The sequence below is a fragment of the Triticum aestivum genome, chromosome 5B, assembly GCF_018294505.1.
Source record: "Triticum aestivum cultivar Chinese Spring chromosome 5B, IWGSC CS RefSeq v2.1, whole genome shotgun sequence".
Taxonomy (NCBI): Eukaryota; Viridiplantae; Streptophyta; class Magnoliopsida; order Poales; family Poaceae; genus Triticum; species Triticum aestivum.
The window spans coordinates 474,843,130-474,915,218 of record NC_057807.1 but is presented as its reverse complement, the minus strand read 5'-3'; the positions used below and the strand labels follow the sequence as shown (position 1 = coordinate 474,915,218).

The 72,089-nt window shown below is 45.3% G+C and overlaps 1 protein-coding gene and 1 long non-coding RNA gene across 4 annotated transcripts; both read left to right on the top strand.

Annotated features, from left to right (window-relative positions):
• The first annotated feature begins 27,721 nt into the window (after positions 1–27,721).
• Positions 27,722–32,344, top strand: LOC123112574 (uncharacterized). Of its 3 annotated transcripts, XR_006455587.1 has the most exons (6): positions 27,728–28,215; positions 28,623–28,778; positions 28,898–28,942; positions 30,431–30,529; positions 31,082–31,787; positions 31,899–32,344. It is a non-coding gene; the product is annotated as an uncharacterized lncRNA (long non-coding RNA). The 3 variants fall into 3 exon arrangements; XR_006455585.1 differs by having other exon boundaries at positions 27,722–28,215; positions 31,082–32,344; XR_006455586.1 differs by having other exon boundaries at positions 27,723–28,215; positions 31,091–32,344.
• Positions 32,345–32,675: 331 nt separating this feature from the next.
• On the top strand, positions 32,676–34,914 carry LOC123116497 (L-ascorbate oxidase-like). The gene is made up of 2 exons (XM_044537450.1): positions 32,676–33,262; positions 33,376–34,914. The coding sequence occupies exons 1-2, from the start codon at positions 32,897–32,899 to the stop codon at positions 34,720–34,722; spliced, it is 1,713 nt and encodes a 570-aa protein (XP_044393385.1). The 5' UTR covers positions 32,676–32,896; the 3' UTR covers positions 34,723–34,914.
• Positions 34,915–72,089: the final 37,175 nt, after the last annotated feature.

The following is a 72,089-nucleotide window of genomic DNA, read 5'->3' as shown; positions in this document are numbered from 1 at the left end:
ATTCATACACCGAGGCCGCGAAAACTCACGACAAAGCCCCACACCCTCCTCCGTCCGCCACCCAGCCGGAGCCTCTTCCCCGACGACGTCGTCCACAACAATACCTCGACGTCCCTCATCCACCATACCGGATGAGGATCCGTCATTGATCTCATCGTCCCGCCGGTTCAGCCACCCCGTACTCCACCTCCAAGGAGCTCCCTCGATGTTCCCCTCGTCTTTCGTGCGACCTCCATTCCCACACCGCCGTCTTCACCTGCACCACTGGAAGAGCATCATCATCACTGTTTCCTCGGATGAAGTTGCGGCCTAATCAGCGCCACCAAAGAGGTTGTACACTAATCGCCGCATTTTCTTCTTGATTCGATCTCATGGTGCTACCGGCGCTCGGGCCCGAGCCGACACGGCACGGCTCCATCCACGGCGATGTCGCCGACCACTTCCTCCACGGCGTCGCTCCCTCGGTGGCGACGTCCACATTAGTAGGAGCTGATGCTGCTTTAGCTCTCGCTTGCGCTGCTGCTCTGCTCTTGCTCTCGGTCCCCTGTCTGGTCTGCTCTTGCTATTGCCCTTGCTCCCGCTACTGCTCTCGCTCTTGCTCTTGCTTGCGATGCTGCTCCGATTTAGCTACACTTCACTCGACTGAATCGACTTTTGGGTCAGTCATTTTCAAAGGGTGGGGGGCTTGCCGGGGTGAAGGAAGAACCAGCCGCAATGGGGAGGGGGCTCGCCGGAGAGGTACCCCAGTATCTATCTTAGGGTTCAGGGTGGGGGCGATGGTCGCCGGTGGTGGTGGGGCGGTGGCGTGGGGATCACCAAAGAAAAAGCTCGGCATGGGGGGGATAGAGGGATGGCCGGGGCGGTAGCGGACCGGCGGTGGGGAGTGTTTTCAGGGCGTGCGGGGTGGCGCACCACCGGCCGTGGGCAGCGGGGGCTGCTATTTGGCCGGTGGTGGCTGGCTGCTTAGGGGGGTGGAGGTTGAATATGAACTGCAGGCCCTTGATTTCGTATCCAACGGCTGCAAAATCGACTGACCAGAGATGAAAAAGTCAGTCGACTGACATGTAGCCTCACCTTGCTAGTGCGTTCAGTTTCGACAGTAAGATTCAGTTTTGACAGCAAAATTCAGTTTCGACGGTTAAGTTCAGTTTCGATAGTTAAATTCAGTTTCGACAGTTAAGTTCAGAGATGAGTGGCTGATGTATTTTACATCTAGCACTTTGTGGTTATGTATTTTATGTCATGTATTGGAGATGCTATTAGAATTCCACTCTTTGTATCTCTTGTCCTGCTTCAGCCTCGGCGTCGTACAACTCAACGGAGCTGCTCCAATGACGAAACCCTCCATCATAGCGGAGCACCTTGGGCTCCATCTCCAGATGCCTAAGATCTTCTTCCCCTCCTCCGACAGCCAAGTCAGCCGGAGCATCCTCACCGGCCAACCCAATCACGCTGAGATCGACATGGCTTCGCCAAAGAGGTTGTACACTAGTTGCATCTCTTTTTTACTCTACATGTTATATATATTGTCCACTAAGCACACGTAGTAACGGGAAATACGATTATTTTATCCTATTATATGACAAGCAGTGAGGTACCAGGCAACTTAGCTATCCGTGCTGGACTCTCTTGAATGCCATCATTATTTATCTCTGCGCATTTGAGCTGTGCATTTGTCGATGGCCGTGGGAGTTGAGCTAGTAAGGCAGTGGCCTAGGTCCAAAGTAATAGAAGTAGCACAAAAACATTTTTTTAGTGTAGGATTTTCCTTGCTCAAGCCTGCCTACTAGAATTGCCAATGCTTGAAAGGAAAAGTGAATAAAAAAGATAGGAATTGGAAAGTTTCTGATGATACTACTATTCATGAATTTGGTTCAAAGGAATGGAGCAAAGGAAAACTGTAGGATTTGTTCCTTTAGTGTCTCCTTGAAAGAAAACGCGTAGGAATTTTAATTTTCACTTGTCCTCCTTTTCAAATTCCTATTCATCAAGCGCAAGACTAAGAGATAGTAGCATGATAGCATTATAACCGTACATTTTCTTGTGGTTTGACTTAATCTCACATGCTTTTTCTCATCTTGTGATCTTCCAATTGTTCTGAATCAAACACCCAGATTGGCAGAAATCCTGTGTTTTTAAATTCTCTATTTTGCACGTGCATTCCTATCCTATTCCTGTCTATTTCCTATCCCTGCATTGTTAGAATCCTCAAATTCAAACAAGCCCTTACTCAATTACTTCTGTTACCAATATGTGTCAAAGAAAACTTTGTGTGGTTTGTCCTGCTCCTGCGGCGCTGTGTTCCACCCCAGCTCAGCTGCTCCAATGACAGAAGGGTTCACCACAGCAGGGATCCACTCTCCAGACTGTCTTTCGCCGCCTCAGATCTTCTTCCCCGCCGCCATCAGCCATGACAACTGCATTACCATCATTAACTGAGCAGATGACCTTGAGGATTACACGGGTCCGCAAGAGAGGTCGCACTCTTCCGTGTCTGCTTACATTATGCATCGCTTAATATGATGACATGCTACATTATCGTCGTATTCACCTATTAGACTCCGATTCAGGTCCAAACTAATGCTGAAACTATAGTTTTTAAATGGTTGTGGGGTACATATTGGGGAAGCAATCAGTACTATCTGTCTACTATCTAGTTAATCTCGGGTATCTACTATGAGTTTCATGTTGGGTGCAAACAAACATTAAAGGAGCCATTATCTGTATTTTTTAACTAAAGCTATTATCTGCCTACTATCATTGGTTTTGGGTCTATCCACAGTTTGCTACCATCACTCTGGATTTGTGCATGCACTCCTTACATAATCTCACTATGTTTTATTCCTATGCATGCCAGTTATTGTACACAATGGAACTGATCATGTAGAGCAAAAGAGACGAGCCTTGCGTGGCAATAAAATTTCATGCAGACGTCGCTCCATGGTGGGCGCAAAGGCAGCCCCCCCTCCACCCATTTCGGATCGTAATCAAGAGGAAGATAACTATTCTAAGGGGGGTTCAGAAGGAGAAGACCACTCCTATTTACCCATGAGTTCTTCTCTCTAACTTGGCATGTTGATGTTGGTAATATCATGCATATGGTGCCTTGCATTGGTTACTGTATACATTAAAGATGTCATCTGCTTAGTTTAGACATGCTTTGTGTCAATGCCATCTGTTTAGTTTCTTTATCGTATATGTGAATCATGCAATGCCATTTTGTTTAGCCAGGCGCCATATATGTGAATTTTGCAATGCCACCCTGGTTAGCCAGTCATCTTATATGTGAATTATATCATGCCATCATTTTTTTATTATACATCTTAAATTTGTCAACAATTTTAGTACCTTCAATTACTCTTCCTATGCATCAGTCATTCGGCACGGTCATGGAAAAATCTGGAGTGGAAACAAGGTCTTCAGGGCAGACAATGCTATCTGACGAAGCGCATGTCTTGCTGGTTACCGATAGCTCCTCAGAGGAGGATTCAGAGATAGATGACCAGTCATATCCCCCCCCCCCGAGGTGCATGCTCTAACTTGGCAGGGTTATGTTGCTCATATCGTGTGTATGGTATCTTGCATTGCTATGTCATTTGCTTAGTTTAGACATGCTTTGTGTGAATGCCACCTGTTTAGTGTCTAATTACCATATATGTGAATTATGCAATGCCATCTTGTTGCAAGACATTATATATGTGAATTATGCAATGTTATCTTGTTGCAAGGCATTATGTATGTGAATTATGCAATGCCATGTTGTTTAGGCAAGCGTCATATATGTGAATTATATCATGGCATCCTTTTTGTGTATTTCTCATTGCTTTTGTAGACAATGTTTGTATATTCAACTGCTCTTCCTGTGCATCAACCATTTGAATTGGTGATGGAGAAATCTAGAGTGAAAACAAGGTCTTCAGAGAAGACAATGCTACCTGCTGAAGCAGATATCTTGCCGGTTACAGATAGCTCTTCAGAGGAGGATTCAGAGGCAGATGACCAGTCCTATTATCCCCCTGAGGTGTATGCTCAAACTTGGCAGGGTTATATTACTCATATCATGCATATGTTGTATTGCAATGCTTAGTTTTTACATCATATACACAATATTGAATGCCATCTCCTTAGTTGACACATCATATATGTGATTGCCCTCTGCTCACTTCCTTAGTATATAAATCATATATTTGAATTATGTCATGCCATGATGTTTACATAGACATCATGTATCTGAATTATGGCATGCCAACCCATTTTCTAAAGACATAATATAGTTATATCATCTCATCCTGTTTACATAGTCATCATATTTTAAATTATGTCATTCTATCCGTGAATTATATCATGCCATCATGTTTCCATCGATGACATGTTTGTGATTTATGGCATGCCAACCACTTTAATAGACACATCGTATAGTTATATCATGTCATCCTGTTTACATAGTCATCATATTTTGAAGTATGTCATTATATCCTGTTTAGTTAGCCATCATACATGTGAAATTGTGTCATGCTATCCTGTTTAATTAGCCATCATATATGAGAAATTATGTCCTGCTATTCTGTTTGGTTAGACAACATAAATGTGAATTATTTCATGCCTTGTTTTCTTCCCTACTATCCATTGCACCTGTCTATCTTATAATGTTTGTACATTCAATTACTTTTCTTGTTTATCAGCCATTTCAATTGGAGGGAGCGATGGCAGTATCTGTGGGAGTAAAAACACGGCCTTCAGAAAAGATCATGCTACCTTCCGATGCAGATAGAACCACGGTTGTACTTGCCCAAGAACCAGCCCCACCACACATAACCCAGACTCATGCAGATTGTACCCCTACCTAGTTGGACAGAGAACCAGCTACGCCCTTCCTAACCCCAACCCCAGCAGATAGTAACCTAGTTCCCATTGACACAGCACCGTCTCCACCACAGAGCACCCAAACACGAGCAGGTAGTAAGGCAACTGCAGTGCCCAAAGCGCGAGGACCACCACTGCGAACCCCAAGTCAACACTTAAAGCATAAGAAGAATTATTCTCAGGTCAGGTTCCGTAGCTATGGTTCATACTACTTTGCTCTTGCATCACTGTATTTACTCATACCAACTAATTTCAAATTTGAAGGATGCAACTGAAACTCCAATGGTGCAACAGGTATGTTTTAAACCTGTTTCTTTGACGTGTTTGGCTGTTTGCTGTTGTAACTTGCTCTATGTTGATTTCAGTTTCAACTGAATAAACAGTTATGTTCTCATGCCATGCACATTACAAGTGTTGTTATTGTTGTGTAGTTTCCCACACTTATATTCTGTCTATGCTGCTTTGTCTTAAATAAATATGATTTGAACTGTATCTATCTTGATTTGGCAACATAAACTAGAATGATATAGACCATACAGTGACCATACTACATAGATATATGTTTGTTTCATGTTTTTATCCTGTCCACCTTACTACTGAACTAGTTTACCAAAATGAGTTTCATATACTACATTGTAAACCTGTGATGTGTTTGTTTGTTTATCTTTTAGAACACGGATAAAATATTGGAGAAGAGTACCCCATTTTGCAATGGTAAAGGAAGTAATGCAGATAAGGTTCAAGATAGTGAGACATCCATGTTGGTCTCCTAGAAAGCTGATAAAAACTATATTGAAGACACTAAGACAACCCCAAAGTCATGTTTTGATGTAGTGTTTGAGTTACTGGCTACTACTGGCACCAGCTCTTCGAACTCGTTGCCTGAATCAGTTCGGCTTCTTGAGTCTCAACTTCAAGTTGAAAGACATCGATCAGATATTATGCGACAGGAAGCTGAAGGACTGAGGAAGTCCCTGCAGAATTAAGATGCATACTTTCTGGTGCAACAGCAAGTGCTAGAGGACTTAAGCGCCAAACAAGAGAAAGTTAATAAGCTTGCTAAGCATCTTGCCAGCATTATGGGTACCCAGGATATTGTTTCTTGAGCTCTTCTGAAGTGGTTTCAATTCTGGACTTGTTTTGTTACGGCGTTTATATGCTGTTGTGTTCCCTATATTTGCACTGGTGGCGAACTTTGATGCCCAGTGGATGTAATATGTGTAATAGCCGTGATAGCTTAGTGTAAGTTGCTTGCTTATTTATTTCCTTATTGTCTTGTTTATTTGTTTGCTTGTAGTCAGTGCAGTTCTTTTTCCACGGTTTGCTAGTGGCCGCAATAACCTAATTTTTAAAACTAGGCCACAATAACCATAGGCTACATATTTACTGTAGTTACCATTTCCCTCCAATGAGCCGTAGAAACAATGGGCCTTCTACGTGTCATAGAAACAATTGGCCTTATACGGGTCATAGACACAATGGGCCTTCTACAGGTTGTATCATCAATGGGCCTTGTATGGGTCGTATGATCGGTTGGCCAAACATGCGCCAATAACAGACCGCACTATGGCCGTAAACAGGCTAGAGTTGGAATCGTCTGTTCATGGGCCGACCATAACGGGTCGTCGTTAATTGGCCGTATTTGATGACGCTATGAAAATGGCCCAACATATTAATGGGCCACAAACGGGCCAACTGTAACCTCGGGTTGAATTTAGCCCACAAGCAGAAAATGACAGTAACGGGTCGTAATTAATTAAAAGTTGGAAATGAGCCCAAGAATAAATGGGCTCTAAGAAGGCCGGAAGATAACATGGGCTGGAAACGGCCCAACAGAATACGGGCCATTAATGGGTATAAAGTGATACACTATTCATTACGGGCCAGTTTCACCACGGGCCGTTAATGGGTATAAAGTGATACACTATTCATTACGAGCCAGTTTCACCACGGGTCGTTAATGGGCCAAGAGTTACAACGGGCCTCATATGGGCCGAAAGACGTCATGGGCCATACATGGGCCAGAAGTGAAAACAGGCTGGAATCTTATTGGATAGCCGAGATGATGCTACTGGGCCTAATTTGGATAGGGCGTAACGGGACTTGGGTTAGCAGTCTATATGCGAATAGGCTGTTAACAGGCTTTCCATGGGCCAGCCCTCCACCTTTTGACCAAGTCAAACAGGCCGGCCTTTTCACAGGAATGGGCCTCTGTTGGGTCGTGCCATGTGTCGACGTATCATAGGCGCCTTCTGTCCAATGAGTGGATGACATCTATCCCAACGATGAGCTGACACGTGTTTCCTCCAGCAAATGATGATTTTACACGTGGAAAATCCCCATTGGTCCGGGCTATTAACGGGTTATCGGATTCAAAACCCGACCCGATAGCTTAACAGCGTTCCGTTACGATGGATGCCACGTGTCGGTCACCCTTGATGAAAGCACTTCTGTGATGCGCGATTTATCGTCATGGAAGTGGACACTTCCATGATGATAATTTTGGTAATGTCATGGAACACTTCTACGACAGCACAGGTATGACTATCTTGATTCTGTCATAAAATCGTCATGGATGTACATGCATGACAGAAAACGCGACCTACTGTGACAAACACGTATCACCACGGAAGTGTATTTTTTTGTAGTGTAACCTTTTTCACCTTCCTAGCAAACCGTTGTCTGGCTAAGTTACTAATATTGCTCAACCCCTCTTATAGCGTTGTTAGTTGCAGGTGAAGTTGAAGATTGCTCCATGTTGGAACCTGGTTATGATGGGATATCACAATATCTCTTATTTTAATTAATGCATCTATATACTTGGTAAAGGGTGGAAGGCACGGCCTTATGCCTGGTGTTTTGTTCCACTCTTGCCGCCTTAGTTTCCGTCATACCGGTGTTATGTTCCTTGATTTTGCGTTCCTCACGCGGTTGGGTTTACGGGAACCCCTTGACAGTTTGCTTTGAATAAAACTCCTCCAGCAAGGCCCAACCTTGGTTTTACATTTTCCTAACAACCTATAACTTTCCCTTGGGTTTTCGCGAGCCCGAGCGTCATCTTTATTTTAACACCCCCCCCCCAGGCCAGTGCTCCTTTGAGTGTTGGTCCGAACTAGAGCCACTTGCAGCACCACCTCAGGGAAATTTGAGGGCTGGTTTTAGCTGTACGTAGTGTTCATCCAGTGTGCCCTGAGAACGAGATATGTGCAGCTCCTATTGAGATTTGTCGGCACATTCGGCCGGTCTTGCTGGTCTTGTTTTACCATTGCCAAAATGTCTTGTAACCGGGATTCCGCGTCTGGTCGGGTCTTTCTGAGAGAAGGAATATCCTTCGTTGATCGTGAGAGCTTGTGATGGGCTAAGTTGGGACACCCCTGCAAGGTATAAACTTTCGAGAGCCGTGCCCGTGGTTATCTGGCAGATGGGAATTTGTTATTATCTGGTTGTAGAGAACTTGACACTTGACTTTATTAAAATGCATCAACCGTGTGTGTAGTCATGATGGTCTCTTTTAGGCGGAGTCCTGGAAATGAACACGGCTTGGGTTATGTTTGGACGTAAGTAGATTCAGGATCACTTCTTGATCACTTCTAGCTTCACGACCATTGTGTAGTTTCTCATCTTACTCTTGTATTCGTAAGTTAGCCACCATAACATGCTTAGCTGCTGCAACCTCACCACTTATCCTTTCCATCCCCTTTAAGTTTTGCTAGTCTTCATACCCATGGTAATGGGATTGCTGAGTCCTCGTGGCTCACAGTTTATTACAACAACAGTTGCAGGTACAGGTAATGCGATGATCATGACGCGAGAGCGATGCTTGCTTGTTTTGAGTTCTTCTTCTGCTTCGTTGTTTAGGGGATAGGTTCCTGGCCGACAGCCTGGGCTAACAGGGTGGATGTCATTTGAGTTTCTGTTTGTGTTTCATCCGTAGTCAGATGTTGCTCTTATGAATGATGATGTTGTATTCATGTGGCATTGTATGCTTCTTGTATGTATCCCCAACTATTATGTAATGATACAATATAATGATATCCACCTTGCAAAAGTGTCTCCAATATGCGCTTCTATCCTTGGTGGGACCTTTGAGTTCCTTTAGGATAGGGTCGCATATTGTGCGTGACAGTAGTACTCTGCCTCCTTCTCCGCCTGCTCCAGCGCGTCCGAGCAGCCTGCCTTCTCCTTCGCCGCCTCATAAGTGATGGCAGAACACAAACGCCACTGCTCCGGCTGCTCCGGCACGTCGTAGCAGTCCGCCCCTGGCTACTCCGCCTCTTAAGCAACAAAAGAAGACAGCCGCAGCTGCTCCGACTGCTCCGGTATCTAGCAGTACAGCTAGAGGTGGGAGGCAATACGGATTCGGTCCATCGTCTCTCAAGCCTCTAGAGAAGTTACCATATGAGAGGAGCGAGGAGGAAAACCAGAAGATCTGTGAAGGCCAAGTGAGGGACTTCTTTGAATTGGTAAAAGCTAAGAAACATCCACCTCCGGAGGAGAAGATAGATCCGGTCAAAGCGAAGCACACTTTGGATGCCCTGCAGCGACCATCACCGCCTCCGCCGCAATCCAACTATGACCGCATCATTGAAAGGACATATAAGGAAGCAGAGCGGCCGGGAAGTACTTGCACTGATCAAAGGCTAGCAGAACGAAGAAGAAGGAAAAAATCCCCAGCTCGGCGAACAAGCGAAGCAATCGTGCCCCCCGCTCAATGTGTCTAGAGATATCGTCGCTAATCTTCTGGGGATGCTGCCCGGTAACAATCTTGGAGATTACATGCCCGATGATGCACTTTTTGATACAATGGAGGTGGACACATTAAAATTCCGGCACAGGAAGCCTCTCGTCAAACCTGGTACTCCTCTAATAACGATGATGCGAAGATTCCATGATTGGTACATGGACATCTGCAGGAAGTTTGGCACGGATACTTTGACGCTGAGAGTTAAAGAGGAGCACGACCTTGTTGGAATTGATCTGTTGTCTGTTCCATATGAGGAGTTCTTCCAGTTTTTCAATCAAAAGGCCCTCGATAAAACAATCATCACTTGCTACTATCTGTAAGTACTACTTCTCTGTAATTAATTAAGTCTCTATATATAGCACAGCTCTTTCATTGCATGTATATATAATTATCCTCACTATATTATGTAGATTGAAGATTGCCGAATTGAAGAAAAGACAAATAGGTGATATTGGGTTCATTAACACAAATCTCATGTATGAATGGAATGTTACACATGATGCCAAACTAATCGAGGCAAACTTGCTTGCATCGTTACTTTGAAATCAAAACAAAGACACAATACTATTTCCTTACGAATACATGTGAGTGTTACTGTCTTGTGCATATTCGGCTTCCCTTATTACTCGAGGTTATAGTAATGTAATTGATGATTTATGCATGCATGCACAGCTTCCACTTTATTCTGCTAGAGATTAAGCTTGAGCAGGGACTAGTAACCGTCATAGACTCGAAACGAAAAAATCCGGAGGAGTATGTGACCATGACTAAAATGCTCGAGAAGTAAGTTCAATCAATCATTATCGCACCATATCGGCAACTTTTTTCATTTCCTGATATCAAATAATTGTTTTCCTTGTCTGGCAGGGTTTGGAAAAAGTTCACCGCACAAGCTCCGAGACTGCCGGCGGAGCTGCGATTTAACCACCCAAAAGTAAGTACTACTAGCTAGTTCCGCGCATCTCCCATTGATTCTAGCTAGTTTCATCAATACCATTTAGCATGCTTTCTTATCAGTTTGATTAACCTCTATTTCTTGTGAAGTGGTTGTGGCAGGAACCCGGGAATGATTTCGGTGGATACTACATTTGCGAGTTCATCCGCCACACGACCTGTGAGTAGGGCTACTCTAAACAACAATATGAAGTGTGTAAGCAATACTATTCACAATTTTATTTTATTACCATCATTTGTGTTGAATTTCATTCATATATATATGTATTGACCCCCTTCTTCAAATTAGATGTTTCAGATGCGGGATCAACTCCGACCACAAGATTGCATACGAGCAATTCAAGAGGAATTGGCGGGATTCTTTCTTGACCACGGCATCGACAAACACGGAGAATACCATGTGGAAGTTGAGTTCAGATGTTAGGGGATTTTGTAAGAGATCTTATATTGTGTGTGTGTGTGTCTATATATATATATATATATAGGGTGGGTCTATTATGATAACACCCCTTAAGACCTTTTTATGCACACCGCTTTCTTATTCTGCTAACACCCCGCCTAACCGAAACCGACCTGACGTCGCATCTGAACCGCACAGAAAAAAAAACCCACCGCACCGGTCCACCTCCCCCACTCCTCCCCCGATCCCCTCCACCTTCCTCCTCCCACGCCCCAGCCCCGATCCACCAACCCACCACCGCGCCCCCCGCCCCGATCCAACTCACGGCCAGCGCCGCCCTGCCTACTCCTCCTCTAGGCCGGCGCCGCCCCGCCCCCTCCTCCTCATGGCCCGCGCCGCGCCGCCCCATCCTCCTCCAGGACGGCGCCACCCCGCCTCCTCCTCCTCCAGGCCGGCGCCGCCCCGCCTCCTCCTCCAGCCCGCCGCGGCCCCGCCTCCTCCTCCTCCTCCCGCTCGGATCCCACAGCGATCCGGCCACCACAAGCCCCGAACACGGCCATCCCCACCAGATCCGGTGGCCACCGGCCTGGGCACGGCCAATAGCACCGGATCCGGTGGCCACCGGCCTGGGCACGGCCAATAGCACCGGATCCGGCACCGCCACCGAAGCCACATTGGCCATCTACGCGCGAGCATCTCCAGCGTTGGGGCGTGCTGGGAACCGCCACGCCTTGCTCCTCCAACATGCTAGAGACGCGAAGGAGAGGATCCCCTGACCCCCCTGCCAACCGTCGCAGCATGCGACCTCCTCTCCCTTCGAGCTCGCTGGCCCCCTCATCTCCTACAACCATGAAGTCCGACGACCACCGTCGTGCAGCTCGGACAAGTGGGCAAACGCAATGAAGTTCCTTGCTCGTGCGTGTGTTGTTCGATGGATACAAGTGCACTGCAGCTCCTCCGAGGTGGGGAGGCGGCGATGACTCTCATTTTTTAGCCCCCGACGAGCTGCCCCTCCTCCATTTGCAGCCCAACCGCCCCGGCCTTGCAGTGCACCGGCGCGTGCAATGCTGTTTCACGCGTTGCAGAGCAGTTGCCCCTCATCCGTGCGTTTTCTCTGTTCTTCTGAAGATAAATAAATGTGCAAATGCAGTCCACTATTCTTTTGCGCTTGAGGTTCATTTTACTCTCTTTTTGCAGAAAAAGATAGGCGGTGCAGTCCACCGGCCTCCTCCCACATGCCCGCGAGTGCACTGCTGTTGGGCGCCCGTGAATCAGCGGCGGATGTCGTGCAGTACGCATCAATGATAGGCGTAGCAACCATTCCAGAATTTTGGTTGTTGTTGATGTAGTGCAATGCACCTCTTCGTGTTGTTTGGCTCTATTTTTTGCAGCCCACTTTTGCTAGTCTATTTTGCAGCCCACTTTTGCTCGTCCCGACCAGTCGACGGGGCTCCTGTCCGACCACTTAAGATACTTTTGAAGTTCTATAATCGTGGTCGTGCAGTCTATCACTTTGATTCAGTATGTAAAAATGGGGAAAGAGAAACCAGGTAGTTCCTTACTCTCGACAACGGAACCTAGATTCGAGTTGTGTGCAATTTTGGAACATGAGAAAAATGTAGTCCCCTTGTTGCCAAAAAAACAGCAAAAACGTTGAATTTTTTTCATACAATTCACTCTGTTGTTGTACTGCTGTAAAAAACATGAAGGAAATGGCACTTGGGTAAAAAAAGAAGTCCACTACGAAGGACTCTTCAGTACAGTTCATTTCAAACAAAAATGCATTTAAAAAACTTTGTGGTTCCCTTACTGCAGTGCACACGAAAGTAAAATTGCATTGGGAGTTGCAGTGCACTTAGTTGTTGCGTACACACGATGATTTTCAGACTGTTTGATGCAGTGCGGTTTCTGTCTGAAGCAGTGCACTGATCTATCTGATGCAGCGCACTTCGTTTGTCGCGTACACACGATGATTTTCACTCCGTTTTGATGCAGTGCGGTTTCGGCCTAAAGCAGTGCACTCATCTGTTTGAAGTAGTGCACTTTGTTCATCGCGTACGCATGACAATTTTCAGTCTATCAGATGCATTGTGGTTTTCAGTCTGAAGCAGTGCACTATCTGTCTCATGCAGTGCACACGATGATTTGGGTGTCGCAAAAAACAAAGTATCCGCATTTTTGTAAAATCGAAACTGCTCTTAAACCATAAAGAATTAGCGGAAGTGTTCTACATAAAAAAGTTGCGCCTCGTCGATATCTTTCCAACGGAGTATAATTTGAATCATTTCGACCAGCAGTTTGTGAAAATTTCGCCAAAAACGGCCGCTGCCACTCATCGTCCGCTGCACGATTTTCAAAATTAACTTAAAACCGTAAGGAATTTCAAAAATATTTCAACATATGAAAGTTGCGCCTCGTTCGTAGCTTTCCAACCGCATATCACACGCCTCGTTCCGACAAACGGTTCAAAAACTGGAGCAAAAACAGTACCAAAATTTTTTAAAAACTTGAAAAACAGAATTCCGCGATTTAGTAAATTTGAAACTGCTCTTAAACCGTAACGAATTAGAGAAAGATTTATATATGAAAAAGATGTGCCTCGACGATATCTATCCAACGGCGTATCATTTGCTTCATTCCGACAAGCGGTTTAGAAAAAAATGCGAAAAAACGCTCGCTGCCACTCGTCATCCGGCGCACTATTTTCAAAACTGCTCTTAAACCGTGTGGAATCTCAAAAAGTGTTCAACATGTCGAAGTTGCGCCTAATCCATAGCTTTTCAATGGTATATTACACGCCTCATTCCAATAAACGATTAAAAAATTAGAGCGAAAACAGTACCGAAAAAACACCGCGTGCAATTTTTTTCGACACGAAGTTCACTAGTCTCTATTGCAGTGCTCGTCGTTAAAATGATACAGTGCGCTTCTGTTGTGCGTGCAGTGCCGAAGTGGTGTGCAGAATAGTTATTCTGCTAATATTAGCAGAATAGACTGTATATATATATATATATATATATATATATATATATATATATATATATATACGGCTGCGCTAAAGTGGGCCTGAGCGCAAAGTTGCTAATCGTGCGCTCCGGTCAGACTACGCGCACCACTCCCTCGCCTCTGTAATCAAGGAACCATCGAACCTCGCGTATTTTTCTTCCACCTAGTAGTAAATTTAGTGGGAAACCTAGTAACGATATTAATTTCATTACTATTGCCTCCCACTCGTTCACGATCCCGCGCACATATGACATAGTAATGAACAATAGGAAACATAGTAAAAGAATTTATTATGTTACTGCTGCCTGATCTTGTTTTATTAGTGTCCGCTTCCATTTCCATGGCTCGTAAAAAACTATGGAATATAGTAATCAACCATCATAACCGTTACTGTGTGGACAATTGTCCTAGTAAATGTATTGAGAATTAGTAGTAATAAGAGTTCTCCAATGGTAAAGCGAGAGTATTTGCTAAAGTAATTGAGCGATTTTTCACATGGCTGATCACTGTAAAGTTGAAAAGTTTCAGGCTGTAGTAACACATAAAATGCAAATTACTACATGTGGCTTGCCACTTACGATCAAAAGAAAGTGTGGAACCACGTGGGGTGGGGTGGATCTGCGGAGGGGTGCACATGCAGTTACTTTTTTCCTAATCTAGTTACGGCTCAATGGGCAGCACGCATAATCATAATTCTACGCTCTGGCTCACTTTAGCAAGTCTATATATATATATATATATATATATATATATATATATATATATATATATATATATATATATATATATATATACAGCCAGTAGTGTCGGATAGATATACGAAAACTTGTTGTTCGACCAATCTATCAGAGAAGGAGAGGTCGATCACTTCTCTCTGTATATGTTCATAAGGATCTTCTGTACTTAATGGTTTCCTTCATTTGCTTACTAGCTAGCTAGCGTGTCGAGTCCTCTCTATACGTATAGTATGTAGCGTCGACCAAGCACGGAGATAAGAGAGGACACTTCTCTCTATTAGCTAGCTAGCACGATATATGAAACCCCTAAATTAACCCTACAAAACCCCCAAAACCCCCACCCCCCCCCCACTAAAAAAACAAAAAAACCCAGCCCCTGAACTACTGACGCGTGGAAGCCTTTTGCCCCCGGTTGGTGGCACCAACCGGGACAAAAGGCCCTCCTGCCTGGGAAAGCCGCAGCGACCACATGCAGCCCCATCTATCCCGGTTCGTGGGCGAACAGGGACTAAAGGTATTGGGCTTTAATACCGACCCTTTATCCCCGGTTCGGCAACCGGGACAAATGGGGCTTTTTCTACTAGTGTACCTGCTTCTAGAAGTTTCAACATTTCCGCTCTTACCACTTCTTTCATCTTCGAATTTAACCGACGTTGGTGATCAACAACGGGTTTAGCATCAGGTTCCATATTAATCTTGTGCTTACATAGAGTGGGACTAATGCCCTTAAGAACATCAAGAGTATATCCAATAGCAGCCCTGTGCTTCCTTAGAACTTTCAATAATCTTTCTTATTCATGTTCTAAAAGGTTAGCACTAACAATAATAATAGGATATATATTTTTCTCATCAAGATAAGCATATTTCAAAGTGCCTGGCAATTGTTTTAATTCAAACACAGGATCACCTTTAGGTGGAGGAGGACCTCCTAGAGTTTTAATGGGAAAACTATGTTTAAGAGGAGGTTGTTGTTTGAAAAAGATTCTATCTATTTCATTTCTTTCATGCATATGCAAATCATTTTCATGGTCTAGCAAATATTGTTCCAAAGGATCAGTAGGAGGCACAGCAATAGAAGCAAGACAAATAATTGCATCCTTACTAGGAAAATCTTTATTATGAGGTTGTCTACTAAACTTGGAAAAAATTAAATTCATGATATTCATCACCAAAGCTAACACCGACAATTTGTTTCTCACAATCTATTTTGGCATTGACGGTGTTTAAGAAAGGTCTACCAAAAATAATGGGACAAAAGTCATCTTGTGGGGAGCTAAGAACAAGAAAATCAGTATGGTATTTTATTTTCCCACACAAGACTTCAACATCTCTAAGGATCCCAATTGGTGATGTAGTATCTCTATTGGCAAGTTTAATAGTGACATCTATGCCTTCTACTTCAGCAGGTGTTGTCTCATTCTTATTTTTTTATATAAGGGAAAAGGAATAGCACTCACACTAGCACCTAGGTCACACAACCCATGATAACAGTGATCTCCTATCTTACCTGAGACAACAGGCATGCCAACACCTGGTCTATGTTTACCCTTTTTTATCAGGTTTGGCAATTCTAGAAGCTTCATCATAGAAGTAAATAACATGTCCATCAATATTATCGACTAAGAGATCTTTAACCATAGAAACACTAGGTTCAACTCTGTTTTGTTCAGATGGTTTGGGTGTTCTAACATAACTTTTGTTAACCATAGTTGAAGCTTTAGCATGTTTCTTCATCCTCACAGGGAAAGGTGGTTTTTCAATATAAGAAGTGGGAACAACTGGATCAACATTGTAAATGATAGTTTCTTCTTTAGCTTTTACCGGTTCTTTAACTTCTTCTTCAATAGGTGGATGATATTTAAACCACTTCTCTTTAGGAAGATCAATACGAGTAGCAAAAGATTCACAAAAGGAAGCTACTATCTTAGAGTCAAGTCCATATTTAGTGCTAAGCTTTTGAAAAGCATCGGTATTCATAAAAGATTTAACACAATCAAACTTAGGTTCAATACCTGACTCTTTACCTTATCGAGTTCCAAATCTTTAGAGTTCTGTTTAGTTCTTTCTAAAAGATCCCACCAGAATTCAATAATCTTCTTCATAAAAGAACCAGTACGAGAAGTATTGAGCATGGATTGATCATTATGAGAAAGCCGAGCATAAAAATTCTGAATAATAATTTCTCTTGAAAGCTCATGATTGGGGCATGAATATAACATTGACTTAAGCCTCCCCCAAGCTAGAGTGGTACTTTCTCCTTCACGAGGCCAAAAATTATATATATAATTCCGATCATGATGAACTAGATGCATAGGATAATTTTTTTTGATGAAATTCCAATTTCAACCAATTCCAGTTCCAAGGTCCAATATCATCGCATAGCCTATACCATATCAATGCTTTTCCCGTCAAAGATAAAGGGAAAACCTTCTTCTTAGCTTCATCTATGGGTAAACCTGCAAGCTTAAACAATCCACAAATTTCATCCACATATACAAGTGCATATCAGGATGTTCGGTTCCATCTCCTGCATAAGGATTAGCTAGCAGTTGTTCTACCATACCCGAAGGAATTTCATACTCAATATTTTCAGTAGGTGCAGTAGGTTGAGGGGCAACTAATTGTGGTTTCGGTCGAGGTGAAGGTACCCCGAACAAACCCCTCAAAGGATTGTTTCCCATAGTAGCAAGTGACAATAAATTTCAGCACGTAGTAATAATGTTTCCTTACCAATTTCCACTTACCAAGAACGCTTCACTCCCTGGCAACGGCGCCAGAAAATAGCCTTGATGACCCAGAAGTATATGGGGTCAATTGCAGCCTTTTCGATAAGTAAGAGTGTTGAAACCAACAAGGAGCAGAAGGAAATGACAAGTGGTTTTCAGCAAGGTAATGTCTGCAAGTGCTAAAATTGTAAGTAGCGGAGTAGTTTGATAGCAAGATAATTTGTGACGAACAAGTCACGATAGTAGTAACAAAAGTGCAGCAAGGTAGCCCAATCCTTTTGAGGCAAAGGACGTCCCAAAACGGTCTCTTATGATAAGCAAAGTGTTCTTGAGGGTACACGGGAATTTCATCTAGTCACTTTCATCATGTTGGCTTAATTCGTGTTCACTACTTTGATAATTTGATATATGGGTGGACCAGTGCTTAGGTGTTGTTCTTACTTGAACAAACCTCTTACTTATGGTTAACCCTCTTGCAAGCATCCGCAACTACGAGAAAAGTATTAAGAATAAATTCTAACCATAGCATTAAACTTTTGGATCCAATCGGTCCCTTACGAAATAGCGCATAAACTTGGGTTTAAGCTTCTGTCACTCTCGCAACCCACCATCTAATAACTACTCCACAATGCATTCCTTTAGGCCCAAATATGGTGAAGTGTCATGTAGTCGACGTTCACCTGACACCACTAAGAGAATGACAACATACATATCATCAAAATATTGAACACATATCAAGTTCACATGATTACTTGCAACATGATTTCTCCCGTTACCTCAAGAACGAAAGTAACTACTCACAAATGATAATCATGCTCAAGATCAGAGGGGTATTAAATAGCATAATGGATCTAAACATATAATATTCCGCCAAATAAACCATATAGTAATCAACTACAAGATGTAATCAACACTACTACTCACCCACAAGCACCAATCTATAGTTCCGGTACAAAGATTGAACACAAGAGATGAACTAGCGTTTGAGAGGAGTCGGTGTTGTTGAAGATGTTGATGAAGATAGTCCTCCCCAAGATGGGAGAGTTGTTGGTGATGATGATGACGATGATTTCCCCTCCGGGAGGGAAGTTCCCCCGGCGGAATCGCTCCGCCGGAGGGCAAAAGTGCTCTTGCCCAAGTCTCACCTCGAGGCGGCGGCGCTTCGTCCCAAAAGTCCTTTCCTTATTTTTTTTCTAGGTAAAAATGACTTATATACCAGAAGAGGGGCACCGGAGGTGGGCCGAGGAGGGCAGCACCCACCAGGGCGTGCCTGGGCCTCCTAGCGCGCCCAGGTGGGTTGTGCCCACCTGGTGGCCCCCCTCCAGTACTTATTGGCTCCAATAATTCTTAAATATTCCATAAAAAATCCTCTGGAAGTTTCAGCTCATTTGGAGTTGTGCGGAATAGGTAGCTTGGCGTAGCCTTTCAGGTCCAGATTTCCAGCTGCCAGAATTCTCCCCCTGTGTGTATATCTTGCATATTATGAGAGAAAAGGCATTAGAATTACTCCAAAAAGCATTATTATACAATAAAACAACATAAATAACAATAGAAAAACATGATGCAAAACGGACGTATCTGGCAGACGGACGGACAGGTGGCGCCGGAGTGGGTTCCTCAGCAACCGTGTGTCATTAATGTAGGCAGCAGACGAACGACCGACCGTGGTGTTATTTGAACGCAGAGCAACCGCATGCATTGGGAAGCGGCGTGGACTGTGCTCTCTCGGCCAGTGCACTGCTTCAATGCCGGTGCCAATGAGAGGTCACGTCCCCTCTGGCTGGTCATGAATGCAACACTGACGCTCTGGAGCGGCGCTAACCGTTTCAAGCGGGAAGTGCGCATGGGAGAGGGAGGGGGTTTTATGACCCAGGGTGGTCAGGAGCAGACGTGGAAGCGGTCCGGACGCCAGCAAAGCCCCCCTAGTTTGTCTTTGGTTTGCGAGAAAAAGCACATCTGGATCGCTCGGCAGACCGATAGAGGCCCGCATTGGATGGCACACCACATCCGGACCACGCGGTTCGGACATGTGCGGGCGGTTTGAGGGTCAGCGTTTGAGATGCCACTACCATATTTTTCCATAATATTTTTCAAACTTAAACAAGTTTGACTTAATCTAAAACCTCAATTAATTTGAAATAGATGGCGTAGTAACCAGGTGAATCAAGACAGTTTGAGCTTCCAGCGACGACGCGAAACTCGAGCATTAGAAATCTGAGAGCATCTATAGCCGGACTTGGCAAATCCTACCCCTCAAATGCCCATGAATGCGTCTGGGCACGTCTGCGGACAGTGAGCGGTCACACCCAAATAATTGTTAACATAACCGGATAACTTAAATTAGAAACCTCAAAATCCATATTATTACATGCAATGTAAACCTCTCCGCCATGCCCATGTCCAGCGGCTGGCTGCGCCCCTCAGAGTGTTAGTCATGTCGCCGGTGAGGTAAAATAGGACATGAGACACGCTTTGGCTCACGGGACTCAAGGCATTGTCGTCTTCCATGCTTCACTTTTTCTCGCTGGAGCCCGGAACCCTGACAGTGACGTTGGACGTGAGATCGATGATGGATCCTTCCTGAGAGGAGCCGGCGACATCCACGACAATGCGGTTGTGGCGCCCGGGGTTGCAGGCCATCCGTCGAGGCACCGGAGAATGCAACTCTGCCTCTCCAACGTCAACCGCAGCGAGGGTTGTCCCATCTCCCGCGCTCGCTGCCTCGCACGGCGGGCACGCCACGCCATGTTCTTGCTAGATGACGCCCATGTGTTCATCCCCTGCTCGGCGCGTCAACGGAGGGATTGCGCGTCCGCCATAGTGTTCGAACGCCAGACGGACCGCACCGCCTCCGGTGAGGAAGCGGCAACACACCTTCCGGCGGATCCACGCGTCATTTGGACGGACACAATTGGATTCCCGGCACAAGGAGTCCAAGTGCTGCCGTCGAGCGGCCTCCTCCCGGGAGCGGTAGCGCGCAGGCCGGAGTGTCATCTCCTCCTCGGGGGCGCGTGGGATGAACTCGGGGTTGTCGGATCTAGAGGTGTAGGATCTGGATCCGCTGCCTGCCATGCCGGAGAAGACCGGAGATCGCTAGACGGAGCTTAGGTGACTGAGAGGAGTGGAGGGGAGTGAAGTGAAATAATTAGGGTTTGGTTCGGAGAGCGGATGGGGAGGAAAATATGTGGGGTAGGGTGGGCCAATATGTGCCGGGTCAGAGATGGCAGACGCGCCCCAATGCTCCATATGTGTTCTACATTTAATCTGGATATGAGAGGTGTCAACGAGAGTCGACGTATGAGACCAGTTTGAGGCACTGGTCTGGATCTGATATTTATAGCGGTCACTGACCGGTTCATACAGGTGTTTCAGGCGCCGGCTGATGCTCTGACGCCCCATCGGCACCGGAAAAGCTGCATGCATGCATGCATGGTCGGAATGTTAGAATTAATGGGCTAGGCCCATAGCAATTTCTGAAATCTCAAAGCCCATGTGTAAAATGGCAAGTGGTGGTGCTAAGTTTAGTCCCACCTTGGAAGTTGAAGAAGAGTTGGACCTCTTTAAGTGGGTTCTCTCCACGACTCTAAGTGGTGTGTGAGAAGAGAAAGGGAAAACCACACGCGCGCGCTCGCTCGCCTCGCCTCGCCTCGCCTGGCCTGGCCAGGCCGGGCCAGGGCGTGGCGAGGCGAGGCGAGGCGGCGCGTACATGCGACATGCGCGTGAATGGTCCACCGAAATCCGGTCCGTCTCCTTGCAGGAGCGCAGCTTCCTTTTGCCGTTTTATTTTTATGTCTTGGCAGACAAGTTTTTGATTTCTTGTCCGGTAAGTATACGAATTAGAAACCGAGTCGGTTTGGGATTGTGGTCGCGACACAATACCGCCTCTGGTCCTAATATATATACAGCTACCGGCTGCGGCCAGAGACACACCGAAAAACACCTAGGGTTTTGCCTCATCTCACAACTTGCGCCGCCATCGTAGTCTACTCCATCCCAAACGCCGGCGTGCATCGGCGCGTGGGAGAGCAGGTCTCCGGAACCGTTCGTCTTTGCGATCCTGCACCGGGAGAGGACGAATTAGGTTTTTGGGAAGCGCTGTGCGCGACTGCTCAAATTCGTCATCACGGGTCGTCTTCCGTCCAAGTCGGGCGGTGCTACTCATCGTCGTATTCATCGCCGTCAGCAGCAGATCGTCGCCAACATCGTCATCAACACTGTCGCACCCATAATAGCTAACGATCAGTACGTCCAACATCCTCTGTTCATGTCTGTTTCTACAGCTATTGTTACGTGTTTGCTGCTGTTATGCATGTCTTGCTGTTCTTCTAGTTTGCTAGATTATTGCATGCTAGTATCTCTTCTAGTCATGAATTATTTACTGGAATTAATCATGAACTTGCCTAATATTCCAACAATCCAAAAACCTAATTATAGGCAATTTCCTGAGTTAACTATGGCTGGATTCGCTGATGCACTGAGGCCGGATAAGTTTACCGGTGTGCACTTTAAGAGGTGGCAGGTGAAGACCACGCTCTGGCTTACTGCTCTGAAAGTTTTCCACGCTAGTGTTGGTGCTCCAGAGGGAATGACCGACGAAGATCGGAGAAAATTCCAGGAAGCCAATACTATGTTTGTGGGATGCATTCTGAGTGTTCTTGCTGACCGTCTGTGTGATGTGTACATGCACATAAACGACGGAAAAATTCTGTGGGATGCACTGAATGCAAAATTCGGTGCAACAGATGCAGGCAGTGAACTGTACATCATGGAGAGTTTTCATGACTACAAGATGGTGAATAACCGTTCTGTGGTTGAACAAGCTCATGAGATACAGTGCATTGTGAAGGAACTTGAACTCCTTAAATGTGTTCTACCCGACAAATTCGTGGCTGGGTGCATGATTGCAAAGTTGCCTCCTTCATGGAGGAATTTCGCCACAACTCTGAAGCATAAGAGACAGGAGATATCAGTTGAAAATCTGATTGCATCTCTTGATGTTGAAGAAAAAGCTCGGGCTAAAGATACCACTGAAAAAGGAGGTGAGGTTCAGCCTACTGCTAACATGGTGCAGAGGTACCCACAGAACAAGAACAAAGGGAAGAACAAACCTGTTTTCAACAAGCCTACCAAGACTACTACCTTCAAGAAGAAGAAGTTCAACAAGGCTGAGCTAGAGTGCTACGCCTGTGGGAAGCCTGGACACTTTTCCAAGGAATGCCCTGAACGTGCAGACCGCAGAGGGAAAACAAGCTCCAAGACTGTCAACATGGTGACCGCTAGCAATACTGATGGGTATGGTAATTTACCTATTGTGCTTTCAGTATTTCAATCATCTTCGTGGTGGATTGATTCGGGTGCTAACGTTCATGTGTGTGCTGACATCTCCCTGTTTACTTCTTATCAGGTCGCAAGGGATTCTTCCGTCCTAATGGGGAATGGGTCACATGCTTCTGTTCGTGGCATTGGCACGGTGGATCTGAAGTTTACTTCGGGAAAGATCGTGCAACTAAGGAACGTGCAGCATGTCCCTACTATGAACAAGAATCTAGTTAGCGGCTCCCTTCTATGTCGAGATGGATTTAAGGTAGTTTTAGAGTCCAATAAAGTAATCGTGTCAAGATTTGGACAATTTATAGGAAAAGGCTATGAGTGCGGAGGCTTGTTCCGCTTTTCTCTTTCAGATTTTTGCAATAAGTCAATAAACCAAATTTGTGCTAGTGTTAATGATGATGCAAGTATTTGGCACTCTCGTTTATGTCATATTAATTTTGGTTTAATGTCTCGGCTATCCAGCATGAGTTTAATTCCGAACTTCACAGTTGCCAAAGGTTCTAAGTGCCATAGTTGTGTGCAATCTAAGCAACCTCGAAAGCCTCATAAGGCTGCCGAGGAGAGAAACTTGGCACCTCTAGAACTCATACATTCTGATCTTTGTGAGATGAATGGTGTGTTGACAAAAGGTGGAAAGAGATATTTCATGACTTTGATTGATGATGCGACTAGATTTTGCTATGTTTATTTGTTGCAAACTAAAGATGAAGCATTAGACTACTTTAAAATCTATAAAGCTGAAGTTGAAAATCAACTAGAGAGAAAGATCAAGCGTCTTAGGTCCGATCGTGGTGGAGAGTATTTTCCAAAAGTTTTTGATGAATTTTGTGAGGAACATGGTATTATTCATGAGAGGACGCCTCCCTATTCACCTCAATCAAATGGAGTGGCCGAGAGGAAAAACCGCACATTGACTGACTTGGTGAATGCCATGTTAGACACTGCTGGTTTATCTAAGGCATGGTGGGGGGAGGCTCTATTGACTTCATGTCATGTCCTGAATAGAGTTCCCAACAATAATAAAGAGAAAACCCCTTATGAGGAGTGGGTTGGGAGAAAACCATCACTTTCTTATTTGCGCACTTGGGGATGTTTGGCAAAGGTCAATATTCCTATTCCTAAGAAACGCAAACTTGGACCAAAGACAGTGGATTGTGTCTTTCTAGGGTATGCTCAACGGAGCATTGCTTATAGGTTTTTAGTGGTAAAATCTGAAGTACCTGATATGCATGTTGATACTATAATGGAATCTCGTGATGCAACATTTTTTGAGAACATATTTCCTATGAAAGATATGCATAGCATTGCTAGATTTTCTTCTGAGATAATTCCTGAATCTAGTACAACTGATGAATATTTCGAACAATCACATGAGGAAGTCCTTGAGAAGGATAACAATGAAGTTCCTAGAAGGAACAAGAGACAAAGGATTGCAAAATCCTTTGGTGATGATTTCATTGTATACCTTGTGGACGACACACCCAAGACGATTGCAGAAGCATATGCATCTCCGGATGTAGATGATTGGAAAGAAGCTGTTCATAATGAGATGGACTCAATTCTTTCTAATGGAACTTGGGAACTAACTGATAGACCATATGGTTGTAAACCTGTGGGCTGTAAGTGGGTGTTCAAAAAGAAGCTAAAGCCTGATGGTACTATTGATAAGTACAAGGCGCGGCTAGTGGCCAAGGGCTACACTCAGAAAGAAGGCGAAGATTACTTTGACACCTATTCACCCGTTGCTAGAATGACCACCATTCGAGTGTTACTTTCCTTGGCTGCCTCTTATGGTCTTATCATTCATCAAATGGATGTAAAGACAGCTTTTCTCAATGGAGAGTTGGAAGAGGAGATCTATATGGATCAGCCTGACGGGTTTGTGGTAAAGGGTGAAGAGAGAAAGGTGTGCAAGTTGTTAAAATCTTTGTATGGTCTGAAACAGGCACCTAAGCAATGGCATGAGAAGTTTGAAAGAACTCTGACTTCTGCAGGATTTGTCATTAACGAGGCTGATAGGTGTGTTTACTATCGCCATGGTGGGGGCAATAGTGTCATATTATGTTTGTATGTGGACGACATACTGATCTTTGGTACAAACATTAATGCAATTAATGAGGTCAAGTCTTTTCTATCAAAAAGTTTTGACATGAAAGATCTGGGAGAAGCCGATGTAATTCTAAACATCAAACTTATTAAGGATGAGAGTGGGATTACATTAACGCAATCTCACTATGTTGAGAAGGTCTTGAACCGATTCGGTTTTATGGATAGCAAGCCTTCTCCAACACCTTATGATCCCAGCGTGACACTCAGAAAGAACAAGAAAGAAACGAGAGATCAATTAAGATACTCTCAAATTGTCGGTTCACTCATGTACTTAGCTAGCGCTACAAGACCAGATATCTCTTTTGCTGTGAGCAAACTGAGTAGGTTCATGTCCAACCCGGGTGATGATCATTGGCATGCACTAGAAAGGGTCTTGCGCTATCTGAGAGGTACTATGAGTTACGGAATTACTTATTCAGGGCATCCTGCTGTGCTAGAAGGATATAGTGATTCAAATTGGATCTCCGATGTTGATGTACTTTACGCAACAAGTGGGTATGTATTTACTCATGGTGGTGGCGCAGTGTCATGGAGGTCTTGCAAGCAAACCATATTGACGAGGTCAACTATGGAAGCAGAATTAACTGCTTTGGACACAGCTACTGTTGAGGCAGAATGGCTGCGTGAGCTCTTGATGGACTTGCCGGTTGTTGAAAAACCTGTACCGGCTATTCTTATGAATTGTGATAACCAAACGGTTATCGCTAAAGTGAACAATTCTAAAGATAATGCAAAGTCATCAAGACACGTGAAAAGACGTTTGAAGTCTGTCAGGAAGTTGAGAAACTCCGGAGTAATAACTGTTACGTATATACAAACAGACAAAAACCTGGCAGATCCCTTTACAAAGGGACTATCACGAAATGTGATAGATATTGCATCGAGGGAGATGGGTATGAGACCCATAGATGTTACACCATAGTAGTAACCCAACCTTTGTGATCGGAGATCCCGTGAATTAGGATCTGGGAAGAACAAGCTATTGGTTAACTGAGGAGAGTAATAACTTATGATCGTCTCCAAGTGAAGATGCAAAACTCTCAGAGCTGTAAGGCTCAGATCTGTAAGGCAGGTTGGCAACATGCCTTAATGTGGTTCTATTGGCTATAATTAGCAAAGATGCTGTCCTACAGAGCAGTCTTGAAAGAACACACCTATATGAGTTCTGACTGTAAACGTCGCAGTCTATGAGATTTGGGTGATCTCTAGTAAGCTCACGAAGAGACCAGGGAGTATGACGTATAAGCTCCAAACCGCGGGGTAGCCTACTGGCGGTCAGGTACTGGTTAAGACTTTGAGTGAAACCTGTTCACACAAAACTAGCAATTCAAGGCATAGTCCATTGTCAAGTTGTGAATGGATGTAGCTTAAAGTTCTAGGCAGAAGTTCAACTTAACAGTCTCTGCTGAAACACTGGTATATTAAACAAGTGGTGAGAGAAGGCAAATCTCTAAATGGGTATTTGAGATCTGGTGGGGGATTGTTAGAATTAATGGGCTAGGCCCATAGCAATTTCTGAAATCTCAAAGCCCATGTGTAAAATGGCAAGTGGTGGTGCTAAGTTTAGTCCCACCTTGGAAGTTGAAGAAGAGTTGGACCTCTTTATATAGTGGGTTCTCTCCACCACTCTAAGTGGTGTGTGAGAAGAGAAAGGGAAAACCACACGCGCGCGCTCGCTCGCCTCGCCTCGCCTGGCGGCGGGCGGGCCGGGCGGGCGTGGCGAGGCGAGGCGAGGCGAGGCGAGGCGGCGGCGTACATGCGACATGCGCGTGAATGGTCCGCCGAAATCCGGTCCGTCTCCTTGCAGGAGCGCAGCTTCCTTTTGCCGTTTTATTTTTATGTCTTGGCAGACAAGTTTTTGATTTCTTGTCCGGTAAGTATACGAATTAGAAACCGAGTCGGTTTGGGATTGTGGTCGCGACACAATACCGCCTCTGGTCCTAATATATATACAGCTACCGGCTGCGGCCATAGACGGACCGAAATACACCTAGGGTTTTGCCTCATCTCACAACTTGCGCCGCCATTGTAGTCTACTCCATCCCAAACGCCGGCGTGCATCGGCGTGTGGGAGAGCAGGTCTCCGGAACCGTTCGTCTTTGCGATCCTGCACCGGGAGAGGACGAATTAGGTTTTTGGGAAGCGCTGTGCGCGACTGCTCAAATTCGTAATCACGGGTCGTCTTCCGTCCAAGTCGGGCGGTGCTACTCATCGTCGTATTCATCGCCGTCAGCAGCAGATCGTCGCCAACATCATCATCAACATTGTCGCACCCATAATAGCTAACGATCAGTACGTCCAACATCCTCTATTCATGTCTGTTTCTACAGCTATTGTTACGTGTTTACTGCTGTTATGTATGTCTTGCTATTCTTCTAGTTTGCTAGATTATTGCATGCTAGTATCTCCTCTAGTCATGAATTATTTACTGGAATTAATCATGAACTTGCCTAATATTCCAACACGGAATCCGTCTTTCATCCACGTCGCTCCTCGACGGTCGGCGATTGACCGATTCTGTAATGTGTGTTTGGTTGCCTGCAGCCATCGGGTAGAGGACGTGATTCATCAACGTGCTTTAGGCATATACTTGCAAGTTGCGTTTCAATAGTTGTCTCGTCATCCTCTCAGCTAGATGCCACTAGGAAATCACCCCGGCGGCCCCGCGTGCTCGTTGAACTTGCCTCTCTTGGAACGATTCGCTCCAATCATCATCATCCACTCGCGCTACGCACGGCCTATCTTTACCTCTTTATCTTTATCTTTATCTTTATCTTTACCTACTAATAAAGCGCTTATTGCTTCTGGTCGTACGTCAGCAATTTTTCATAAAAGTCCCTCTCTTTCTAAGAAATCAACCCGCAGTCCCTGTTTTTAAGTGAAAAAAACGTTTCGTCCGGGGTTGTAAATAAAAAAAACAGACACGAGCACGACTGCACGAGCTCTCCTCTCTCCCACGCCTCCTGATCCCAGCCGCCAGGAGGCACGCGGCCCGTGCGGCGCTCGATCCGGTGACGCGCCGGCCGCCGCCGACGCCGGCAATCACTGCACCCTGCACCACCGTTCCACCTTAGCTCCTCATCTTCCCCGCGTGCCCGAGCTCCTCCTCTCTCCCGCGTGCCCGAGCTCCTCGCTGTGTGCCGCTCGGGAGGGCTTGCGTTCGCCGCTCGACCAAAGCCACCGCGAGCTGGTCGTCGTTGCACTTGCTGGCGACCTGGCCGTCCCCTCTGCACCACTTTCACCTCAAATTTGGACGCTCATGTGCTTGTGGATGTTCTCAGTTATTTTTTGCACACAAGGTGTTTGTGTGTTTGTCTGAACCAGTTTCAGTCACAGATCCTTGAGGTAAACTCCACATGAATACATCATGAGACTAAATCTCCTTTCATATGATTCAAAACATGTTATGATGGTGGGAGTGAATCGGGTTATTAGAATAATGGTTTGCTAATTAATTTACATCATGGTTAGTCTCAAGACACATGGGTACGCCGGCTCCTATTGCTTAACAAATGTATATCTGCAGATTTTTTTTAATCATATAAAGAAGTTACAGTTAGGTGTTGACCTTTTTTTTTGCCTAGACACAGCACCTCCAACAAGATCTGGGCACTCATAATGATATATATATATATATATATATATATATATATATATATATATATATATATGCATGCTTTTTGTTTTTGCTGCGCATTTTTTCGATTTATCTTTGATGCGCATTTTTAGTTTTAATTGTTGTTTACCTTCAGCCGACCTAATTGAGCTATCGGAGGTGTTGCGGTCTTTTAGCAAACATGCCCTATATTCTATGGTTTGGCATCTATAGGATGCCATCTCTGGTCATGGATCCACTATGGCTGCTTCGTCCTTCACTTAGGACCTTCTCGCCCCCACAGAGATCAGAGGTAACCCACGCCGTTGGAAATTGTTGCTCAAGTTCTTGCTTCAACAAATTTTGTTTCGGATATAATTTATGGCCATGCCATGTATTAATTATCCTTATAATGTTCATCTGAATTTGCAGAGAAAAATATATCTTGGAAGCAGGAACCCTTACCTCATAAGATGGGTGAGCTGTAGGATTTGGTTCTGTTGAACTTGAATTAGTTTTTGCTCATCATGTTCTCTGTATTAGGAATTCAGGTGCCTTCCAACTCTAATTTTTTCGTATTGTTGGTGCATGCTGGGAGTCACATTGTTATGCATGCTAGCAAACATTAGGATTAGAATCTTACCCTGTAGGTTATTAATATCTTTTCCACTAACCGAGATTCAGCAATTTAATTCGTATGGTCGCACAAGCAGTTTTGTTTTTGGATTTGTCTTGACAAACGTATTGGGTACATCAATTTAATTCGTATTAAGATCACACAAGCAGTTAGTTCCGTTACACTTGGGTCACCGACGGTTGCCGTGCAACTATGCTCCTCTCATGTTGTAGTGGCTAGCTGCTGCAATTCACGGATCATGCTCTCATGGGAAGGAGGCTGTGGCTTTCTCAATTGATCAGAATAACAGAACCCCACATAGTTCTTTTCTAGATATATATTGTTATTTCTGATGTTGTGTGGACCATCAGAAACCTGATGTGTGTGTGTATCATAGAATATCTTGCTATTTATGTATATTGCTTACCTTTCATTCCTGTACCACTTCTCTAAATATAAGCCACTTCTTTTCTATTGTTAGCGCTATCTTTTGATGTTAATGCACTAAAAATCTAAAGCCTTTCCCTCTGCAAAATGTTGATATTAGAGATTTTTTTTGTGGGAAAATGATGATATTAAAGCTATGCGTCTTATAATCCGTACTGTATATGACAATGCGTATTCAGTTATATTATGTTTGTAGCATGGCATTTTTCCATTCCTTTTTTTCCTGATGAATCACATGGTAAATTTTGATATACAATGACTGCTCTTGCAAAAAATGTGGAATTTAGAGAGGGACTCTACAACAAGCAAGGTTTTAGGTTCTGAATCTAAATAACCTCTTCTTCAGTTCAGTCCTAGAAAAAGCTGATCGGAGAAACAAAGAAGCAACAATGAATGGGTCCCTTTCTTGACCACACAAGAGTTGTCTGTGTGCAAGTCATGAACCGTTTGTCCATCAATACAAGTGCGGGATTTGAACATGTTAATTCTGACCTTCTGTTGGGAGTTTATATTATACCTTTCATGCGAAGTAGTTACATTTATCACATGGAAGACAATGCCCATGGAGTGGAAGGTGGAGAGATTCAGACTTCGGAGGATGTTAATATGCTCATAAAATTTCAATTAAACTTGTAGAAATCTTCCATGTAGCTGTGATTGTTCTCTCCGGACATGGAGGATCAGTTCTTGGACAAATTTATTTGTCTGTTGTATGACTTGCCACCACTTTTTTCCAAAATTCCTATTCACATGTTATCAAACCATAAAGATCAATATCTTAAAACTTTAGTAGAATTAATCTGCCTTTATTTCTGGACTCTAGCATTTTGTGCTTCTTCACAAGTTCCAAGTTGTTATTTGGCGATTAATTTAATTTGGGTTCTTGGCACTCGCTCGTGCAGGTTATGACTATGCCGTAGGTGACGTGCGGAAAGGCGACCAAAGAGTACATGAAGAATTCTTGCTATCAACTAGGGCTGGATGCCCCCAGGAAGAATGCCGTGAGTCAACTTTAATGACTAATATGTTAATTTCTTCTAGCTACACAATATGAGATATTGCTTCTTAATTAACGCTTACTGCTACGTAGTAAGATGACAATGGGATTTTGTTTCTCGAGTTGGCACTCAGTAGTAAAAGTGCTTTATACTTCGAATAGTTGAGCAGAAAACTGGCGTGTCATGGCTCCTAATGTTACAGAGCAAGTGGACAGACTCTATCCCCCCCCCCCCTCTCTCTAGACTTTGTTTTCTAGGTTTGGTTGGGTACAAAAGGCTAGATTATGGTATATATTCATTGATGCAGAAGCTAGAAGCTCATTGATATTATTTTTCTTGCCAAACATACAAAGGATTGTGCATAAAACTTCTAGCTTGAAATCTACATCTGGGTTACGAGCTTTCTCCAGAATTTAAGAACATCGTTGTGGACATTTAGATATTTTTGTAGTATTCTTCAGGGTCTTGACTTAATTTCTTTTCACATAGTAAAATATTAATTATATGTTGTACAGTAGTAGTACTGTGCATACTATGTACTCAAGTTTATTAAAGTCAAAGCAGGAAAGGAGATCAGAGTTCAGGGCATGTTCAGCTCCACCCATGCATCAAGGGAAATATATACGACGCAAATGATAACGTGTTCTGCTAGATGACATAGTACAAGGTTCAGCAGCGACGACATGATCTCAAACATGCCACTGGCATGGCACCTATACTAAACTTGATTTGTTCTCTCAATATGGAGTGTTAATCTTCTCCTCTGCATAGTACAAATATTCCCTTAGCTCAAAGGATATAGACATGGTGAGTTTGGTTGGAGGAAATAAGAATGATTTATAAAAGTAATAAAAGGGAGATAATGCTGCTTGATGTGTATGGGGATTCTGAAGATATATATGATTGATACTTTCCCTGCATGATATAGATTAGTCGAGGTTTGCGAAGTTCTCTATAAAAGAACTATGTGGGGTTCTATTATTGTATTATTTCTAACACGTAAAATATTTAGGCCCCCGTTGCATTGCAAGGGCAATCAGGTCATGGCAGAATCAAGTAGGAACTAGGAAGTAGGAAGGGACCAGTCCCGCCCCCAGCGACAAAGACTCCGACAACGGTGACGGCAGTGTGTCCCGGCGAGCGTGAGCAATGGAAGCATAATCTCCAAGTAACTGACCAAGACGTTGTCCAGGTCACACGTCGAGGACTTCCTGCCGCCACCTTGGCTGCTGTTGTTGTCCCCTCAAATAAGCCATATAAGGTTAGTTCCATACACTGCAAATGCAACTTGCAAGCATGGGGACATGTACAGAACACAAGTGTCATACACACAGAAATCATCAACTTTGTGTTTTAATTGTCTGAATTACAGGCATCCCTAGCTGCACTTGCAGGTCAAAAACATGTGCATACTTCGGTAGGCACAACAAGCAGACCTATACAAATTTGCTACAAAGGCCTGAGCTACTGAATATATATACCTGTAATAAAAGAGGCTTTCCTATCGTCCTCTTTCATGTTCAAGTTCCTAATGAAGCAGCCATGAAAGACTGGGTCAACAATGAAATAAAATAGAAAACTAAACCCACTGTTCATGATCTTTGTGGAAGAAAACACATACGATTCTTATTCTGTAAGAGTTGTTTGTCTTTTGAGTTACTGCATAGGCAAAATGCCAAAATTCAGTGTAGTCTTTTTGGTTAATCTCATCATCATGTAATTAATATTCTGTGAAGACTACAATATACAGCGAGGCAATGAGAAGAACTGGACCTGGTGTGTGAGTGTATAAATATACAAGAAGCTATTTTTATCCAATCTTGCTATTAATGACCATGTGGTGTAATCTTGGGCTATTTGTTGTAAATAGCTAAAAGTGGTTCATAATTCTTGGTGTGTTTTGCTGTTTCTTGCGCTGGAGGATCTGCTCCTTCCCCACGCGTGCCCACGAGGACAAGGAGTCATAGTGGTGGCCACTAGCAGCGCCAGAAGGAGCGTCCATTCAAGCACATTCAACTAGGATGGTGTGCACGTTTTTTTTAAAAGCTCAGGCTCCTCTTTCTTACATGAGTTATTCTTAATTATTGATTTGATCTGTAGGATTTACATCAGGTTGGCACAATTTGATGAACTTGAATTGTTTTATGTTGGTCATTATAATTTTTGTGAATTTTTGTTGTTAGCCCGTTGCAACGCACGGGCACTTTTACTAGTATATATATAAGTATAATAACGCGTGCGTGCTAGAACAACGACCACACACACGCCACACCTGCTCGATCGAACTAGTCCAGCACAGCGGGTGGCTTCTTCTTGCTTTACTCCACAGCCAGCGCCAGTGCAATTAACTACGCAGCTGTGTTTGGCACCATGCTACCGTCGGCGAGGCCACTGCTCGCTGCCGCCGCCGTCCTCTGCTTCTGGCTGCTGGTGGCCGTGGCGGAGGCCAAGGTGCACCACTACACGTGGGACATCTCGTACCAGTTAAAGTCCCCCGACTGCTTCGAGAAGCTCGCTGTGACCGTCAACGGCGAGGCTCCCGGCCCGACCATCCGCGCCACGCAGGGTGACACCATCGTCGTCGCCGTCCATAACAAGCTCGAGACCGAGAACACCGCCATCCACTGGCACGGCATCCGCCAGATTGACACGCCGTGGGCTGACGGCGTCGCCGGCGTCACGCAGTGCCCCATCCTGCCCGGCGAAACCTTCACCTACCAATTCGTCGTCGACAGGGTAAGCAACATAGAGTGACGTTTTCTTTTCTTTATTTATTGCGTGAAATGTCATTGATTCTAATCTCTGAACCCCTTCTCGTCTCTAAATGTGTTTTGTCTGTGTGTTTTCAGCCTGGCACGTACCTGTACCATGCGCACTACGGGATGCAGCGCGTGGCGGGGCTCAACGGCATGATCGTAGTCACCGTGCCGGACGGCTTCGTCGAGCCCTTCTCTTACGACGAGGAGCACACCGTCCTCCTCGGCGACTGGTGGCACAAGAGCGTCTACGAGCAGGCCACAGGCCTCTCCTCCAACCCCTTCGTCTTCGTCACCGAGCCCCAGTCTCTCCTCATCAACGGCAGAGGAATGTTCAACTGCTCGCTCGCTCCCAGTGGAACGTGCAACGCCTCCCGCCCCGACTGCGCTCTGCCGACTCTCTTCACCGCCGTGCCCGGGAAGACATACCTCCTCCGCATCGGCAGCCTCACCTCGCTCTCCTCGCTCTACTTCGAGATCGAGGGCCACTCGATGATGGTCGTGGAGGCCGACGGGCACTACGTGCTGCCGTTCGCCGTGAGGGGCCTCTTCATCTACTCTGGCGAGACGTACTCCGTGCTGGTCAAGGCCGACCAGGACCCGCGGCGAAACTACTGGGCTGCGTCCCACGTCGTTGGCCGCAACCCCAGCCAGACACCCAGCGGCAAGGCCGTCGTCAGCTACGCCTTCAACGGCAACAACCCGTGGATGCCTCCGCCCACGGCGCCACCGGCTGGCCGGGCATGGAACAACACGGCTATCAGGGTGGAGCAGAGCAGGGCCATCTTCGCGCACCCACGCTACGTCGTGCCCATGCCGGCGAGGGCCGACCGCACGCTGCTCCTCCTCAACACCCAGAACCGGATTGATGGCCACATCAAGTGGACCATCAATGGCGTGTCGCTCATGTTCCCGGCCACGCCGTATCTCGTGGCGATGAAGCGCGGCATGAAAGACGCGTACGAACAGCGCCCCCCGCCCGACATGTACGACCACATGAGCCACGAAATCTCCGCGCCGGCGCCGACGAACGGGACCGTGGGCAGCCCGGTGTACAGGCTGGCGCTCGGCTCCGTGGTGGACGTGGTGCTGCAGAACTCCAACGCGCTCAACAACAAGACCGAGACGCACCCGTGGCATCTACACGGGCACGACTTCTGGGTGCTCGGCCACGGCGAAGGTAAGTTCAACCCTGCCGCGGACGCCTGGAGGCTGCTCAACGTGAGGGACCCGATCATGAAGAACACCGTGCCACTGCACCCGGATGGGTGGACGGCGGTGCGGTTCCGGGCGGACAACCCGGGGGTGTGGTTGTTCCACTGCCACGTGGAGGCGCACGTCTTCATGGGCATGGGTGTGGTCTTCGAGGAGGGCGTCAAGAGGGTCGGCCGACTGCCATCGTCCATCATGGGCTGTGGACGATCCAAGGGGCTGCACTGATCGGACCGGGTGCAAGTTATAATTTCAATTTATTATATTTTTTGAGTTGAAGTTGTCATTTTATTTACAAAATAAAGGTTGATCTTACTAGGGTTAGTTCTTATTTCATTCAGTTTGTCTAATTCCTATTTCATTTATCCTTATTAAAGTGTACAAGGTACATACAGTCGGTCTTTTTTCATGTACACAATGTATTAATTTATCCTTTTATTTTATTAGAATCTTTGAGATTGTATACATGATGTCGGTTATAACTCCTCCAAACAGGCTTTCGCCTAGCTTTATATATAAAGCCCAAATGGCCGAACCGATACAAAGTGGGAAGAAAATCTGGAAACAAGTAGGTTGGAAGAAAAATAAAAGGACATTCGGATGAGTGGCACAAGTGCGGCCAACCCAACATCGAGCGTAAAACAAGGAGACACCACCTCTAACAGACAACAACGGAGACTATCGAACAAGGTCGGAACTGTGCTGCCTTGCAAGACCACCACACACCATAGTACCAAGCACATCGAGCCATCTTCATAGGGCGCCAACTCGCCATCGAGACTGGCCCCTCGCTCCGGGTTGTGGACTGCCTCTCCTGCTAGGGGATAGCAAGAACAGAGATCAGAGACCATGTTGGAATTGTGCGAGAGCCAAAGCTTCTTGAATGCCACCGATGGCTCACCTTTTTTTTCCTTTCCGCCACCCCAAGTCCCCAATGGAGGTGCCTCAAAATCACTTGTGTTTGGCCTTCAAGGCGACCATCACACCATTACAGAATTCACTGGAGCACACCACATGCAAGGTCCCTTCCAGGAAAGACTCCTACTACCTAGGAGTCCCGAATCTCCAAGAGTAACAATTCTGGTGATGAATGTGTAGGAGAATCATGATTCGGTTTGGTGCGACTATAGATCGGCGATTCATCTTTCAATCCTAAAAGTTCAATGGAGTTTGGTTGGGAGAATAGAAGGGAGATGAGATTTTAGAGGTTTGGCAATGGTGAAGCAACTCACATGAAGGATTAGGTCTAGTGGTATAAGAAGGACGTATATTTATACCCATCCACCCAATCCAACTGTTGGAAGTCCGTGGACCCGGGCTACCCTAGAGGCCTAGGGCCCCAATGGTTCGGAGACCTACTCTGTCTAGACGGTAGACCACAGGCACCCTAGAGACCCGGGGCCTAGGGACTCCATAGACCCATTCCATACAGAGACGAAGCCAAGGTCACCTAGGAGACCTGGACCGTCCAGAGAGCAAGCATATGAACCCTAGAGACTCGAGGGTTAGGACCCAGAGATCTATGGTATCCACAGGCGAAACTGTTGAACCAGGAGATGGCCCCCTGTACCATGGATACCCGAGGGTCAATGCAAGGGTTGAATTGGTGGGTTTTAAGTTTGAGTAGGTTGTGTGTGTGGGTGGTGGGGCTTGTATAAGATGTACAGCACACGCTCGCCCCACTACACACCACCTCAACCCCTCTTAATAGTGTGGCTTCCCTAAGACTCGAATAAAACCCCAAAAATCGAGTCTTTCAACAAACCGATAAATTTTTCGTTTCCTTATTGGAATTGGGGGGGGGGGAGGGAAGTACCATCTCCATACTCTTTATGAACCATTGCCCCATGGGTACACTTGATAAATGTCATCAATCATACTTCCGTATACATCAAAAGGCATTATGGGTTTAGATGTTTTTTCAGTTAGCCGGTCTCATGATGTGAGTTATCATTATGAAGTATTATAAAGGTATGTCTAAAGCACCAGAAGGAAGTAATTTCTCCTTGGATGAATCTACAATAAATGATGTACCTTGGGTCTATGCTGCCAAAAATGTCTTTCTCACTGCTTCTTTTATGGAAAAAGTGCAAGTATGACTGTCCAAAAAATTTCCAATGTTGTTGGGTGTGTAAGATCATATGGTTTAACCCATGTATACAACTTCAATGCAAGGAAGAAATGACGTAGACATGGTTTTTTTCTTACATAATACTAAGATGCACATGCAAAGGTTGAGTAGGGTCATTTTTAAAACTTAATTTGAAAATGCCTACGATAAAGTTAAATAGTCTTTTTTAGCAGACTATAAAAATGGAAGGCCTCTCACAGAAGTGGTGTAGGTGTATTGGTAACATTGTCTCTCGAGATGGCATGATCATTAAAGTCAATGTGGACTCGAGTCACAGCTTTTAGACAAAAAGGGTCTCTGTCAAGAGGATCCGTGACCCCACAACGACTTCAATAATGTGGTAGATATGCTTTTCAATCATTGTGTAGTGGACCATGGCATAAGGTCAAATCCGGGGGGGGGGAGCACCTAGTAGAGTAACGTGTCCATCTTACAATAGGCTGAAGACACTATTCTCTTTATGGATCGCGATATTGAGAAAGCGGAAAATCTCAAATTGGTAGTTTTCCCTTTTGTGCATCTTTCTAGCCTCAATAACAGTTTCCATAAGCGCTAGTTATTACAGTTTGGCAAAGCTGATGAAGGTGAGCTGTACTACATTAAAATTTTCAGTTGTCAAACCAGATGGTTTAACATTAGATACCTAAGGTATTCCAATCCATTTTCATAAATCCCGGATAGTGGAATGGAATTATGGAAGCGTGTAGAAGAAAGACTTGAGAAGTGGGTCCGTATTTGGAAAGCAAAGCACCTGTACACTTGTGGACAGATTGTTGTAATCAACTGTGTTCTTGGCAATATGTTGTGTGAAAGGATTGATATAGTTGACAAGAGGGGGGTGAATAGGCAACTAACAATTTTTAGCTTTTCTTTACCAAATTAAACTTTGCATCAAAGTAGGTTGTCTAGTTATGCAACTAGGTGAGCAACCTATATGATGCAACAACAATAAGCACACAAGCAAGCAAAGGTTATAACACAATATAGCTTGCACAAGTAAAGGTGAGAGATAACCAAAAGTGGAACCGATGGAGACGAGGATGTGTGTTACCGAAGTTCCTTCCTTTTGAGGGGAAGTACGTCTCCGTTGGAGCTGTGTGGAGGCACAATGCTCCCCAAGAGGCCACCGTATTCTCCTCACACCCTCACACAATGCGAGATGCCGTGATTCCACTATTGGTGCCCTTGGAGGGGGCGACCGAACCTTTAAAACAAGGTTGGGGCAATCTTCACAACTAAATTGGGGGCTCCCAACGACACCACGAAGCTTCACTACAATGGACTATGGCTCTGTGGTGACCTCAACTGTCTAGGGTGCTCAAACACCCAAGAGTAACAAGATCCGCAACGGATTAGTGGGGGGAATCAAATTTCTCTTGGTGGAAGTGTAGATCGAGGCCTTCTCAACTAATCCCTAGATAACCAACAAGTTTGATTGGCTAGGGAGAGAGATTGGGCGAAAATGGAGCTTAGAACATCAATAGAGCTTAGGGATAGAAGAGGTAGTCAACTTGGAGAAGAAGACTCCCCTTTTATAGTCAAGGGACAAATCCAACCGTTATCCACTTAACCAGCCCGCGACATGCGGTACTATCGCACCAGACAAGCGGTACTACCGCAAGGCATTGCGGTACTACCGCTAGGCGGTGTGGTACTTCGGTGCTACGTCTCAAGCTTGCGTTGGTTTTCCTTGAAGAGGAAAGGGTGATGCAGCACAGTAGCGTAAGTATTTCCCTCAGTTTTTGAGAACCAAGGTATCAATCCAGTAGGAGGCTCCTCACAAGTCCCACACACCTACACAAACAAACAAAGAACTCGCAACCAACGCGATAAAGGGGTTGTCAATCCCTTCACGGCCACTTGCGAAAGTGAGATCTGATAGAGATAATATGATAAGATAAATATATTTTTGGTATTTTATATTATAGATGAAGAAAATAAAGATGCAAATAAAAGTAGATTGAAAGCTTCTATGATAAAAGATAGACCCGGGGGCCATAGATTTCACTAGTGGCTTCTCTCAAGATAGCATAAGTATTATGGTGGGTGAACAAATTACTGTTGAGCAATTGATAGAAAAGTGAATAGTTATGAAATTATCTAGGCATGATCATGTATATAGGCATCACGTCCGTGACAAGTAGACCGACTCCTGCCTACATCTACTACTATTACTCCACACATTGACCGCTATCCAGCATGCATCTAGAGTATTAAGTTCATAAGAACAGAGTAACACCTTAAGAAAGATGACATGATGTAGAGGGATAAACACAAGCAATATGATAAAAAACCCATCTTTTTATCCTCGATGGCAACAATACAATACGTGCCTTGCAACCCCTTCTGTCACTGGGTAAGGGCACCGCAAGATTGAACCCAAAGCTAAGCACTTCTCCCATGGCAAGAAAGATCAATCTAGCAGGCCAAACCAAATTGATAATTCGAAGAGACTTGCAAAGATAACTCAATCATACATAAAAGAATTCAAAGGATATTCAAATATTGTTCATAGATAAACTTGATCATAAACCCACAATTCATCGGATCTCGACAAACACACCGCAAAAAGAGATTACATCGAATAGATCTCCACAAGAGAGGATGAGAACATTGTATTGAGATCCAAAAAGAGAGAAGAAGCCAACTAGCTAATACTATGGACCCAAAGGTCTGTGGTAAACTACTCACAACTCATCGGAGGGGCTATGGTGTTGATGTAGAAGCTCTCCATGGTGGAATCCCCCTCCGGCAGAACGCCGGCGACGGCTCCAAGATGGGATCTCGCGGATACAGAAGGTTACGGTGGTGGAAATATTTCTTCGGTGGCTCCATGGATGTTTTCGGGGTATGTAGGCTTATATAGGAGGAAGAAGTACGTTAGTGGCCGCCCGAGGGGCCCACGAGACAGGGGGCGCGCCCAGGAGGGGTGGGCGCGCCCTCCTATCTCGTGGCCGCCTCGGCTACTTCTTGGCTTGCACTCCAAGTCCTCTGGATCACGTTCGTTCCAAAAATCACGCTCCTAAAGGTTTCATTTCGTTTGGACTCCGTTTGATATTTCTTTTCTTTGAAATACTGAAATAGGCAAAAAAAGCAATACGGGCTGGGCCTCCGGTTAGTAGGTTAGTCCCAAAAATGATATAAATGTGTAAAATAAAGCCCGTAAACATCTAAAATAGATAATATAATAGCATGGAACAATCAAAAATTATAGATACGTTGCAGACGTATCAAGCATCCCCAAGCTTAATTCCTGCTCGTCCTCGAGTAGGTAAATGATAAAAACAGAATTTTTGATGTGGAATGCTACCTAGCATAATTCTCAATTTCTCTTTATTGTGGCATGAATGTTCAAATCCAAATGATTCAAAATAAAAGTTCATATTGATAAAAGAAATAGTAATACTTCAAGCATACTAATAAAAGCAATCATCTCTTCTCAAAATAACATGGCTAAAGAAAGTTCATCCCTACAAAATCATATAGTTAGGCTATGCTTCATTTTCGTCACACAAAGATGTTCCCAACTTCTATACCCCCGATGACAAGCCAAGCAATTGTTTCGTACTTAAATAATCTCAAAACTTTTTCAACCTTCACGCAATACATGAGCGTGAGCCATGGATATAGCACTATGGGCGGAATAGAATAATGATTGGGGATTGTGTGGAGAAGACAAAAAGGAGAAAGTCTCACATTGACGAGGATAATAAACGGGCTATGGGAATGCCCATCAATTGATGTCAACATGAGGAGTAGGGATTGCCATGCAACGGATGCACTAGAGCTATAAATGAATGAAATCTCAACAAAAGAAAACTAGTGGGTGTGCATCCAACTTGCTTGCTCACGAAGACCTAGGGCATTTGAGGAAGCCCATCGTAGGAATATACAAGCCAAGTTCTATAATGAAAAATTCCCACTAGTATATGAAAGTGACAACTTATGAGACTCTCTACATGAAAACATGGTGCTACTTTGAAGCACAATATATGAGACCCACTATATGAAGAACATGGTGCTACTTTGAAGCACAAGTGTGGAATAAAGAGATAGTAGTATTGCCCCTTTATTTATTTATTTTTATTTTTTTTTCTTTGGCCTTTCTTTTTTTCTTCTGGTCTTTCTTTTTTTTCTTTTCTTTTTTTTCTTTTTTTGGGCAATGCTCTAATAATGATGATCATCACACTTTTATTGATTACAACACCATGAATTACAACTCGAAACTAGAACAAGATATCACTCTATATGAATGCTTCCGGCGGTGTACCGTGATGATGCAATGAATCAAGAGTGACATGTATAAAAAAATTTGCATGGTGACTTTGCCACAAATACGATGTCAATTACATGATCATGCAATGGCAATATGACAAAAGTAATGTATTTCATGATGATGAATGGAACGGTGGAAAGTTGGATGACAATATATCTCGGAATGGCTATGGAAATGCCATAAATAGGTAGGTATGGTGGCTGTTTTGAGGAAGATATAAGGAGGTCTATGTGTGATAGAGCGTATCATATCACGGGGTTTGGATGCACCAGCGAAGTTTGCACCAACTCTCAAGGTGAGAAAGGGCAATGCACGGTACCGAAGAGGCTAGCAATGATGGAAAGGTAAAAGTGCGTATAATCCATGGACTCAACATTAGTCAAAAGAACTCATATACTTATTGCAAAAATTTAGAAGTCATCAAAAACCAAGCACTACGCACATGCTCCTAGGGGGATATATTGGTAGGAAAAGGCCATCGCTCGTCCCCGACTGCCACTCATAAGGATGCACAAGCCATGTACACTTCATGCTTCAAATTTGTTACACAACTTTAACCATACGTTCATGCTATGGGACTTGCTAACTTCAACACAAGCATTCATAATCACCCAACTAGCATGACTTTAATATCACTACCTCCATATCTCAAAACAATTATCAAGTATCAAGCTGATCATAGCATCCAATTCACTTCCTATGATAGTTTTTATTATACCCAACTTAGATGCTCATCGTTCTAGGACCAATTTATAACCATAGCAAATACCATGCTGTTCTAAAAGACTCTCAAAATAATATAAGTGAAGCATGAGAGATCAAAAATTTCTTCAAAATTAAACCACCGCCGTGCTCTAAAATATATAAGTGAAGTACTAGAGCAAAAACTATCTAGCTCAAAAGATATAAGTGAAGCACATAGAGTATTCTAATAAATTTCAACCAAGTAGGCTTCTCCAAAAAGGTGTGTTACAGCAAGGATGATTGTGGTAAACTAAAAAGCAAAGACTAATATAATACACGACGTTCCAAGCAAAACACATATCATGTGGCAAATAAAAATATAGCTTCAAGTAAAATTACCAATGAACGAAGACGAAAGAAGGGATGCCTTCCGGGGGCATCCCCAAGCTTAGGCTTTCGGCTATTCTTGAATATCTTGGGATGCCTTGGGCATCCCCAATCTTAGGCTTTTGCCACCCTTTATTCCATAGTCCATCAAATCTTTACCCAAAACTTGAAAACTTCACATCACAAAACTCAACATGAAATCTCATAAGCTCCGTTAGCGAAAGAAAACAAAACCACCACATAAGGTACTGTAATGAACTCATTCTTTATTTGTATTGGTGTTAAACCTACTGTATTCCAAGTTCTCTATGGTTCATACCCTTACATACTAGCCATAGATGCATCAAAATAAGCAAACAACACACGAAAAACAGAATTTGTCAAAAACAGAACAGTCTGTAGAAATCCGTAACTAAGGAAAACTTATGGAACCTTACAAATCCTACCAAAATAGGACGTCCTAAAAAATTTGTTTATTGAACAGAATCAAAAAGAATCAATGCAAAATCTCGTTTATGTGATTTATTGATTTTTTTCTCGTGAGGGCAAAGTTTCTGTTTTTCAGCAGAATCAAATCAACTCATATCATAGGTTATCCTATAGGTTCTACTTGGCACAAACACTAAGTAAAACATGAAAACACATCTAAACAGAAAGTAGATGCAAAATTTATTACTAAACAGGAACAAAAACAAAAAACACAAAGAAAATTGGGTTGCCTCCCAACTAGCGCTATCGTCTAACGCCCCTAGCTAGGCATAAAAGCGAAGATAGATCTAAGTAGTGCCATCTTTGGCACTTGATTCATAGGTAGCTCGCATGATAGATTCATAAGATAATTTGACTTTCTTTCTTGGAAAGTGCTCCATGCCTTTCTTTAATGGAAATTGGAATCTAATATTCCCTTCCTTCATATCAATAATCGCACCAATCGTTCTAAGGAAAGGTCTACCAAGAATAATAGGGCAAGAAAGATTGCAATCTATATCAAGAACGATAAAATCAACGGGCACCAAATTTCTATTTGCAACAATTAGTCATTGATACTTCCCATTGGATTTTTAATGGTGGAGTCCGCAAGGTGCAAATTTAAAGAGCAATCATCAAGATCATGGAAACCTAGAATATCACATAAAGTTTTCGGAATCGTGGAAACACTAGCACCCAAATCACATAAAGCAAAACACTCATAATCTTTAATTTTAATATTTATAGTAGGTTCCACTCATCATTAAGTTTTCTAGGTATAGAAACTTCCAAATTAAGTTTTTCATGAAAAGATTGCATCAAGGCATCAACAATATGTTTGGTAAAAGCTTTATTTTGACTATAAGAATGAGGAGAATTAACAACGGATTGCAACAAGGGAATACAACTTTCTAAAGAACAATTATCATAATCAAAATCCTTGAAATCCGAGATAGTGGGTTCAATACTATTTAAATTCATGACCTCCAATCCCAGTTTTACCAAATTTAGCATCAAGATCTAAAAATTCCGAATTCTTGGGATGCCTTCTAAATAAAGTTGACTCATCTCCACTCCCATTATTATCAAGATTCATATTGCAAAACAAAGATCTAATAGGGGACACATCAATAACTTTAAGATCTTCATCGTTATTTTCATGGAAACTAGAAGAACACGCTTTTACAAGGCAATCTTTCTTAGCACGCAATCTAGCGGTTCTTTCTTTGCACTCGTCAATGGACACCCTCATTTCTTTGAGAGACTCATTGATATCATGCTTAGGAGAAGAAGATCTAAGTTTGAGAGAATCAACATCAAGCGAAAGTCTATCAACGTTTCTAGCCAAATCATCAACTTTGAGCAATTTTTCTTCAAGGAAAGCATTAAAATTCTTTTGAGATCATAAATTCTTTCACACTATTTTCAAAATCAGAGGGCATCTTATTAAAATTACCATAAGAATTATTGTAGGAATTTCCATAATTATTAGAGGAATTGCTAGGGAACGGTCTAGGATTAAAGTTTCCTCTATAAGCATTGTTTCCAAAATTATTCCTACCAACAAAATTTACATCCATAGATTCATTATTATTCTCAATCAAGGTAGATAAAGGCATATCATTGGGATCAATAGAAGAACTCTTAGTAGCAAACAATCTCATAAGCTCATCCATCTTTCCACTCAAAACATTAATTTCTTCTATAGCATGCACTTTTTTACTAGTAGATCGTTCGGTGTGTCATTGAGAATAATTAGCCATAATATTATCAAGAAATTTTGTAGCATCTCCTAACGTGATTTCCATAAACGTGCCTCCAGCGACCGAATCTAAAAGATTTCTAGAAGCAAAATTCAATGCGGCATAAAAAAATTGTATGATCATCCATAAATTCAAACCATGAGTAGGGCAATTGTGAATCATCAATTTCATTCTTTCCCAAGATTGGGCAACATGCTCATGATCAAGTTGTTCAAAATTCATAATATCGTTCCTAAGCGAGATGATCTTAGCGGGAGGAAAATACATAGAGATAAAAGCATCTTTGCACTTGTTCCAAGAATCAATACTATTCAGACGAAAACCAAACTTTAGCAAGATCTCTAAGTGAAAACGGAAATAACTTCAATTTAACAATATCATTATCCATATCTTTTTTCTTTTGCATCTCACACAAATCAACAAAGTTATTTAGATGAGTAGCAGCATCTTCACTAGGAAGGCCGGAGAATTGATCTTTCATAACAAGATTGAACAAAGCAGCATTGATTTCACAAGACTCAACATCATTAAGAGGAGCAATCGGAGTACTAAGGAAATAATTATTATTGGTATTGGAGAGATCACACAATTTGGTATTATCTTGCGCCATGGCGACAAGTAATCCAACACACAAGCAAACAGAAAAAGGCAAGTGAAATAGAGGGGAAGAAGAAGGCAAGAGGAAAAGAGAGGAGATTGGGAAAGAGAGGGCGAATAAAACGGCAAAGGTGAAGTGGGGGAGAGGAAAACAAGAGGCAAATGGCAAATAGTGTAAATGCGAGGGAGATGAGTTTGTGATGGGTACTTGGTATGACTTGACTTGAACGAAGACCTCCTCGGCAACGGCGCCAGAAATCCTTCTTGCTATGTCTCGAGCTTGTGTTGGTTTTCCTTGAAGAGGAAAGTGTGATGCAGCACAGTAGCGTAAGTATTTCCCTCAGTTTTTGAGAACCAAGGTATCAATCCAGTAGGAGGCTCCTCACAAGTCCGACGAACCTACACAAACAAACAAAGAACTCCCAACCAACGCGATAAAGGGGTTGTCAATCCCTTCACTGCCACTTGCGGAAGTGAGATCTGATAGAGATAATATGATAAGATAAATATATTTTTGGTATTTTATAATATAGATGCAGAAAATAAAGATGCAAATAAAAGTAGATTGAAAGCTTCTATGATAAAAGACAGACCCGGGGGCCATTGATTTCACTAGTGGCTTCTCTCAAGATAGCATAAGTATTATGGTGGGTGAACAAATTACTGTCGAGCAATTGATAGAAAAGCGAATAGTTATGAGATTATCTAGGCATGATCATGTATATAGGCATCACGTCTGTGACAAGTAGACCGACTCCTGCCTGCATCTACTACTATTACTCCACACATCGACCGCTATCCAGCATGCATCTAGAGTATTAAGTTCATAAGAATAGAGTAATGCCTTAAGAAAGATGACATGATGTAGAGGGATAAACTCAAGCAATATGATATAAACCCCATCCTTTTATCCTCGATGGAAACAATACAATACGTGCCTTGCAACCCCTTCTGTCACTGGGTAAGGACACCGCAAGATTGAACCCAAAGCTAAGCACTTCTCCCATGGCAAGAAAGATCAATCTAGTAGGCCAAACCAAATCGATAATTCGAACAGACTTGCAAAGATAACTCAACCATACATAAAAGAATTCATAGGAGATTCAAATATTATTCATAGATAAACTTGATCATAAACCCACAATTCATCGGATCTCGACAAACACACCGCAAAAAGAGATTACATCGAATAGATCTCCACACGAGAGGGGGAGAACATTGTATTGAGATCCAAAAAGAGAGAAGAAGCCAACTAGCTAATAACTATGGACCCGAAGGTCTGTGGTAAACTACTCACAACTCATCGGAAGGGCTATGGTGTTGATGTAGAAGCCCTCCATGGTGGAATCCCCCTCTGGCAGAACACCGGCGACGGCTCCAAGATGGGATCTCGCGGATATAGAAGGTTACGGTGGTGGAAATATTTCTTCGGTGGCTCCCTGGATGTTTTCGGGGTATGTAGGCTTATATAGGAGGAAGAAGTACGTCGGTGGCCGCCCGAGGGGCCCACGAGACAGGGGGCGCGCCCAGGAGGGGTGGGCGCGCCCTCCTATCTCGTGGACGCCTCGACTGCTTCTTGGCTTGCACTCCAAGTCCTCTGGATCACGTTCGTTCCAAAAATCAAGCTCTCGAAGGTTTCATTCCGTTTGGACTCCGTGTGATATTCCTTTTCTTCGAAATAATGAAATAGGCAAAAAAATAGCAATACGGGTTGGGCCTCCGGTTAGTAGGTTAGTCCCAAAAATGATATAAATGTGTAAAATAAAGCCCATAAACATCTAAAATAGGTAATATAATAGCATGGAATAATAAAAAATTATAGATACGTTGGAGACGTATCATACGACACCCATGGCATATCACAGAAGAAACCCTTTTGTGTTGATGCTACGAGCGGTAGAACCGCTGGAGCGGTACTACCGTGCGCCCTTGCGGTACTACCACAAGGCAGGGTTCAACTGGGCTGCGAAGGCACGGATGAATAAAATTACATACGTGACTACTTTATTTTATAAACAAGGCAATCCTTGCAACAATAAGTATGACAATGAGTATGGAGGCAAGGTATAGAATTGAGCAAGAAGTGAAAATGGCACATGGCAAGATGAGCTCACAAACTACTAACATACTAGATAATAGGATAAGACAATAAGATAAGTAGAGGACATATGTCTTACACCATATGATAGTCTCCTGGAACCAGACGAACATAAACACAAGCCAACAAACCAAAGCAAACGAGGTTCAACCGAACGAACACAAATTGCGAGACATGACACAACGACTCGCAAATCCTACACTCTCTCCCCCTTTGGCATCGAGACACCAAAAAGGCAGAGAGGACACCTATGACACAGGTGGTAGCTCAAACTGCAGTGATCACTCCTCATGCTCCTCATCGGTCTTGGCAGCGGGAATGGGCTCCTCCTCTGACTCAGTCCACTGATATCCCTTCTTGGTCAGTCAACCTCTGGAGTGATGTTCACCTCTGACCCACTCTCCACAATCTCGCCAAATGTCCTCAAGATCTTCTTATCGCCCTAGCGACACTCCTTGGAAGCAACATGGGTCCTATACTGCCCCTTGGCTTGCATACAAAACAGGGTCTTCATCTTGGCCTTCAGCTTCTTAGCCCAAAAGGACTCAGAAGAGGAAGGAGTGTATCCCTCAGAACTGTCCTCATCTCCATCCTCCTCCTCAATCTCATCATCATCCACATCCATCCTTGCAGCCTCAGCCTCTGCCCGGGTAGTGGTGTTAGCCCACATGCTCTTGATGCGTAGCTTGATAGGATCATGGTGAATCTAGTTGGGAGCTTCAAACTCTTCATTAGGAAAGAGCTGCTCCCAAATCTTCGAGATCAACAGAAATAGGAGGACCACAGATGGGTACCTTACGGTTGAACACCGCAAACTGCAATTCACACCACATGATGTGTGAGAAATCAAGTGGCTGCGTCTGTTGGAGACGCGCTTCCTCACGAATGAGCATCATGTCCACGATCCACGAGGTAAGCATGCACTTTATCCTTGTCACCAATGCGGGGGAAAAGTGTGTTGCGGAAGATCCGATGCATGATGTCAAGGAATGGATTCAGCACCCATATCTTCTTGTCATTGGCAAGCTTCTTCTCAACAAGGTAGGGTTCGAGCTTGTTCTTGTTGGCTGACTCGGGATTGGCATGAGGGCGGACGCCAGCGGGTGTGTTGAGCCCCTCATCACGAACCTGGAGCAACGTCATGAACTCCTTCCACATAGCAGACATCTGCTGCCCATTGGTCATCCATGTCATGGTGTGCACCTCATCCGGATGGAAGTGAACTGACGCAAAGAACTGAGCCACAATCTTAGGGTCAAAGTCGAGGTGGAACGTGAGCAAATCCTCAAAACTGCTCTACTAGATCCAGAGTCTCTCCAAAGTATGCTCTGTTGATGTCCTTCCTCACATGTACCATGCCAATCCAGTGCACGTCCACATAGATGTTCTGCTTGCACTTGATCACATCTAGAAAGATAAGATTATGTTGCTTGGACCAAAACAACTCATTGTCTCTGAAATTCTCACAGGGCTTCACATAGGGGTTGAGCTTCCAGAAAGCGACAAACTCGGCAAGTGGTATCTTGTGCATGCCCATAGATGGCTCCTTGAACTTGCTTGCAGTGTGCTTGACATTGCGCTTTTGGTCACTGGACCCCTCTGGTGCCTCTGGATTATGAAGCCGCTTGGAGCTAGTGTCGCGGCTGGGATTGGAGCGCAGGACATTGGAACCAGAGCCACCACCTATGACACACGACACGAAAACTAGAAGAACCGAGAAGGATTAATGCAAAGGCGAGGGCCAAAACCAAAAGAAACAAGCGAACACGAAATTTGAAATGACAAAACATCATAGTTTGCAAATCTACGGTAGTACCGGACGGGCGAGCGGAAGTAAAAAATTTACAGCTGCTCTATCTGTGGTAGTACCGTGTAGGGGTGGCACGGTAGTACCGCGCCTGGAGCGGAAGTAATTTTTTACTTCCGCTCCCCGGGCGGTAGTACTGCTCCAGCCGCGTGGTAGTACCATGCGAGATGTGTTCGTGGGCAGGAATGCGGTACTACCGCTCCCGGAGGACAGGTAGTACCGCACGGATTTCGAATGCCACAGGAACGGTGGACCTGGATCTAGAAACAACAGCAACACCAGATCGGTACTACCGTTGATCAAACTATACTGTTGTATCACTCCAAAAAGCATGTCTACTACATTACTACTGTCCTAAAATTCCCTCTTGCAACAAATTAGCCAAAAATCTCATGAACTACACATGCATCTCCCCAAGACCTAGAAGCAAACGAACGGAACAAGAAGGAAATAACTTGGGGAAATACCGGTGTCCATGGCAAGAGTGCAAGGTGGGCAACGATCCCATAGGCCGGAATGCGAGGAGAGCGGACGGAGATGGAGATCCGACGAGGTCCTATGGCGCCGTTCTTGGGCAGGGGAGAGAGCGATGGGGTGGGAAAAGAGATTAATGGGTATGGGGGAGTCGGAACCCCCCGTCGGTGTCAAAACCGGCGGATCTCGGGTAGGGGGTCCCGAACTGTGTGTCTAGGCGGATGGTAACAGGAGACGAGGGACACGATGTTTTTACCCAGGTTCAGGCCCTCTTGATGGAGGTAAAACCCTACGTCCTGCTTGATTAATATTGATGATGTGGGTTACAAGAGTAGATCTACCACGAGATCAAGGAGGCTAAACCCTAGAAGCTAGCCTAAGGTATGATTGTTGTTCGTCCTATGGACTAAAGCCATCCGGTTTATATAGACACCGGAGAGGGCTAGGGTTACACAGAGTCGGTTACAATGGTAGGAGATCTACATATCCGTATTGCCAAGCTTGCCTTCCACGCCAAGGAAAGTCCCATCCGGACACAGGACGAAGTCTTCAATCTTGTATCTTCATAGTCTTGGAGTCCGGCCGATGATGATAGTTCGGCTATCCGGACACCCCCTAGTCCAGAACTCCCTCAGTAGCCCCTGAACCAGGCTTCAATGACGATGAGTCCGACGCGCATATTGTCTTCGGCATTGCAAGGCGGGTTCCTCCTCCGAATAATTTATAGAAGATTGTGAACACCAGGATAGTGTCCGGCTCTGCAAAATAAATTCCACATACAACCATAGAGAGAATAATATTACACAAGTTCAATCTGCTGACGTATTTTGTGGCGTAACGTCACACCACCACCAAGCCTTCAAATTGTTTTTATTGTTCCATCTCAGCACGTTTAGCGAGGCGGTTTCCCTGGCACGTCTTGTCGAAGCAGAGGTTGTGTTCCCCTTATTTCGGGATTCCCATCAATACGGACATGGGTAACCCAACCGTGCCCGTTGCCACGCCCCCTCCATCGAAGGCGGGTTCCAAACGGTCACGGGGACGGCTCTTGGTATTCTTCCTCTTTATAATGAGACCAAGGCCCGTTCTTTTTATTCAATCTTCCATCGAATCCGCCCCTCTCCCTGAGTTCCAACACCCAGGGCTCCGAATTCAGGTACCTTCGATCCTCGACAATGTCTGGTCCTGATCTACGAGGCCGGTGGATGCCCTCCTCCGTCATGGAGGAGGACGTGCTAAAGCTGAGAGATGCCAGGTATTTAACCTACGAGATTTCGCATAGGCTGCCTGCCCGAGGGCAAGTTATCCCAACTCCCGAGCCCTGGCGAGATCGTCGTGTTCATGTCTCACTTCTGTCGGGGTTTAGGCTTCCCGACGGATCCCTTCATGAGGGGGCTCATGTTTTACTATGGGCTGGAATTCCACGACCTGGCTCCGGAGTCCATCCTCCATATCTCATCATTCATTGTCGTTTGTGAAGCCTTCCTCCGCACTACCCCTCACTTCGGCTTATGGCTCAAAACCTTCAACGTGGAGCCGAAGATGATTGAGGGGCGTCAGGCAGAGTGCGGCGGGGCGGTTATAAGCAAGAGGGCCGAAGCTCCATGGCCCAAGGGCTCTTTCCAAGAGGAGCTCGGCTTGTGGCAACAGGAGTGGTTTTATATCACCGCTCCCCGGGGCAGCAGGCAGAAGCCGCCGCCCGTCTTTCGCTCGGGCCCTCCACAGCAGCTGACGTCATGGGTCAACAAGGGGCGTGACTGGGGGTCGCCCAAAGACGTCCCCTGTTGCAGGACCGGATTCGAGTCCTCCAAGAAAGGGAGATCAATCTGGTCGCAGTGGTGCAGGTCATGTTGATCCGGCGCCTACTGCCCTGCAAATGTCGCCCCCTCCGCCTGTGGGAATTTAATCTGGAGGGGCTGCGAGCTCTTCAACACTTCATGGGTTTGACTCCCATGGAGATGTATAAACTGTTCTTTGGATCGCAGGAGGCGCATCCGGAATTGACCGAGGACGCTGGCCTAAGCTGCAATCGCCCGGATACTCAAGTAAGTAGCCCTGTGTCCGGACACACCATCCATTTATTTATCGTGAGCTTGCCTTTTAACCAGCTATCCCTGGACAGGAGTGGATAGCGCAAGCAAAACTGATACGGTGTCCGGCCCCCCTCCCTGAGACCACGCAGGATCCCGTGTTAATTAAAATGTTGGAGGTTGCACCTTCAAATGAGGGCGAAGGGGGGCACGGGGAAACTGTCACCTCTGCCAAGGAGGCGTTTAATAAGGGAGGAATCGAGAGTCCCTCCTTCCAGGGGGAGAAGCGGAACGCTTCCGAAGACCCGGAGGCCAAGGCCTCAAAGCGGGGAAAGAAATCTGTACCGGAAGGTCCTGCGCCAGAAAGCGCCCCGGCCGTACTGTCTCCTCGGAGGAATCAGCCCTCTAACGAGCCGTAAGTAAAAAGGGGGATTTTATAATTATTAGACACCCCTGCTTAATGTCTAAAGGTAACCGAAGTTTTTACCTTGTAGTTCGGATCTCAGCCCATCTCAGCACAGCTCATCTTCGGGAGACCTTCGTCCGGAGATGATGGAGAGCGAAACGCCTCCATCTGCCGCCCCATCGCACGGGGCGGACGACCCTGAGGTGTCGTCGCGGAGGGTCTCCCCGAGTCCGGCGGGGCCGGAGAGTTCGGCACCCATTGGAGTACGGCCGGTGGAGCTGCAGGATTTGCTTAATAGGGCGTCCATCTCAGAAGATCACCGCACATTAATGGGTAATGTGATTGAGAGGATCTCGTCCGCCGAAAGCGGGTTGTATGAGGCCGTCGGAAGTTTACTGACGGGATTTGAGGTACGCAAAAAATGACATACCTGTTGACAGTTTTGCACATGAAGTGCGCCCTGTATAGTAGCCCCTGAGACTTGGTATGCTGTCGAAAACGGCAGCGTGCCTAGGATCATAATCTCAGTTATTAACTGTCGCCTTTCCTATGCAGGTGGCGGAACGTTCGGTGGCCAGCCGGACGGATGGATTCGCCGAGCTGAAGAAGCAACTCGACGCTGCAGATGCGGACATCTCGCTGGTCAATAAACGACTTGATGAGTCACAAGGTATGTGATTGCGCCGCGGTCGCTTAGTAAGGGAGCTGATGCCCATTCCTTACAAGTTGTATGCTTGATGCAGATGGTGCTGCTGCTGTGGAAGACCTTCGAGCAGAACTTGCTCGGGCCAAGGAGCAAGCCAGAAAAAGCGAGGCGGCTGCCTTGAAGGCAGCGGAAGAGCTAGAAGCCGAGAAGGCTGCTCACTGCCGAAGCAGGGAGGAGATGGCCGGAATGGCCATGAAATTAAAAGTTGCTACCGACCGCCTGGAGGTTCTTGAAGGAGAACGCCGAGCGGAGCAAGAGGACCTGAAGAAGGCCGATGCCGAAGCCAAGGATGCCCGTAGTGCGATGCGGGCTATGAAGGAGGAACTGCGTCAGGTCGGAGACATTGTGGCTGGAAAGCCCTTTATGCTGCGTAGGAAGTTCACGGATCCGAAGTATGCTCAGCTGGGCCGATTGTACGGTGCGGAGGATCCTTATCTGGACTTGGCGGCGAGTGCGGCTGACGCAGTCGTGCACTTTCGAAGCCAGGAGGATCATGAAATGGAAGAGCTTTTCTGGTCTCAATTCCATAGTCCGGAGCGTCCACTTCCGTTGAGTGATCGGCTGGTTGAGTGGGCTGAGCTGAATAGATTGTCCGGACTGGCCATGACGGATGTGGTAACTCATCTGTGGCCGAAAAGCCCCAAGCCGAAGAGTTATTTTGGCTTGTTGCAGCAATTCCTTGGGGCAGTGCCGCATATTAAGGCGATGAAGCGGTCGGCATGCATAGAAGGTGCGCGGATGGCTCTCGCCCGTGGTAAAACATACTGGGCGGAGATGGATGCCACCGCTGTTGCATCCCGGGGTTCGGACAAAAGCCGATTCCCCACCGAGCATTACTTTGAGGAAGTCCTGCAGGGCGCTCGTATAATAGAGTCGCAGTGCTCGAAAGATGTTATGTTTGAATGACATGTATGATTTCTAAGATCATGTTTATAATGCAATGACTTTTTATACTTGTGTGTTCAAGTATTGAACTATCTCCTGTGCGGCCGTATATGTATGTATAATCTGAAAGATGGCAGTCTTTGGCTTCAGCCCCCACGCACATGGTGCGGGGGTGTTTGCAAAAAGAAAAACGCTTTTTCACACTTAATCCAACGTCTTGGTCCTTTTAAGGAGGTGATAGCATAGCAAACTAGGCAACCGGACTATAATGCTTTATCACTTTCACTTAGCCATAGGAGCTCGAATGTGGGGCTACTATATAGCCCCTGATGGCACCGCGCTTCTCCGAACTTGGGGCGCGTATGTGCCTGACCGGGAAGCGGTCCTTCGTCAAAGCGGAGGAATTCTAAACATTCCAATGGTCGATCGAGTGGTTGACCAGTCTCTCGCTATATCATGACAGTCAGTTTTCGGCTTTCTCTACTGAGGTGCTCTCCCGGCCGAACCGGGGCACAATCGCAGTAGTTCTCCTGGTGCCGCGTTAGCCGATGATACGGAACGTAAGGCAGCAAAACACAGGAGCCGGGCAAACCCAACATTTGACCAAAGACATGATTCGGAGCTGATGCATATAAGGCCTAACTCGAGACGCCGAACACTCCCTGAGGTGTTCGGTCTTTATGATATCGGGCAGAATAAAGCCCTAAGCCCCTAGTGTCCAGGTACAGGCGGGAACTTCTGACGCGGCCGATGCCAAAACGCCAGCCTCCTCCTCGGCTCTGGTAGGAAACCGGGGGATGTGTATCAACAAGAGACAGTGAGAAAGGTTTACGCAGGGTCTTAATCTGAAAAGAATCCTTGCAACGGGTCCCTACTGCACGTCTGCGCCTGTGTCTCCGTTGTGCTGTATCCTGGACGGGTGTAGCACGTGCTTCATCTGTAAAAGAGAAGGACTTAGTTTCTAAGAAATATCGTGCAAAAAGTGTATCAAAATAAAGTATAATTTGGAAGATGAAGAAAGTTGAGCTTTATTGGCTTTCATCATTTATGCGCGCGGCCCCCTAAAAAAAGGGGTATGCGGCTGGGAAGCCCCTTGCCGGACTCGTCTAACCATGTCCGAGGTCTAAATGACCTGTTTTTAGGGGCTTTGACCTGCAAGGTCGGAATAATGTGTGGCTGTCTAGGCAGCCGCACATTCTCCGTGGTCGAGAGACACCTGGAGTTTTAAGAATATGCCACGTGGACCGGGCATTTTTAAGCGTAAGAGACGCGTAATGCGGTATTGCATGAAAGCGCGCGAAAGCTGCACGCCCCAGTAGTGCTTAAGGGCTACTGCTAAATGGGGCGATGGAGGGTGAGCTTTTCGCGACGGAGGTTGTCGGATGAACCGAACACGACCCCTAGTGGTACAGAGCCTGTAAAATTGGCTAAAAAGGCCTGGCGTCACTCCTTTGAAGGAAGTGCTGCTATAACGAATTTTGGTGGGTTCTATCCCCAGTCTGCGGACGGTGTCCTGGTATAGCAGGGGCCGCGCTGCGTGTTATCACGTGAAGTGAGTTCACTGTTTTGACTTCTAATGGGAAAGTCTTTTGGTTTCCGGAGCGCTGCTTTTGGGTTTCGTCACTGTCACTTGGTGTGTCGAGCCCTTTGTGTTCGGCGTTAAGTCGGCCGGACTGCTTGAAGACCCAACAATCTCTGTGGGTATGGTTTGCAGGCTTCCCGGAGGTACCGTGTATTTGACACAGTCTATCCAGAATCTTGTTGAGGTTGGATAACTCGTCACTGTTATCCTTTAAGGGCAGTGTTTTGTTGTTCGGCCGAGAGCTTTTGAATCCGGCGTTGACCGCCGTACTATTTGGGCCATTCTCCTTGTTCCGGCGCTGATCTTTTTTGCGTCGTGATTTCCCATTTCCATCCCTGATTTCGGATGTACTCGGGTCGCTGGTGCTGCATCTAGCCAACCAGCTGTCTTCCCCCGCGCAAAAGCGGGTCATGAGACTTGTTAGTGCGGCCATTGTTCTTGGTTTTTCCTGGCCGAGGTGTCTGGCGAGCCATTCGTCTCGGACGTTGTGTTTGAAGGCTGCTAAGGCTTCAGCGTCCGGACAGTCGACTATTTGGTTCTTTTTAGTGAGGAACCTGTTCCAGAATTTGCGTGCTGATTCTCCGGGCTGTTGAGTTATGTGACTTAAATCATCTGCATCCGGAGGCCGGACATAAGTCCCCTGAAAATTTGCTCGAAACGCATCCTCAAGCTCTTCCCAACTCCCAATCGTATTTTCTGGGAGGCTTTTAAGCCAATGCCGGGCCGGCCCTTTGAGCTTGAGGGGAAGGTATTTTATGGCATGGAGATCGTCTCCTCTTGCCATGTGTATGTGTAGGATATAATCCTTAATCCAAACTCCGGGGTTTGTTGTTCCGTCGTATGCCTCTATGTTTATGGGTTTAAATCCCGCTAGAAATCCATGATCCAGTACCTCGTCGGTAAAACATAGTGGGTGTGCGGCGCCCCTGTATTTGGGTGTGCCGTTGTCTTCAAATGCTCGGCTGGTTGTGTTACTTCCTTGAGTCTTCTTTTTTGGCCCATAGATAGACCTGGCCGCGTTATCCTTTTTCTGAAGATCTTTATGCTGATCATGTGCCAGCTTGTGTGTGGCGCCCCGTGTTGCTCTTGGCCTGTCATCTAGTCGTCTATCCGGCCAGGCGGCCCCTTTCTTTTTTGACTGCGGGAGCTCGAAGGCCTCCTCGTCAAATTCGGGCAACAACTTGCGCTTCGGGTAGCTCTTTGTCTGGTGACTAGTGCCATATTTATCTGCGGTGTTGAGTACTTTGCTCCATCTTATTCTGAGTGTGTCTTCCACTGTTTTGAGCTTCCACTTTTGCTTCTTCAAACTTCTTGCAGTGGCGACGAGCCTGTTATGGAGATTCGTATGCTCTGGTGATGTGAGATCATCTTCGCCGGGGATGGGTTGCTTGTCCGGTTCATGACTGGCTGGCTGCTTGTTGACGTGTGCGTCGTCCACTGCTTTGCCCTGCTCTAGGGCCGGGTCCATATGGGTACCATTTTTCGATGCCCGTCTTCGGGCGGCGCTTACGTCACCGCTTTGTTTGTCTGTTGGGGGAGTTGTCCTTTGCCACGTCCCGTTTTTCCTCATTGTCGCTTCCTTTTGGTGTGTCCACCATGCATACGTTGTGGGATGGGGTGGCTTTCCTGCGCCCATTAGGCGCTGGTTCTTGGTCGTCTCCGGCATCGTCGTCCATACCGTCGATGTCCTCAGAGTCGTAATCTAGCATGTCGGTTAGGTCATCGACAGTGGCTACCAAGTGGGTGGTAGGTGGGCTTTGAATTTCTTCGTCGTCCGCATCCCAACCGTCCTGGCCGTAGTCCGGCCAGGCCTCTCCTGATAACAAGAGGTACTTTAGCAAACTCAAGATGTCGCCAAAAGGTGAGTGTTGAAAGATGTCCGCCATGGTGAACTCCATGATCGGCGCCCAATTGGATTCGACTGGAGGGGGTGCGGGAGGTCCGGAGTCCGGCAAGGAGTCCGGCACCTCGGAGTCATGAGCTTCATGGGGGACAAAATCGATGTTTGGCTCTATCACCGTAGAGGTTGCAGTCCCCGAGGTGGTGTCTAGCCATCCATCCTTGGTCTGCGCAACCGGCTCCGAGTCGAAGATCAGAGCGGGTTCGAGTGCGGCCTCCAGGGTACTGTCCGGCTGCAGAGCTAAATCATGCCCATCGTGACAGTACGGCACGCTCGGCTGTGGCTCGAATCCGTCGAGGATCAAGTCCCCGCGGATGTCAGCCGTGAAGTTCAAACTTCCAAATCTGACCTGACGGCCAGGGGCGTAGCCTTCGATCTGCTCCAGCTGGCCAAACGAATTGGCCCGCAGTGCGAAGCCGCCGAATACGAAGATCTGTCCGGGGAGGAAGGTCTCACCCTGGACTGCATCGTGTTGATGATCGAAGAAGCCATCGAGCCTATCGGTGACGACACAGAGGAACTCTCAATGAAAGCACCAATGTCGGTGTCAAAACCGGCGGATCTCGGGTAGGGGGTCCCGAACTGTGCGTCTAGGCGGATGGTAACAGGAGACGAGGGACACGATGTTTTTACCCAGGTTCGGGCCCTCTTGATGGAGGTAAAACCCTACGTCCTGCTTGATTAATATTGATGATGTGGGTTACAAGAGTAGATCTACCACGAGATCAAGGAGGCTAAACCCTAGAAGGTAGCCTATGGTATGATTGTTGTTCGTCCTATGGACTAAAGCCATCCGGTTTATATAGACACCGGAGAGGGCTAGGGTTACACAGAGTCGGTTACAATGGTAGGAGATCTACATATCCGTATCGCCAAGCTTGCCTTCCATGCCAAGGAAAGTCCCATCCGGACACGGGACGAAGTCTTCAATCTTGTATCTTCATAGTCTTGGAGTCCGGCCGATGATGATAGTTCGGCTATCCGGACACCCCCTAGTCCGGAACTCCCTCACCCCTTGCCCCGCTCTTAACCCCCACCCGCTCACGATGGCGCGGTAGTACCGCGGGTCATCGCGGTAGTACCGCCCAGGCAGAAGTACCACGCACAGGGTGGTAGTACAGCTCTTCCAGCGGCAGTAAAAAATTACTGCTGTGATGGAAGTGGTACTACCGTGCTGGAGATGCACCTGTGCAAGCACAGGGCAGCCCATCTCTAGCAGTAGTACCGTGGCACTCCACGGTAGTACCGCGAGCCCAAAGAGTGCAAGTTTCGACAAGAAGAAAAGAACACGGCCTTTGCAATGCCACCTTCAAGCAACCGGACACACAAAAGAGCTAAACACACTAGGCAACTCGAAAACACGCACGCCTCAGAGAAAAAGGCAAAAGACAACAAGAACCAAACATGAAACACAACCTCTCCATGGAGATGACGGTGGCTGGAGCCACCTATGTTTGAGTCAATTGGTATGGCACCGCGAAGAATTATCCTTGGGCCCATGATCAAGGATGGCTAATGTGAAAGAGTTGATCAATTTATGCATAATGGGGGGAGGGAGAGTTCATTGAGAACAACACTCCCCCTATGTACATGCCTAAACCTAAACAAGATATCCAGTTGAGTATGGTGGGGTGTGCAAGGGTTCAAGCTACATTGCTCTAATCAATGGTATTTAGCTCATGCCTTAACTCGTGAAATCTTGCTTCATCCAAGGGCTTCATGAAGATATCTGCAAGGTTATCATGAGTGTTGACATACTTGAGCTTGATCTCCCCTCGCCTAATGTGATCCCGCATGAAGTGATACCGAATCTCAATATGCTTCGTCGTGAAGTGTTGCACTGGGTTGAGAGAGATCTTGATGGCACTTTCATTGTCATAGCAAAGAGGCACTTCGTCACAGATGACACCGTAATCCTTCAAAGTTTGCCTCATCCATAGAAGTTGAACACAACAACTATCGGCATCCACATACTCCGCTCTGGTGGACGAGAGAGACACACAACTTTGCTTCTTAGAAGACCAACTCACCAAAGAGCAACCAAGAAATTGGCACCCTCCGGAGGTGGACTTCCTATCCACTCCGTCTCCCGCCCAATCTGAGTCTGAATAGCCCAAAATATTGAAGTTGTCTCCTCTTGGGTACCATAAGCCAAAGTTTGGGGTATGAGCAAAATATCGAAATATTCGCTTGACCGCCACATAGTGATTTTCCTTAGGTGCGGCTTCAAACCGTGCACAAATTCCCACACTCAACATGATATCCGGTCTATATGCACAAAGGTAAAGCAAGTAGCCAATCATGGAGCAATATACCTTTTGATCCACCGCTTTACCATTGGGATCTATGTCAAGTTGGCATTTGACGGGCATTGGAGTGGAGGCCGTCTTGACATCACTTAGCTTGAATCTCTTGAGCATGTCTTGAGTGTATTTTGCTTGGTTGATGAAGGTTCCTTCTCTTCCTTGCTTGATTTCGAACCCAAGAAAGAACTTCAACTCTCCCATCATGGACATCTTGAACATTGAGGTCATGAGAGCGGCAAATTCCTCATTGAAAGCTTTGTTAGGGGAACCAAAGATAATATCATCAACATATAGTTGGCATACAAACAACTCCCCTTTGACCTTCTTAGTAAAAAGAGTGGAGTCGGTTTTCCTAATTTCAAACCCACGATCTTGCAACAACTCGGTAAGATGGTCATACCACACACGTGGGGCTTGTTTAAGGCCATAGAGTGCCATGTTGAGTTGGTACACATGATCGGGGAAATAGGGATCCTCGAACCCCAGGGGTTGTTTGACATACACCAACTCATTAATAGGACCATTAAGAAAAGCACTCTTCACATCCATTTGTTGCAACTTGAAGTTATGATGAGAAGCATAAGCAATCAACAAGCGGATAGATTCAAGGCGAGCAACGGGAGCAAAGGTTTCACCATAGTCGATACCCTCGACTTGGGAGTAGCCTTGTGCTACCAAATGAGCCTTGTTGCGAACAATGGTCCCATGAGCATCTTGCTTGTTCTTGAATATCCACTTGGTTCCAATGACATTATGATTCCCTGTTGGCCTTGGCACCAATCTCCAGACCTGGTTGTGCTCGAAGTTCTTGAGTTCTTCATGCATGGCCTTGAGCCAACCCGGATCCTCGAGCGCCTCATAGACCTTTTGGGGCTCGACACAAGAAACAAACACGTGATGTTCACAATAGTTTGCAAATTGTCTACGAGTGCTTACCCCCTTTCTTAGGCTTCCAAGCACATTCTTCATGAGATGATCTTTGGTTGTGAGCTTGGATGCAATCTTAGCGGCACGATGCTCCAATTCCTCCCCAGGAGTGAGATGAGGAGTGGAAACTTGATCATCTTGAGCGCCATCTTGAGCTTGTTCTTGATCCTGAGCTTGCTCTTGATCTTGAAGTTGCTCGGAAGGGAGAACTCGACCTTGGGCATCACTTTGTGGCTCACCACCATCTTGAGGTTGATCTTGCCCTTGATCTTGTTAACTTGGTTGAGGGATTTTGTTCTTTGGAAGCATGTGGGTCTTGGGTTGGTGATGGCTCCACTTGGGTGGAGCATTGTCCTTCTCCTTCGGCCACAAGGGGTTCCTAAATGGGTAGGATATGACCAACACCCATTCTTCTTATGGCTTGGTGAGGAATTTCATCACCTACATCACAAGTACCACTTTGCTCCACTTGGGAGCCGTTATTCTCGTCAAACTCCACGTTACACGTCTCCTCAATGGGTCCCACGGACTTTTTGAGGACACAGTAAGCATGAGAGTTTGTAGCATAACCAACAAATATGTCCTCATGAGCTCTAGCCTCAAATGTAGTTAAACGAACACCTTTCTTGAGAATGAAACACTTACAACTGAACACCCGGAAGTACTTGAGATTGGGCTTGTTACCGGTGAGTATTTCACATGGAGTCTTGTTCAAGCCTTTGAGGAGATAGAGCCGATTGGATGCATGACACGTGGTGTTGATGGCTTCAGCCCAAAAGTTGTAAGGAGACTTGAACTCCGCCATCATGGTCCTTGCCGCATCCATCAACGTCTGGTTCTTCCTCTCCACTACACCATTTTGTTGAGGGGTGTATGGTGCGGAATATTGATGCTTGATCCCCTCATCACTAAGAAACTCATCCAAGGTGTAGTTCTTGAACTCGGTGCCGTTGTCACTTCTTATTGTCAAGATCTTTTCATCGTGTTGACGTTGAGCTTCATTTGCAAACTCGATGACAGTTTGTTGAGTTTCACTCTTCCTCTTGAGGAAATATACCCAAGTGTACCTTGAGTAATTGATGACCCACAAGTGTAGGGGATCTATCGTAGTCCTTTTGATAAGTAAGAGTGTCGAACCCAACGAGGAGCAGAAGGAAACGATAAGCAGTTTTCAGTAAGGTATTCTCTACAAGCACAGAAATTATCGGTAACAGATAGTTTTGTGATAAGGTAATTTGTAACGGGTAACAAGCAATGAAAGTAAATAAGGTGCAACAAGGTGGCCCAATCCTTTTTTTAGCAAAGGACAAGCATGGACAAGTTCTTATATGAGAAAAGCTCTCCCGAGGACACATGGGAATTATCGTCAAGCTAGTTTTCATCACCCTCATATGATTCGCGCTTGTTACTTTGATAATTTGGTATGTGGGTGGACCAGTGCTTGGGTACTGACCTTCATTGGACAAGCATCCCACTTATTATTAACCCCTATTGCAAGCATCCGCAACTACAAAAGAAGTATTAAGGTAAACCTAACCATAGCATGAAACATATGGATCCAAATCAGCCCCTTATGAAGCAACGCATAAACTACGGTTTAAGCTTCTGTCACTCTAGCAACCCATCATCTACTTATTACTTCCCAATGCCTTCGTCTAGGCCCAAATAATGGTTAAGTTTCATGTAGTCGACGTTCACATAACACCACTAGAGGATAGACAACATACATCTCATCAAAATATTGAACAAATACCAAATTCACATGACTACTAATAACAAGACTTCTCCCATGTCCTCGGGAACAAACGTAACTACTCACAAAGCATATTCATGTTCATAATCAGAGGGGTATTAATATGCATTAAGGATCTGAACATATGATCTTCCACCAAGTAAACCAACTAGCATCAACTACAAGGAGTAATCAACACTACTAGCAACCCATAGGTACCAATCTGAGGTTTGGGTACAAAGATTGGATACAAGAGATGAACTAGGGTTTGAGAGGAGATGGTGCTGGTGAACATGTTGATGGAGATTGACCCCCTCCCAATGAGAGGATCATTGGTGATGACGATGGTGATGATTTCCCCCTCCCAAAGGGTAGTTTCCCCGACAGAACAGCTCCGCCGGAGCCCTAGATTGGTTCCGCCAAGGTTCCGCCTCGTGGCGGTGGAGTCTCGTCCTGTAAGCTTGCTTATGATTTTTTTTCCAGGGTAAAAGACTTCATATAGCAGAAGATGGGCACCGGAGGGCTGTCAGGGGGCCCATGAGGCAGGGGCGTGCCCTAGGGGGGGCCCACCCTCGTGGATAGGGTGTGGGACCCCTGATGCTGATTCTTTTGCGAGTATTTTTTGTTAATTCCAAAAATGACTTTCGTGGAGTTTCAGGACTTTTGGAGCTGTGCAGAATAGGTCTCTAATATTTGCTCCTTTTCCAGCCCAGAATCCAAGCTGCCGGCATTCTCTCTCCCTCTTCATGTAAACCTTGTAAAATAAGAGAGAATAGGCATATGTATTGTGATATATCATGTAATAACAGCCCATAATGCAATAAATATCAATATAAAAGCATGATGCAAAATGGACGTATCAACTCCCCCAAGCTTAGACCTCGCTTGTCCTCAAGCGGAAGCCGATATCGAAAAATATGTCCACATATTTAGAGATAGAGGTGTCGATAAAATAAAATACGGACATGAGGGCATCATGATCATTCTTATAACAGCAATATATATATATATAGTCGTATGATTTCTTATGCTCAAGTAATAATCTATTCGCAATGTCAAGTATGATTCAGAAACTTCATTGAGAACTAACAAACCATATTCTCAGTCATTGAAGCAATTGCAATTTATCATAACATAGGAAAGAGTCAATATAAGAGCTTTTCAGCAAGTCCACATACTCAACTATCATTTAGTCTTTCACAATTTCTAACACTCATGCAATACTTATGGTTCTGGAGTTTTAATCGGACACCGAGAAAGATAGGGGCTTATAGTGTTGCCTCCCAACCTTTTACCACAAGGGTAATGTCAACAATAATAGTTTATGCTAACTTGCATCCAATTGGATATATATATCAGGATCTTTCCAACACGAGGTGCTTGCCAAAGGATAAAATGTAAAAGGGAAAGGTGAAGATCACCTTGACTCTTGCATAATGTATAAGACAAAAATAAAAGATAGGCCCTTCGCAAAGGGAAGCAAAGGTTGTCATGTGCTTTCATGGTTGGATGCATGAAATCTTAATGCAAAAGAACGGCACTTTATATTGCCACTTGTGATAAAGACCTTTATTATGCAGTCCGTCGCTTTTATTACTTCCATATCACAAGATCGTATAAAGCTTATTTTCTCCACACTAATAAGTCATACATATTTAGGGAGCAATTTTTATTGCATACACCATGACAACTTACTTGAAGGATCTTACTCAATCCATAGGTGGATATGGTGGACTCTCATGGCAAAACTGGTTTAAGGGTATTTCAGAAGCACAAGTAATTTCTACTTAGTGCATGGAATTTGGCTAGCATGAGAGGGAAAGGCAAGCTCAACATGTTGGATGATCCATGCCAATATACTTTATTTCAGATAAAAGAAAACATAACCCATTACACTGTCTTCCTTGTCCAACGTCAACACTTTTAGCATGTCATATTTTAATGAGTGCTCACAATCATAAAAGATGTCCAAGATAGTATATTTGCATGTGAGAACCTCTCTTTCTTTATTACTTCCTATTAATTGCAACGATGACCAAAACTATGTTTGCCAACTCTCAACAACTTTTATTCATCATACTCTTTATATGTGAAGTCATTACTCTCCATAAGATCAATATGATCTCCTTATTTCTTTTTCTTTTTATTCCCTCAAGATCATGGCAAAACAGCAAAGCCCTTGACTCAACACTAATCTTTGTTATATAGCTCACGAACTTGATTACATAGAGGGATCATAAGGCAAAACTCAAAACTAATCATACCAAAACTTCATTCTACTAGCTCAAGATATTACTAAAAGGATCAAACTAAGAAAAACTGTAAAGATAGGAGTGTGATGGTGATACAATACCGGGGCACCTCCCCCAAGCTTGGTAGTTGCCAAGGGGAGTGCCCATACCTATGTGATTATGTCTCCTTTGCTGGTGAAGAGGGTGGAGTTGTTGATGGTGTGGGCCTCTTCCTTAATTTGCATTTGAGAATAGAATTTTTTCCCCTTAGATCCTCGATCTCCTGCTCAAGGCTTAATATCTTTTTTCATAGTTCTTTTTTGTTCTCCTGCAAAAGATGAAAATGGATAAACTCGATCTTAGGTTTCTTTGCTCTATCAGGGAGGCTTGACTTTTTAAACTCTACATGCATGTCCCCAGGTTGACGTAATGGGACTTCTTCTTCATCTAAGCTCGTCTCCTCCTTTCCCTTAGGCTCGTAGTCTTCTTCTTCCTCCATGGTCCAACCATAATGATCCACGTCCCCATAGACCTTAGGGTCTGCAAGATAATCAGCCACATAGCTTTCTCCCTCCAAATCCTGAGATGACATATTGTTCAAGCCTGCGACAGAAACAGCTCAAGGCAAAAATAGAGGATATTGGCGTGATACGGTGGTCAAAACTTTCGGGAGATTATATAATGAATTTTTACCGACCAAAATAAGTATCATGCAAGAACACGGAGTCCGGGGAGCACACGAGGTGCCCACGAGGCAGGGGGTGTGCCAGGGGGTAGGGCGCGCACTCCACCCTCGTGGACGCCTCGTGTCCTTCCCGGACTACTTATTTTTCCTATTTTCTTAAATATTCCAAAACGGAGAAAAATTTCTATTAGAACTGTTTTGGAGTCGGTTTACTTACCGTACCATATACCTATTCTTTTCGGAGTATGGAACATTCTGGAAAGTGTCGCTTATGTATTCCTCCGGGGTTATGGTTTCAATAACATTAGTTTCAACATTTGTTGGGTTATCTGAGATATAATGTTTGATTCTTTGACCGTTCACCACCTTCGGATTTGTGCCTTCGAAGTTGTTGATTTTTATGGCACCGAAACGATAGACTTCCTCGATAACGTAAGGGCCTTCCCATTTAGAGAGAAGTTTTCCTGCAAAAAATCTTAAATGAGAGATGAAAAGCAACACATAGTCACCTACATTAAACTCACACTTTTGTATCTTTTTGTCATGCCATCTTTTAACTTTTTCCTTAAATAGTTTGGCATTTTCATAAGCTTGGGTTCTCCATTCATCAAGTGAGCTTATGTCAAATAACCTATTCTCACCGGCAAGTTTGAAATCCTAATTGAGCTCTTTAATAGCCCAATATGCATCATGTTCTAGTTCAAGAGGTAAATGACATGCTTTTCCTTAAACCATTTTATATGGAGACATACCCATAGGATTTTTATATGCAGTTCTGTAGGACCATGATGCATCATCAAGTTTCTTGGACCAATTCTTTCTAGATCTATTAACAGTCTTTTGCAAAATTAATTTAATCTCTCTGTTACTCAGCTCTACTTGGCCACTAGACTGTGGGTGATAAGGAGATGCAATTCTATGATTAATATCATACTTAGCAAGCATTTTACGAAAAGCACCATGAATAAAATGTGAACCACCATCAGTCATTAAGTATCTAGGGACTCCAAACCTTAGAAAAATAACTTCTTTAAGCATCTTAATAGAGGTGTTATGATCAGCACTACTAGTTGGAATAGCTTCTACCCACTTAGTAACGTAATCAACAGCAACTAAAATATGTGTATACCCATTAGAGGCAGGAAAAGGTCCCATATAATCAAAGCCCCAAACATCAAATGGCTCAATAACAAGAGAATAGTTCACATGCATTTCTTGACGTCTACTAATATTACCAATTCTTTGACATTTATCACAAGACAAGACAAACTTACGGGCATCTTTGAAGAGAGTAGGCCAATAAAAACCGGATTGCAATACCTTATGTGCAGTTCTATCTCCAGCGTGGTGTCCTCCATATGCCTCGGAGTGACACTTGCGTAGGATATGTTCCTGTTCATGCTCAGGTACACAATGTCTAATAACACCATCTACTCCTTCTTTATAAAGGTGTGGGTCATCCCAGAAGTAATGTCTTAAATCATAGAAAAACTTTTTCTTTTGCTGATATGTAAAACTAGGTGGTATGAATTTAGCAACAATGTAATTGGCATAATCAGCATACCAAGGAGCAGTACGAGAAGCATTTATGACAGCTAATTGTTCATCAGGAAAGCTATCATCAATAGGTAGTGGGTCATCAAGAACATTCTCTAACCTAGACAAGTTGTGTGCAACGGGGTTATCAGCTCCCTTTCTATCAATAATATGTAAATCAAATTCTTGTAGCAAGAGAACCCATCTAATAAGTCTAGGTTTAACATCTTTCTTTTCCATAAGATATTTAATAGCAGCATGATCAGTGTGAATAGTTACTTTAGAATCAACAATATAAGGTCTGAACTTATCACAAGCAAATACAACTGCTAAAAATTCTTTTTCAGTAGTAGCATAATTTCTCTGGGCACTGTCTAGAGTTTTACTAGCATATTGAATAACATTTAGTTTCTTATCAACTCTTTGTCCTATAACAACACCTACAACATTTCACTAGCATCACACATAATTTTAAAGGGTAAATTCCAATCAGGTGGCTGAACCATAGGTGCAGAAATCAAAACTTTCTTAAGTATTTCAAATGCTTCTACACAATCATCATCGAAGACAAAACGAATATCTTTTTGTAATAGATTAGTCAAAGGCCTAGAAATTTTATAAAAGTCCTTAATGAACCTCCTATAAAAACCGGCATGACCCAGGAAACTTCTTATACCTTTGATGTCCTTGGGACACGACATCTTTTCAATTGCATCAACTTTAGCTTTATCAACTTCAATACGTCTTTCAAAAATTTTGTGCCCCAAGACAATGCCTTCATTAACCATAAAGTGGCACTTCTCCCAATTCAAAACAAGACTAGTATCTTCGCATCTCTTCAAAACTCGTTCAGGGTTTCTCAAACAATCATCAAAAGAGGATCCATAAACGGAGAAATCATCCTTAAATACCTCACAAATATTTTCACAGAAGTCAGAGAAAATAGCCATCATGCATCTTTGAGCAGGTGCATTACATAAACCAAAAGGCATACGTCTATAAGCAAAAGTACCGAAAGGGCAAGTAAAAGTGTTTTTTTCTTGATCCTCCGCTGACATAGGTATTTGAGAGAAACCAGAGTAACCATCTAGAGAGAAAAAGTGTGTATGTTTGGATAGTCTTTATAGCATTTGATCAATAAAAGGTAAGGGGTAATGATCCTTTTTAGTAGCTTTATTTAGTTTGCGGAAATCAATTACCATCCTATAACCTATAATAATTCTTTGCGGGATCAATTCATCTTTATCATTAGGAACAACAGTAACACCTCCCTTCTTTGGGACACAATGGACATGACTTACCTGTCGTGGTTCTAAGTCTGACAGTAGAATGGGGGGTAGGTATGGAGAGGCAAGATCCTAGCTATGGAGTAGTTGTACACACGAGTGTTTTACGAGTTCAGGCCCTTCTCGGAGGAAGTAATAGCCCTACGTCTCGGAGCCCGGAGGCGGTTGACTGGTTTATGTGTATATGTGTTACAGGGGTGCGAACCCTTCTACCAGTGGAGGGGGGTGGCTTATATAGAGGACGCCAGGACCCCAACTAGCCCACGTAGCAGAGGGTTAAAGTACATTAAGGCCGGCGTTACTGGTAACGCCCTACATAAAGTGTCATCATGACCATTAAGACTACTTAATTACACACCGTTTGGATACAGAGTAGATCCTGAACTCCTGGTCGTCGAGTGAGTCTTCATGGTCGAGTGTCTTCAGGTTCGTCGAGTGTCTTCTAGCCGGTCGAGTGGGATCCCTCTTGGTCGACTGAAAGACGGCTTCTTCTAAGAGATGTCCTTGGGGAGGGTACCTTGGACAGGAACGTAACCCTACCCTAGGTACATGACTTCATCAGTAGCCCCCGAATGGATCGAGGTTTGAGTGAGGACGGAGTTGGCAGTCTTTCCGACTTGCTTTCTGGTACTGTACAGGCGTTTTTGCTCAGGATCAATGACTTCTAAGTGAGGGTGTCAAATTTCTTCAGTCGCCTTGATCCATTCCTTATATCTGTCGAGTGAACTTTATGAACTTGGAGATTTCCGAGTGACGGATCGCAGGAGATCTTCCATCTGACAAGTTGCCCTCTTGGTTAGCGGATTTACTAGGATCCGGATTTTGGGAAGCGCGCGAAGCGGAGAACGCCGCGGTACTCGGACGAGATAAGGCAGGGACGCCTCGATCTCCGCGCCGCCTTTTTCGCCACGTATCGCGTGCGCGACTGTTTCGGGATTTGACAGGATTGCCTAGGCCTATCCGTCAGTCACTCGAAAGTGACCCCATATAAGGAACCGGGCGGAGGTTTTCCGAACAGTGCTTCCTCATTCTCCCCTCCCTCATCTCCAGATTCATCTGCTGCGCTCGCCAACTGTCCAGCGCCGCTGCTCTGTTTGGGCTTCGTCGGCGGCAATGGTGATGGAGAAGATGGCAGCTTTGGAGCGGGCGAAGAAGGCGACAGCGCAAGCGAAGGGGAGAGCGCCCAGTCGGGGTGGCTCCTCTTCGCGGTCTCGCCTGCCGCAGGGTTGGATCCAAGGAGACTGGATCCGCTCGACCATCACCCAGAAGGACCTCGATGACCTAGCCAATGAGGGGCTGATCGAGCACGGAGCAGCGAGGCTCCCGGGGACGGAGTGTCAACCGCAACCTTAGGAGGGTGAGTGCGTCCTCTTGGCGACTCATGTAGATCGAGGGTTTTCTTTGCCGCCGCATCTTTTCTTCCGAGGATTTCTGAATTTCTTCGGAGCTCAGCTCCACCATTTCACTCTGAATTCTATCGCCTATCTCTCCGCCTTTGTATCTTTGTGTGAGAATTTCTTGGGTTGCCGGCAGCACTGGGGCCTCTTCAAACATATATTCACTTGTCATTCCCAGACGGTGAAAAAGGCCAGCCCCAATGACAAGAGAACCCAGGTGATCCAGATGTGTGGGGGTCTCGGGGTCCAAATGAGGAGCAAGAGTGCTTTCCCAGCTATGACCCTTCCCGAGTCGGTCAGAGGGTGGCAGTCGACCTGGTTCTATTGCCAAGACCGGTCGACGCCAGGGCAGTCGACCGGGCTCCCTCCCTTCTCCATGAGTCGAGTGGACAAGCCCTCCTCTCTGAAAGTAGTTCCGGAGGAGAAGGCTCAAGTGAAAATGTTGATGGAGCGAGTAGTTCAGTTGATTCATGACGGTGTGACCGGCATGGACCTTCTGGAGGTTTTCCTTCGGTGGCGCATCCAACCACTCCAGTACCGGGGCCACCCGATGTGGCTGTATTCTGGTACTGAAGACACCAGTTGGGTCCACCCAGAGGAGGTCGACGATGCTACTTTGGAGAGGTGGATGACTGCCATCATGGGGAACAAGGGCAACCCTCGGGGAGCTAGGAGAATCATTCCACTCGACTAGTCTTATGAGGTGGACAAGGTACGACTATTCTCCTCCGATTGCTCCGTCCATTCTGTTTTGTCGTAAATCAGTCGATTAAGCTTTGTCTTGCTTGCTGTCTTTCAGGAAACCACTGAGCTATACTCGATGCCCAACGGGGCGCAGGCACAGGCCGAAGAGGAGGAGGGTAGCGGAGGTGAAAGTCACAAAGAGTGGGAGTCGGACGCCGACGAGGGTGAGGAAGGCGCAGGTTCTGACGAAGAAGAAGAGTAGGAGGAAGTTGCGCCTCCTCGTTCCGAAAGGAGGTCCAAGCTCGCCCACGATCCTGCGGCTGATCGTGGCAAGGGAGTCGCGCCAGCTGGGCAGTCGACCAAACGCCCTCGGACAACTTTGCCGGCGCCGACTAAAAGGGCGTCGAAGCAACCCCGAGCGGCCCCGTCAAAACCGGCAAAAGCCTTACGAAGATGAGGATGGAGATCCCGACTGTCTCTGGGTAACGGTCATAACTCACATTTTCCATTTTTGGTCGATTCAATCGCTGACCGACTGATATTTGCAAATCGCGGTGCTGCTACTTCCGAGACTTCAGCCAGGCATGAGGATCAAGAGATGGAAGATGCTGTGACTTCTCAGCCTGGTATGATCTGCGCGGTTTTTCTTTTGGTTGATCAAATCTTCATTTTTGACTTTGAACTCCTTCTGCAGCTCCACCTAGCGTTGTCATCAGTCTTCCTGACGATGACGATGAAGCACCCCTAAGGCAGAGGAGGAACAGGAAGGCGACTGCTGGCAAGGCTGCTCAGGCTGTGTCAGCACCTGGACCACAGATTCCAGAAGGGAGCAACATCGCTCGGGCTACCGTGTCCTTTGCGGAGCCGTTGACGGTTGCCCGCCCTTCATCGTCGAGTACTGACCCACCTTCTCTCTTCTCCACCTACCACGTCCCGGAGGATCAAGCAAGCGCTGCCAAGGAAGCCATACGTCAGGCCGGGATTATGATGGAGCAGGTGAAGGCGATCCGAACTGCCAGCCAAGCAGCTTATGACGCGAGCTCAGTCTTCAGAGTAATGTCCAGGTTAGTTGAATACCGACTGGAAATCTTGATATTTGTCATGCACCCACTGGGTGTGCCGATTCTTCGATGGACTACTGGCAGTCGACTATATTCTTTGAGATGTGAGATTTCTCACTTTACTTGTACCATTCGACCATGGTCGAGTGGAACAATGAAACTGGTGGGGGCACGCTGAGTGCACCCACTGGGTGTAGTCCCTGAGACCGTGGTCGATTGCTGGCAATCGGCTATGGTCTAAAGATTTTTTTTTTGCTTCCGGTCGACTGATCGACTCTGGGTCTAGCTGATAGAACTAGTGGGGGCACACTGAGTGCACTCACTGGGTGTAGTCCCCGAGACTGCAGTTGAATGTTTTGATTCGTTGTAGTCTTAGAAATAGTACGATTTTTCCTTTTAGTGACTCGGAAGTGATCTGTCATTGACGTCTGTCGATTGAACTTTCGCAGAAATCTTGTGACCTTGTTTCTCGTTACACCGAATTGGAGAACAAGTATATCCAGCTTGAGCTTGATCAAAAGCTTGTTCAAGAAAACTTCACGAAGGCGAAGGAGGAGGCAAAAGGTATGTTTGGTGAGAATCTTGATGACTATCCTTGCTTCTTGTCTGTCTCCGAATCTGATCTTACTGTGATTTTCGCAGAAAAAATGAAGGATGCTCTGAAGAAGAAGGACCTCGACCTTGCCGAGGCACAGAAAAGGGCTGCAGACAAGACCAGGCTTGCAGAAGAGAAGTTGGCTTCCATCAACAAACTCGAAGAAGATAACACTCGACTGAAAGCCGCTCTTGACGTGGCCAACCAAGAAGTCACTCGACTGAGGAATGCCAATATGGTCCTAGACGACAAAGCTGGTGAACTGGCAGGAAAGAAAAATGACTTGGAGCTTTATCTGGGAGGACTCGCCAAGAAGCTGTTCCTCATGCTCGAAGGTAACCTCTTATCTCCGACTGGTAGTTACTGACTTGCTGTAAGGGTGTTAGATTATCCTTGAATCATGCCCACAGAGTTCTGCCAAAACTTTGAAGAGGAGACTAGTCGAGTGGAGACTGGCTTGGATCCCATCAATTCTCCGGTGAAGGATGAAACTGCTATGAACGTGCTACGCCTCAATTCCTGCATTGCTGCAGTGGTCGATTACCTTGCAAGACTGAAGGCTGCTACATCACGCATCGACACATCGCTCTGGCCAGAAGAGACGCTTCAGGATGACCTTGAGTCGCTGATGACTCGACTGAACGAGATTCCGAGTCGAGTGCAAGAGTGGAAGAAGTCTTCTGCCCGGTGCGGCGCTGATGTCGCACTGTCCTTGGTCCGCGTCCACTTCAAAGAAGCAAGAGAGGACAAGTTGGTGTCTCTCAAGGTGGCCAATACTAGGAAGCATGACTTCCGTTCTTTCATGGAGACCTTCATCGCGGCTGCCACTCGGATTGCAGATGGGATCGACCTGGACGAGTTCGTTGCGCCTTCCAGCCCTCCGCAGGAGGGGTAAAAAACTATTATGCTTGATGATTTGAATTGCCTCGGAATGCCGAGTGATTTTTGTAACTGTGAAACT

Excerpts from the sequence above, each read along its gene's own strand:
- LOC123116497 (XM_044537450.1), top strand. The coding sequence starts at position 32,897 with ATGCTACCGTCGGCGAGGCCACTGCTCGCTGCCGCCGCCGTCCTCTGC. Across the intron at positions 33,263-33,375 it reads ACCAATTCGTCGTCGACAGG|CCTGGCACGTACCTGTACCA; the intron begins GTAAGCAACATA and ends GTGTGTTTTCAG.